The sequence below is a fragment of the Centroberyx affinis genome, unplaced genomic scaffold (genome assembly GCF_046629955.1).
Source record: "Centroberyx affinis isolate AG114_WGS23_722 - 3 ecotype Tasmania unplaced genomic scaffold, CSIRO-AGI_Caff_v1 ptg003223l_1, whole genome shotgun sequence".
Taxonomy (NCBI): Eukaryota; Metazoa; Chordata; class Actinopteri; order Beryciformes; family Berycidae; genus Centroberyx; species Centroberyx affinis.
In genome coordinates, this window is record NW_027281258.1 from 1 (window position 1) to 62,484 (window position 62,484).

The 62,484-nt window shown below is 43.5% G+C and overlaps 1 protein-coding gene across 1 annotated transcript; it reads right to left on the reverse strand.

The window, feature by feature from the left end:
- Positions 1-1,103: 1,103 nt before the first annotated feature.
- Positions 1,104-50,154, reverse strand: pcloa (piccolo presynaptic cytomatrix protein a; the record flags this gene model as incomplete). Its single annotated transcript, XM_071538211.1, has 21 exons — positions 49,943-50,154; positions 46,176-47,139; positions 43,109-44,164; positions 28,923-29,129; positions 22,004-26,081; positions 20,090-21,633; positions 16,127-18,197; positions 14,484-14,531; positions 13,855-13,937; positions 13,566-13,641; positions 12,484-12,609; positions 9,422-9,530; positions 8,724-8,788; positions 7,874-8,062; positions 7,094-7,140; positions 6,536-6,666; positions 4,734-4,760; positions 3,367-3,460; positions 2,343-2,414; positions 2,012-2,258; positions 1,104-1,358 (listed from the first exon to the last, which is right to left on the reverse strand). Coding segments are annotated over exons 1-21 (11,701 nt in total), but the record flags the coding sequence as incomplete, so codon positions are not given.
- Positions 50,155-62,484: the final 12,330 nt, after the last annotated feature.

The window sequence follows — 62,484 nt, forward strand, 5'->3', positions numbered from 1 at the left end:
AAAGGTCAAGATGGAAGGGGGGGGGGAGCAAAATGGAGACTCAGAGAGCGGTATATCCTCACCATGGCAACCAGCTTGACTGTCAATCACATGCAGCCACAGTGCGCAGTGCACATTCGCCCCGCCCACATGTCACTAAGGGGCGGGGTGTGCAGCGTCTACTGAGGTGCATTGTGGGTCCGGTAGTAGTCAAAACAAAAGGGGGGTGGTGGGGCAGCGGACTGCATGCACAGCCATCTCAGTGGAGGAGCTTCAGAAAAGCCGGTTGTTGTTTTGTTAACATAACAGAAATCAAAAGGAATTCCAAAAAATAAAACAACAAAAGAGGTTAATGATATCTTGGGGAGGAGATGGGAGTGCAACTTTCTTCTGTTTTACTGCTTGGATCAGTCAATCAATCCACAACAGCTGGCTGCAGTAATGTCTCTTGGAGCCATAAAAGTACCCAAACTTTCTCCTGATGAACTCCTGGGCTTGTAGCATCAAAGTTAGTCATTTGCTAGCTTAGTCATCTGAGAGATGGCGATGCGGCTGTGCTCTGACTGATAGATTGTCTTGACCCTTCAGATTATGTCCCGCAAGTCTGCTGGTCATGGTTCAATTTTTTTTTTTCCTGTCATACTTCCTTTCAACTCTGAAGTCAATTTAAATGATTCAAAACAGCAAATTAGTAAAACATAGCTTTAAAATAAGTAATTATTTCTGTTTAGTTTAGTCTTATAGTAATATTTAAAAGAGGATTTATAACCTGTTTAGTATTTTTAATGTTTACAGTTTCCTTTAGGTGGAACTAGCCTTTAGGTAGAAAATAAACCTTTATGCCTCTTTTGGGTCCATTGGGGGTCAAATTTAAGGGGGTGAAAGACAGTGTGCTACAGTACAAGTGAGGTGCTGGCTCTACACACTGAGTACATACAGAAGAGAAGCGGTGAGAGGTGGACACACTGTGAATACAAGGGGGAGAGGACCAGAAGGTACAAAGGTGAAGGAAACCGAGAATAGCAAGAAAAAGAAAAAAAAACAGAAAAAAAAAACAACAGAAGGTGGAACAGATGAGCGCGAGGAGGCCATGCTGCGTAGGCTTTATTTGCGTCTTGGTTTACTTGGTTGGAGGCGTTGCGGCGGCTGCTGTGGCTGCTGAGGGGCATCGCCCGTTGCTATGGCAACGCCTCCGCCGCTTCCAGTGCCGCTGTCCTGATGGTGTTGCCGTGAGGCGCTTTTGCTGGAGCGTGAAGCGCCGTGCGAGCGAGAGTGTTGGCTGTGTCCGTGGCTGTGGCTTTGGCTCAGGCCCTCGGACGGGGAAGGCTTCGATGTGCCAGGGCTACTGTGAGATTTCTCGATAGTGGGCACCTGCGTGTCTAAAACAACCAGATTCACCAAATTACCAAAAAAGGAATCCTAGCTTTTAGTTTAGGGAACTTAGAGGCTGTTACCAGACTGTATACTTTTGTGTACAGTCTATGGTGCATGGGTAAGCTTGCTAGTGAGATATCTAGCTAGGATGGTAACTGCCTTGTTAAGGGTATGATCTGGTAGCATCCTCATAATTTGAGGGATGTTTATTGTTAAATTAGGGGAGTGTTCAAAGCCTTCCACGACCACGTTGCCCTCAGTGTTAGGAGAAAGATAGAGGGAAGCTAAGGCTAGGCCTCTGAGCTGTGTGGAATCATGGGAACCCAAAAAAACAAATCACGAGAAAGCAAAAAGCATGAAGCTGAAGCTACAATGGGCAAGCAAAAATGGGTAGTGGGACCTGGTAAGATAGGAATACAGAGAGAAAGAAACAGGCAGAGAGAGGAAGGCACCAAGATAAAGGGGAAAAAATACAAGACAGAAGAAACAATGACAGGAAGAGAGAAAAAAGTAACAGAAGTCTGAAGAAAGAAAGAGAAAGGAAATCAAAGGACAGAGAAGAGGCAAACAAAGAGTAGAAAACCAGTAGAGTACAGAAGGTTGTTAGGGGATGGCGGTGACAGAGTCAAGCAGGTGAGGGAATTTCATCGTGTCCTACCCTTGGCCGGATCGGGAAAGATCCCGTGGCTCCGGCTCTTGATGACGGACGATTTTGGTGATTCCTGGTTATCGTGGGAGGAGCCGGTGGTTTTGGGGGAGGAGTGCTGTGAGGAGGGTTTAGAGGAGTGCTGCCGGCCCTGGCCAGAGTGGGAGCGCCGGTGGTGGTCCCCCTCGCTCTGCTCCTTCAGGGGGAGCCACCGCGGGACGTTGTCCAGCTGGGTGGTGCTGGACAGGTCAATGAGGACCTGGGAAAACATACAGCAATTTAATGAATCAATTTATCGATAGGCCGGCGTCCTAAAGCTGTTATCACCGTCAAGGGGGCTTACCTCTCCCAAGAAGTCATTAGAGGAGCACTTGTCGTAGTCCCACACGCTCACCTCTAGGGTCTTCTTCCTTAGCTGAAACACACACAGTGAAAAGAATGTGTATCCTTACAGTACCTTACCTTGGCTGAGTAACACAACAAAATGGCAAAGCAAACCTTAGAGAAACAACATTTGATTTCAACATCAAGTAACAGCAAACATTCAAACTCTTAAAGGAAAAAAAACACACAAGAAAAATGAAAGCAGTCTATATATTTTGCTGTGATTGATATTGGATCAGTGAATCTAAAATAGAATCTAAAATTGAATAATTGAATCCCATCGGAATGTCCATCTGCTCTGCTAAAATTATTCACCCATCGGTCACAGGGGGATCTACATTAAGAGCAGTTCCACACCGCTAGTCAGAGTGCCAGCAGCAGAGAAAGACGATGATTTGTCGGCACACCCTCGCAAATAGACAGGAGAATATTCAAGAGAGGTCAACCTCAGTTCAATGGTAATTAACACAAAGTCTATGGGGATTGCAGAAAACTTCTATTGTGGGTCTGTTTTGATCTCAGTGAAATAGGGATTATATGTATGATTAAGCCTGTATTGAGGAGGAATTAGTAGTGTGTGTGTGTGTGTGTGTGTGTGTGTGTGTGTGTGTGTGTGTGTGTGTCTTAGTCTGTAAATGTGTATGGAAAATCAGCACATTTTGGGGGGTAATTTTTTCATTTGTCATATATTGTTGCCTACAGAGCTTTACAATAGTATACTACATAATCAGGGTCAACATTATTTTGTTTGAATTATGAATTATTGAATCACAAAAGTACATTTTAATCAAACTTTTTGTGGTGTGAAATGTGTGAATGGACTTCTGTTAAGTGAAATGAGCCTGGATTCATTGTGTTTACTCACATATGCTGCTTCTGTGCACGCCTTAACTTTTAACAGCAAAAATAGGTGTTATGAACTTGGATGTGTGCCTATATACTTGTGTCTGCATCTGTTTATCTGAGTGTGTCAGTCCACATACCTGCTCCAGGTGGATATTCTTATAGATGACAGTCTGGTTCCACTCGGGGTTGAGACTCTTGCCTGCGTGTTTGGACCTCCTCTTGTTTTCAGCACTGGGGGAACATAAATCACAGACATACTGGCTCACCGACAGGCCATACAACAGGACTGAAGTTTAGGGGACCACCACAATGCAATGAGTACAACATACTGGTGTAGGGCACAATGTCACAGTAGAGGGGAAAATGAGTGTGATGCAGTGTTTGGTGGATGGCACAATGTGACGGTCACAATATATGGGCCCCCGTGCAAGGACGTCAGGGTACAATGTTAGGGTGCGCTGCAAAAAAGTCCATCTTTTGTGTCCATCATGTCATTTAGTCTGCTAGTCAGCTATAAAATATGAATTTCCTAAAACAAGTGAAAACTTATGCCAATGAGGAGAGATAATTTCACTTGTTTCCAATGCAGTTTCACTTTTTTCAGGGATTTTCTAGAAACAAGTGCTAGTATCTTGAAATGAGACATAATAGGCAGATCACTCCACTAGTATCAAGAAAATGACACTTCATTCAAGAAAAATTCTTGAAACAAGTTGATTTGCATCAGAAACAATGAAATTGTCTGACTCCACTGGCCGAATTTTTACACTTGTTTTAAGAAAAATAATATTTTAAGTCACGGCAGCCTCATTGGACTAGAATAAATGACTTTTTAAGATGGATTTTTGCAGTGTGTAGGGTTTGGTATAAGATTGTAGAGTATGATGTAAGTGTGTGAGAGTTAGTTTAGCAAAGAAATAACTAGATGATGAAATAAATAAGGATTGCAGGGCAAAATAATGGGAGTGTGTACAGAGTATACTGGGGCATCAACGGTACAATGCTGGGGCACGATGTAGAACATTGCTGAGGGATTTCAACCACAATAACGAGAACAACCTAAAGGGTGTACGGCGCAATGTTATGGTGTCAAATCACAATGGTTAGGAACACAAAGAGGCCATCTATCAGGAAAACATAACAGTTAGTTGGGAAAAAGGTTATCGTTGGCACAGTGTACTGTATGTATTATGTTAAAGTGAAGGGCAGATGTTAATATTAAGGGTTTAAAGGGAGATTCTGCTCTAAAATGCAAAGACAGACACTCACTCTAAAGGTGCAGGGAACATCATGAGGTTATGGGGAACAGGGGAAGTGCACATTGTGCCAGGGTGAAGGGAGTTAGCAGGGCTGAACTAATTGACTTGTACAAGCAATGAACGTCCAATTAGAGTTAGAAAACAACGCTGACCAATCTGCAACCTTGACCAACTGACAACCAAATTTCAACCATAACAGAACCAAAGGACCAAAGTGGCATAATCAGAGTGGGCAAGTCACATACCTGGCGTTCTGGACAACCATGACCTGACTGAGGGGGTCCAGCATGCATTAAATATAGAAAACAACATACAGAAACAATAGTCAGAGGGAGGGTGGGGGGTCAGAGAGTGTCAGTGGACTGAGTGTGTGTGTGAGGGAAGGGGAGAGGATTAGATAGGTACCAAATAGGCTTGATGTGTTATGCATTGTCTGTGTCCAGACTTGGGGCAGGAGCAGGGGGCTGTGGTGTGGCTGTGTAGGTGGATTTTAGAGTATGTGCTTTTGTGTGTTGTGTGTGGGTGTATGTACAGAGGGCTTTCAGGTGATGTAACACACCCTTTGGCAGCCATAGTGGAGGTCCACTGCTCTTGGGCAAGAGTGGCTGTGGATAGCTGGTTGCATTTATAAATGTACGACTTGGCCTTCTCAACAGAATTCAATGGGCATGGTTCATTTTTGTGCAGTTTTTGAATGGGAACAAATCATTTTGCCACTAATAAATTTGATCAATTTTGTGTCAGGCTATTAGCTAGGAAATCATCTGGTCCATCACTGTCATTGTTGTAAACACATCTGAACTGCGCACTAGCTAATGTATCTGCAAGCGTTAGTAGTGGCTTGCATGCGAACATTAGCATAATTTTCTCTGCTACGTTAGCCTGCTGGCTAGTTAGCTAGCTAACAAAGCCAAAAACCAACTGTTCGTTCAGGTTAACTGAGCTGACTCCTCTCAAGCAATAATGTGTGGGGTCTAAGGCTAAAGACAAAACAAAATTCCTGTGTCACAACAATCTAAATTTGGAATCATGATGGCACCAGTCGTGGTTGCTTGTGATGCAACTGCAAAGCCTCTGTACAGATTGCAGTTGGTGCTCTGATAGCTGTGAGATTGTGCGTGTATACACAAGTAGCATATACACGTATGTGCACACATGCGCTCATGTGCGCATGCTTGCGTGACCACTTTTATCTGAAATGGCCCCTGTAAAAACACCAGTGGATCTCGAGGGACCCCATGGATAGAGCAGAGAAGGTGGGACATTACACATTACAGTGCAATCACAGTGAGAAAGGAGCCTAGACTTATGAGGGAGTGTGGATTGTATTACAAGCAAATATGAGAGCTATTGATTTTTCCTGCCCTCGCACCTAGAACACCCATCAACAGGGACAACGTCAACACAAGTACATTAACAACCCCATATCATTTACATAATGTTTGAGTTGTCGTTCAACATTGATGAGTCCCTTAACAAGTTCATTTCATATGACGCTATTGGTACTAGATTTATAAAACATTTAACATTTAACGGACCTGATGTATAGTTTATACAGTTGGTGTGATGGAATTGATACCAAGGAAAGGTAATGTGCTGCTCACTGAAAGATGTCATGGTAAGCCAAAATCAATTGTAAATCGATTTTAAAATGAATGGAAATTAGGTTTGAGCTTAACAAAATGGCTGCCTTTGAAACCTGGATTTCAATGGGAAAATCTAAGCATGTGTATTACGCACTCAAATTCCTTCTCCAAAAACAGCTGAAAAAGACAGTACAGGATGAAAACAGTAATGTCCTGAACACTTATAAACACATTGGAAAACATGAAAACATTTTTGAACCTTCCTCTTATGAATGACAATAATTTTAAGAATGCTTTTCTTCACAAGCTGTCACCACATAATACTGTTAAGAGTTAGTTATCATCTTCATTGTCAAACCACATTGTGAATACTTAATTTTTATCATGACCACTGCTGTCTATTCTCCTATCCTGAAGTTGTGATTTGGGGTGTGCTTGCAGTTTGCACACCCTTGACTCACCCTCTCCCTGGTAGGAGGTAGACTTTGACAAAGGGGTCAGAGTAGCCGTTGTTGTCCCGTGGAGCGAGGTTTCTGGCCTGGAGGACATGAACAATCAAGTTGCCCAGCTGCTTGTCATAGTGGATTTGAAGCTGCAGAACAAAAGCACAATGGATTACAATGGAATCAAATGCACATGGAGAGAGAAAGAATGGAAGATGGAAGATTTTCAGTGTTTCTAAAATATAGAGGACTCTGTTTGTAAACATGTTATCATTTTGTCACCCAAAGATTAAAGTCATCTATCTTTTTTAAAATGTACTGTCATTTGTTTTAATTGGCTATCAATCATTTTGTAAGGTGTGCTTTTTCAAATGGTGGCTATATCATTCTGGAATAAAATTCTTTATTTGTGTTTACTAAAATATGTCCTGTCACTTGCATTTCATTTGATTTCATGTATTAAAAACACAAAGAGACTCAGCCATACTGACAATGATCACTTACAGAAAAAGGGCCAGATTTATACTATGATTAAACATGACAGAGTTTATCCTGTCTTTTCGTTGTTTCACAGACCTGTATCTCTCCAGAGACGGGGTGGGACTGGGTCTTGGCCCCTTCTGCTGTCTGTAAAACAAGAGAGCAACATGCTTAGATACCACAGGCAAGAGTCTGTAGGTGGAGACTTTATGTTTACTAGTGGGTGTTCAGTCGTACTGTACACTGTGTGCTGTGCTGTGTAGGTCAGTGAGTTTGTTTATGCAGTTGGTGTGTAGAACTTTCAAAGTGCTTGAGGCTTTAGAAACTGTTGAACCACAACTTACTCTCTCAAATTTGATGAATCAGTGTTTCAATTTCCATATTTATACTGATAATAATAACAGGCTAACAACTTGATATGGTAGATTTTGACAACCATAAACTTGGTATATGTTCCTGCAAACAAATACACAAGACCCAGAGAGATCATCAACATCAACTCTTCTCTCATTCAACTCTTTCTGTTATAATATTTTGAAAACTTAATTTGTATAGCACATTTGTAAAGCAAAGTGTACAATGTGCTTGAAAATCAAAACAAACAAAAGACAGAAATAAGGTTGCACAAGAAAAGAAGACAGAAAGAAGACTGTGACAGAAAGCAAAGAAGGAAATTGGGATACAAACTCTGGTTAGAAAGGGGTGGGGAAGGAGGATAAGAGCATACTAACAAGCCAATATAAAATAGAAAAAAGAAAAAGGTAGAAATGGGTCTTAAAGAGTTTTTAAAGACAACACTGATCAGCAAAATCTCCAAGTCAATTCTATCTCTCCTCAGCCAATCAAGACAAAACAAAAAAAACTCCACCCGTGGACTCGCCTTGCTGCTGTGGCGTTTCTTGCTGACGGAGGGTGAGCCTGGCTGCCCGGGGCTGGAGGCTGCTGAGGTGGTGGCAGGCAGAGAGGAGGTGGAGGAGGCGGGAGGAGCCTGCTGCTGCGACACTTTCTGCAGCTCCGCCGCCAGCTGCTTGGGGTCAACGCCTGGAGACCTGGGAGGTCTGTCGCCTGGAGGGTGCGCACATACAGACATAGACACAGAAACTGCAGACTGAGTGCACATGCTCTTTTACAGTGATACCCTGCTTCACAGTCACACAGTTGCACACAGTCACACCTGTGAGCTTCCCAGTGCAATCACAGTCTGGCCACTGAGCAGCTCCACTGGAGTTGGGGGTTGGGGATTAAGTGCCTTGCTCAAGGGCACATCAACAGTAGTTGTTGTCCAATGGGAGAGCATTATTCTCTCACTTTCCCCACCCACATTTTTCCAGCATGTCCAGGGATTGGACCCAACAACCTTCCTTTCTAACTTCTAGGCTACTTTATTTAGATAGAAATAGGGCAATAGAAAACATGGAAAGAAAACTTCAAGATGGATATTCAGGCGCAACGGTGCGGTATAGCTCTTTTGAGAACAATCTAGTGTTCTCTGTATGGTTCAATGTACTGCAGTCAGAGAAAATAGGCCACAATTGATGCATGAAAGAACTTGAGAAAGGAGAGACTGGTAGATGAAAGCAATGTGAGAAGAGAGCGTAAAAAATGCAAGAGCCAGGAAGTAATTAAGAAATACTAAAGAGGAAGAGGCAGGGGTGACAGTGGAGAGAAAGAGAGATGTAGTGAAGGCATGGCCGGGTTGGAGTAGAGGGGATATGGGATATCTCACCTTTGGTGTGCTCCTGGAAATCCAGGTGCTGGGAACCCTCAGAGTCAGCCAGCATGTTGAGATCACTGAAAAGTAGAGAAAAATGGGTTGCATGATATTGAAAAGGAAAACTCAAATTAAAAAAGGGAGTAAAAAAAGAAAAAGAAAAAATAAATAAAGCTGAGGAGACTAGAAAAAATATTACATGTCAAGTCAATAGAAGAAAGATGATGACGAGAATAGGACTGATGAGTCAGACTTGAGACTGAAAGCCCCCAAACAACTATGAATCACACCTTCAGTATATTAATATTCTGTGGACAGCAAAGCTAGTAATCATGACTTGCTTTCAAATATTTGAAATGGAAAGTCGGGTTCTAATCTGAGGGTGTGCATGGCATAATACATTAATGGATGATTTAGGTGAAAAATCCTGCTTTTGGAAGTCATGACAATCAATGACTGTGGAAAAGAGAGAAGAAGAATGGGAGAAAGCATTACGGAGATAGAGGCAGGAAATGGAGAGAGACCAAGGATTGGATTAGCAAAGACAGAGAGGAAGATGGATTTGAGAGTGATGATGACAGAGAATGAGAAAGGAGATAAAGAGACAGAAATATGAGAGAAGGATGAGCAAGGGATGAGGAGAAAGAAAGAGCATGAGAGAGAGAGAGAGAGGTGGGGGGAGAACTAGATGGAGTGACAAAGGATATACTCACAGTCTGACACACAGCTCAGCCTCGCTGCACTGCTGTCCCACAAGCCCTTGCACCTCTTCGTAGGTCTTCCCCGTCAGAGGAACGCCATTCCACTCCAGGACTTGCATTCCTACACACATTAACAAAATTGCACACAGGGATACACAAGCAGTCCAAAATATACAAAATTAGTATCTATTGATTCCATACTTTTATCTTTATATATAAACTTTCACCTCAAACAAAAAACAAAGAATTGATTCCAACGGTATGCAAGTAAAAGACTATACGTGAGCAGCTGTTTAAATTCAGAAAGGGATCAATATATTCTAATCAACAAATTCATGAGGATGAGAATTGATGAGGGTGAGTGACCAGGCCAAAGTCAATGAAAATAAGGGGTCTAATATATAATTTGATTCAATTAAGAGTGTGTAATCCTTTAAAAGGACTGGTCAAACTTTTAAAGAGGCTCTGATTCTTGCATATGAAAGTGGGTGAGTTCTGTACATTGAAACGACATGTGCATCAACTTGCAAGCCAAAACAGGTGAGATAACTGCTGGAGGCAACCCAAATAGCAGCTGTGTGACAAAGCTGCATGTGGAGCACTCAGGCACAGATTTGGGTAAAAATGAACTCAAAAATGTCTTCATTGTAATTCAACTATTTGAGGTGCACTCGATTTATCTGTCCAGACGATGAAATAGATTTAAAAGTAACATAATGTGCAAGATAAGATAGATCATGTGCTACACATTTTCTCAAACGTAAATTATGACTTGTAAAGCATTTAAAATCCAATCAAGTTTTTTCCCGGATCTGCTCCAGCAATGACAAGTGTCTCCTTGAGCAGAGAAGGAATTGACCCTTAACTTATAGTAAGTTCAGCAGTGACAGCTCATATGAGTCCACACGGCACAGCAAAAAAACACTACATCACCCAAAGCACACCCTGCTCTCTGGCAGGACTTACACAGTTTGAAACAGCGCAACAGGAGGGTCCTCTGTTTGCGATGGTACTCTCGAGCTGCGTGTGTGAATGACATGGAAGCTGCTGTAGTTTCATTCTGATACCATTCATTGAACTGGATGTATGTCTTGCATGTGTGTTCCACTTTGCACACATTCAAAGAAACTTACATTTCAGTGATCAGACAAACAAAGATGCAAGCATCAACACATGCATATGCACTCTCTCTCTCTCTCTCTCTCTCTCTCTCTCTCTCTCTCTCTCTCTATCTCTCTCTCTCTCCCTCTATGACACCAGGCCTCTACACCTGCTAGATTTGACAACATTTCCCCATATTCACACCACTCAGAGTGAGATGCCATGTTCCCGCTGGCAGAGCCAAAGTACATTGCAGTCATTCTGCTCAGTGCTGATGACAGGGTTATGGGTGTTACCATGGTTGAGTTGTCATCTCCACTAACAACACCACAGATGCATCTTGACTCTTGGACTGAAACAATCATCAACATTATTTGCCTATGAATAGACGAGACTAGTCTAGGATGAGGTGGGCAATCACAGATTACAATACTAGACAATACTAGTTTAAGGTAAAGAGGAGTGGAGTAGAGAAGAATGGAGTAGTGTAAGGTGGAGAAGTGTTTGAGAAATTACACTGCTTGCAGAATATTCTCTCCTCTGGCCTGGCAATGCATTAATACCCTGGTTAGAGCTGAACAATACTTAAAAGTGATTTTGTAGACAGCAGACAGCTCATTTACAAGCCACAGGAAATCAGAGAGAGGTGGAGGAGAGGTGGTGGAAGGGATAAAGGGAGGAAGGAGGCAATGGAGGGATGGAGGGAGAAACGAAGGATGTGAAGCAGGAAATAGGATGGAAGGTTAAAGAGGCAACGAGATGAACGGAAGGTGGATGGATTGAGACTGAAATGGAGAGAGACCATAAAGACAGGCGAGGTGATGGCAGGAGCGCAGAGAGGGACAGAGAGGTAGAGAGAAACAGTTATGTGGATTGTGAGAAGGAGGAAAAGGAAGGAGAGCAAGCGAGAACAGAAAGTGAGAAGAGGACTCGCCCACACTCAAACACACACACACATCCACAGAGCGCAGGCAGATGGGTAGCTCACTACACAGGTCCAAACCAGGCTGTGTTTCTCTCTCCCTGTCTCACCACCCATAGATCACCAGTGTGGCGGCTTCACAAAGGCGGGGGCTGGAGGTTTACCAATTTACCGTGGCCCTCAACACAGAGATGAAAGGGGACTATAATTAGACTGATAGAGAGACTGAGAGGGTGAGAGGGGTTAACTGTCCCCAGCCTACCTCCTGTGAAATCAATATACCTCATGAAATGTGTTCCGGTTAATATACCACACAGCAATTTATCCTGAGGTAGTGTCAGTGAGAGGTGTGTAAGGCTGAGATCACAGGTTGTATATCTGTGGGTTAGCGTACAATGGCTACTGGCTTGTTAAATAGTTACAGCTGTTTCATTCACATAAGTAGTGGTAATGCTTGCATATTCATTTAACCGTATGGAGAGCTAGTGCATCATTTATTGAAAATTATATATTGTATATATGATGGAATATATGATATATTATGTGCTAATCATTAGACTGAATCTCCATTCCTATCACTCATAATTCACCTGAATGATCCAATGAAAACACAACTCCATCGCTTTATAAACCCTCTACCTGTAAGCTTTCCTTTTTCTTTCTCCTTTTTCATGACCAAATGTGAGTCATGGCCCATTGCTGGGAGGTGATAAAACTAAATGCAAATTAAGTCCTATTTTTGTCATCGCTCTGCCTCTCACACACACACATCGCATGTCCAATTCTGATTCAATTATGTCAACCTTGAGGTATCTCAGATGCAGTTATGCATGTAAATCACATGTTTAAGGATCTTAAAAACGGGTGTAGGATAGACAGATATGAAAACAAATCTCCAGACTATCCTTGTCATCTTATTTCTTTACACCTGGCAGCAAAAGATGAGTGCACAGAATAGGTAGACACAGCATTGTCTTCCATCGCATGTTTTTTTTTCTTAGCACATCAAACTGATTGAAGAACAGATGTAGCATTTAGTGAGGGACTTTACCTTCTAGAATCTTCCCTGTCTGTTCTGCAGCTCCACCAGGTAGGACTTTGGCAACATAGGCTCCAATGTCTCCATTACTTCCTGGGACCTCTTTCCCTCCAACCACACGGATACCTAGTCCATTTCCTGGTTAGGAAGAGAAACAAAACATAATAACATTAATACAACTGTAATCTCTCGCCTATTCATTATTCATATTCTTTCTCTCTCTATACACACACACACACACACACACACACACACACCAAAGACAGACAAGACAGAAGAAAAGAGAAACTGTGAACTCATACCCACCAGAACACCAGCATACATTCCAACCCCTGTACTGATTATACACAAATCATCACACAAGGACCTATTATTTACTGTATCCTTCCAGGGATCACATATTAATAAGCCTTCAACTACACAGAACCAGAACCTCCCTCCCTGTATCAAACACTTATGGAGGCGAGAACAAAATCGCTGGGACAAAATGAGTCAGTTCAGCACCCAGTCCTCGTAAACAAAATGCTTCCTTTGTGGGCCGCTTGTTAATTGCATAAGATAATCCAGTGTGTGAAGGATACGCCATTTTGAGCATGGCAATGACTGATGAGTGTGGAGAAGAGCCAAATCAACAAAGAAGCCAGGAAATGAAATGTCTGCCTGCTTTGGCCCTGAAGGAGTGGTATGATGGAACGCTATGGTAGCAGAGGTGACTTGCCAGTTTGTTGAGGTTTGGCATAAATATCAAGTAAATAGATGCATGAAACATACTATTCATGCTCTATAGTATTAACCCTATGAGATGTTATGATGCATATTAATTTGTGCCTCATTTTATTGTGTTTGTCATTTGTTAATCATTTTGAATTACTGCATTCTATTTTATGATCATTTAAATGCAGCTGAATGAAAACACTTAATGCCTATGCTATACACATTGCATATTTGATACAGTCAGCAAGCAATGGGGTCAGTAAAAATAGCATGTATCACAATAGCTTTTATTACGTCCCTTTGAACACATATTCCTGGTAGTGTTAGTGTGCTGCTGCTGTTGTTATTGAATAAAAAGGAGTAATTTGTGATACCTTTACCTGAGACACTGCGGTCTTTTGGATCCCTCTGCAGTTTGACTCTGAGGTGAGGGAAGGGGTAGTACAGGCCTTTCCCCTGTGACACATACACACCGGTGAGATGTTATGTAAGCACAAGATACACTGAGAACAGTTAAGTATGGATATCTTGACAACATGCAGGCTCATATGGCCCAAGTGCCTTTCGCTACTGTGTATACGAGTGTACAAACTGCATCTAGATTGCATGATGACCGTGTGAGTGGATGAGGGTGTAAGTGTTTGTGTGTGTATGTTTTTCCTTTGTCACCTGTCTCCTCTCCTGTCCATTTTCTGACCGTCCGTCTCTAGGTTTATCAAACCAGTCGGTCTCTTCTCGTCTAAGGTGGTAGGCTTCAGGAATAAAAACAAGCATCACTTCAGAACCAATCAGAGAATCTGTCCTTATTTATCCTACCGCAGGGAACTGGTTTCTTCAATTCATTGAAAGGTGAATACATGCTGTTAAGGGGAAGTCCATTTGTGAAAGGACAATATTCATTTGTTATGGGGATAGAGGGATAGATATGAGGAAAATACAGGGCCATTAATATTTTACTTTCTTGTCAAAAGGATTCCAAGCAACAATATTACAGTTATATAAGCAGCAAACATAATAGTTTGAGTGAGAGTGAACACAATATGTAGTATTTGAATCTAAGCCTGTATAGTGTGGTGATTTTATTGTGAGTGTAAATGTTGGGTATACTGTATATTTCTCACTATCCTCTAACTTCAATTATTATCAATGTGCATGTGCTCCCTCCAAACCATGTGTGATGTGTAGCTTTGCAGTTTAAAATTCAGGAATGTTTGTCTGTTTTATGATGTGCATTTGACTTCTGGTGCAAGTTAAGATGTTAGCTTATGGATGATTGGAGAATTGAACTAATACTCTACCAGTGGTTGCATCGTCTCTGTTCAAAGCCATCAGGGAATCACTTAGGGCTGGAACCAAGGCAAATGGATTTACTTCGCATAATACTGGGACCCATGTGATGCCATCAACAAATGTCAAATAGTAACGCTGGATTCAAGACAGCTCAGAACTGGGATTTTTTTAAACTTCCAAACCAAAAGGATAAACAATGGCATCTTCTCGAGAGCCTGAACTTTGGCATTGAAAACTGACACATGTTGCATCCCCTTTTATGGCAACACTGCTCTCTCTTCAGCTCAGACATTTCCCAGTTCCAAGCTGTTTTGATCACACTTGAATTATTATGTATGGACAAAGAAGGCAATGATGAAAAAAAGGATTCAGTCATGGCTGTAATTATCTGCAGAATAAGCATTGGCAATATATATAAGCTTAACTTTTTGATTAGTTTTTAATCTATGAGCATTTGTAAAATAGTATGTACTTTTTCTATTAGGTGAGGCAGTAATACTTACAGGTCTTATAAAAAACACAAAGATTAAAAGAGAAGGCATAAATGTGTACCATGCAACATAGAAGTCACTGATGTATAACGATACATCCATGCAAGTACTCACAACAAGACATGCAAGTTAAGGTTTTATATTTATTACACATAAATTAGTGTTGCAGTCAAATAACATGCATTTAAAACATAGTTTACCTATTGAGTTGAGACCTATAACTTGGTATCATGACAAATGCATTTAATCCAGAAATATATTTGTGAACTTAAAAAACAATCACAAAATATACCAACAATGTCCAGCATTCACAGCACAGATCAACTATCCTAGGATCCAAAAATATAATACATAATCTGATTTCAGTATATTATCATTTTGAAAGAAGAATTATTATTTTAAAAGAGTTGTCTAGATTGACAACATCCTGTACCAATTACATCAATTTTGTTGTGGAGGCACTTTTTCAGTGTATGATTAATGACAAAAAAAGCATGTTCTTTGCAAATCTGACCTGAGTTTTGCAGAAGGATTATTCTGCTATTGTGGCTCAAGCCTTGTGTGCTTAACAAGAAGGATTTGAAAGAGTATGGAAATCTTCTTTAAGACTTAAAGGACAAAGCTTCATTTTTCAAGTGGCCTGTTGAAACAGTTACAGATGACAGCATGCTCTAAATAAAATGCAGGCTGCCACAAGAGAGATATTGCTATTCGAGGAGGAAAACCTCCCACACAATATAGCTGTAAGAGAAAGATATACTGTACGGTGTCATGCAATGAACTAATATAGAAAAATGTTACCCAATATTTGGAATACAGACAGAAACACAATGCATGCATAAAGATACTTTCAAACAAACCACATCAGAAAAGACTGCAAGATGGACAAAGACATGCATGCAAACCAAAACTCAACAGTTAAACCTAATACATTGACATCCAAAATAAAAAAGAAAAGATAGGCTACATTCACTGAGATACACGGATAAACATGAAAACATGAAAAAAGACAACAGACACACGTTGACATTTGATAAATACGCAACAGCTAAATATCATGAACGTTACAGAGTGCATGCAAGAAGTACCACATCCAAACAGTCCCCAAGATGAAACACTGAATAGGAAAAATGTGACGTTGTGACAAGGCTGTTTTTTACCTTCACTGTCTGACATGGTGCCCTGAAGGTCATCCAGCAGCGCATAGCCCCTACCCCTGGTTGGCTCCTCCCTGATATGCTGCTGTTGCTGGGAGTCCTGCAAGGATAGGCAGGAACCAAACTGGTCTCTTGAATCAGCAGAGATGGGTGGCAGAGGTCCTGCTGATGCCCGGGCCATGCCCATAGGCTGCCCAACAGGGCTCAGTGGACTCTCTTCCTCTGAGTTCTGGGCCACTATGGGGATTCGACCACGGCCACTTTGCACAATAGGCAGACTGGTGGGTTTGGTGCGACCAGATGGGGTCTGGTAGCTTGACCCATCCCCAGATGCTTCACCGTCCCCCTTAAGCCTCAGGGATGAGCTGGAAGGGTCTCTTTTGATGGACAAGTCCAGGCCATAGCAAGAAGTGGGTCTGGATGAGGGTCTAGAGCGGCTACCACTAGGATAGGCAGAGTCCAAGCCCAAGCCCTGGCCCAGGTTTAGCGAACCAGCCAAGTTGGCACCCAAGGTGGAACCCAGGTATTTTTGCTGCTCTGCAATATTCTTGCGTAGGCCAAAGGTAATCTCATCCTGCATGAGTCGGCTGGATCTTGGGGATCCACTGCTAGTCCCCAGATAACTGGTATAGTCTGTCTCCAAACCTCTGCTGTCCGTAATAGAGGAGTACTTGGAGGAGATCTTAGGATCTATTAGTGGAGTCTTGTGTTTTTGGTACAACATGGACGCTGGAAGTTGCTTAGCTGCCTGCTTCTCTAGTGTAAGTCTACTGATGCTATACTTCTCTGACTTTGGGTAGTGTCTTTGGGAGTAACTAGAGATGCCAGAGCTAGGGGTATAGTAGTGGTGGGAGAGACCTGTCAATTGTTCTAAGCTTTCCGTCCCAGCCGTACTTCTCCTGAACTCTTGCTTCAGCTGCTGCTTCAGGAGCTTCAGTTCATAGGGCTCTTCCATCGAATCCTCCTCATCAGGGGTCTTTCCATAAGTATGGAGTCTGGAGGTGGAACCCAAGTAGTCAGTAGACCCTAGATCTGCTGCACTTCTGCGCAGCAACTTCTCTGCCTTGGCTAGCTCCCTCTCAGCCAGGCTATAGGACGAGGATAGGCCTGTGGAGCCCTTGGCCAGTTCTGCAGCATCTTCCAGCAGCATGTAACTCCGGGGTGTATGGTGGTCTACATCTGTATAATAGGAATCAGAGACAGTTGACATGGGGCTACCTGCAATACTTCCCCCTTCTAAGGCTCGGAGGTCCAGGTGGTTGCCATACTTGTCATATTTGACTCCCAGGAAGGCGGATGATGTGGGATCAGGCTGGCGGCTGATGACATCATATTTGGTTGCATCCAGCTCTGAGAGGAGGGCTGCTTGCCTGGCTGCTTTCTGCTGGAGCAGGAGCATTTGGTGGTAGCTTTGCTGCTGGGAGCTAGTGAGCGAGGGGACAGATGAGTAGATAGATTGAGACTGGTAGGACTGGGGGGTCTGGTAGAGAGACTGCTGGTATTGGCTTTGAGGGTACTGGTATTGTGAATATTTCCCATACTCATGTTTGGTTTGAGGTGGGACAAACTCATCCAGTTCTGACTGTGGTGCTGTTCTGGGACGTTCAAGACCATGACCTCCAATCTCCTCATCTTCACCACCTCCGCGGCCACCTCTTGTCTCCCGGATGTTACTGACCTCACTGTCTGACATGTAGTCTCTGTCTTCAGCCACGCTCTGCAAATAGGCCCTTTCCCTCTTCTCCCTCTCCTTCAGTAGCGCATCTTTTCTTCGATTAATGCCCATCTCCAAGTACCTAAGCTTGGCATCAATCTCTTTCTCCTCTTCATCTAGCTCTGCCTGCTTTTTGCGGAGCTTGGAGGACTCACGCTCCACCAGATCCAGCTCACGATCAATGTCTTGTAGGATCTTGGCACGTGCCATGTTAGAATTGCGGCACATTCTCCGGCGGGCAGAACCAGTGCTGTATGCTGTCTGGCCACTGGCAGTTGACTCATCCTCTGAGGGTGGATTGGGGAGAGTCCTCTTCACCTTCTTTTGAGTGCCTGTTGGTGTGCCACCTGAGCCTTTCCCCTGTGGGAAAAAAATAAATAAAAACCTAAAAGGACTGTAGGACTTCAAACAGCTTTCTTTTTCCCCACAAGAATGAGTCAGCTGGATATACTCTGCAGAACTTGAAAAATGACGTTCTCTGAACCTTATTATACAGATTAAATTACCTTGAGAGAATTGCTAAATCTTGCATGATTTCAATTATGCAATCAAATTAACAAGGGGCAAAAATAGGGGGAAGTGGATCAATTCTAGTGTCTCTATGCCTTAATTACACTAAGTTATGACTAAAACATGGTGTGTATGACTGCATGAAAGCTTGTTGGAAAACAGGTTATTGATCACCCTTTGTGAGTCCCAGTAAAATATGTATTTCTGCCCATAAATGTTTCCCACTGCTCACTAAATTTTACCTTCTTAAGTATGGTCTCAAAAGAAGTAATTTATTCACATTAGGCCTCTATGGATCTCTGACAGCTCAATATTTTCTTGCAAGCTCAGCTTTTTGCCCACCCTTTTATGTATGTATGAGGTTCTCAACAGTGAATCGCCCAGGCAGAAAACTGACTTCCATACCCCATGAGGGCCAGAAGCAAAATAAGAAGCCTAAGTGGGTGTGTGTAACCTATGAATAAATCTTTCAGTTATTTCTTTTTACTTCGCTGCATGTCCCCCTGTATGTCTGCGACCCAAAATGAAATTAGAGCTTTGCGGGTAACAGTTTACTTCAAGTGCTGCTCAAAACGCATAATACAGCAGAAGTGCATGAATCTTAAAGTGGAATAATGCAGAATTTAAGTATTCACATAATGAACATTCCAGTCTGCATTTGTTAACTTCACGACTGTCACCATAAGCCAGAAATGAGAGGGTTTGTCACATGCCCTAGTCTGAGGTCACACCGATCACATGGAGAATGAATTGAAAAGATAGAAACATTGGCAGTACACAACATAATTTTCAGATGAGTACACTTCATGATTCAAATCTAATTTAGCATTATATTCACTTAAATATAACATTAAATTTACTTGTGTATAAGTCCATAAAGTCAGTGCTCTATTCAATCTCCAGGTTGTACATGAGTATGACATGACAGACTATGGTATTGATTCTTGGTGCTGGACAATAATTGTTAATGGTTAGTTATACTTGGACAAATAATTCTTGGACTGAATTAGTCCATAGGAATAATCAAAACAATTTCTTTAAAATCTCTTAAAATTTAACATTCACTGGCCTCTACAGTGAAGTTAACAAGGTGAAACACTGGTGATTTTAGTTTATTTTAGTTTAGGCAGTGATGCAATTATCATTGCTTATAATTCTATCACACTTATAAAGATATATTTGAGACATGTCAAATGTTACCCTGAAGGGCAATGTATCAATCAGCCTAATTTCAACAATCAACATAATTTGTATGTATTGAAAGAAAACTACTATGACATATTAACCCACATTGTTACCAGGTCTAATTTGCAATGAAAAGCACCATATTTGAAATATGGAGAGGTGAAAATCATTCTGAGAGTTCCACCAGTATCAAAAGCTATGGCTTAGAAGGAACTTAAACGCTAACATTAATAAATCTCCTTTACAGCAGCAGTGTCTTGGAAAGGGCCTGCTATGAATGGATCACATTAATTTAGCAAGCTGAATGAAAATACGGTAAAACCTAAGGCTGCAATAATGAGCCAGAGAGAAACAAAACTGACCCTGCAACATCATTTTAGTATTATGATGGTATATTATCAAGTTGTAACGCATAGTACTAATCACTAAGGAAAGTTCAAGCACAAATAAGACCCTCATTTTCGTAAAGACAAAATAAACACAGTTGTGTATTATTATATGCCAGTGTTTGTCATTTCTTACATTTGTGTCCATTAGAGTGATAATCATATACTCACAGTGTAGCTATCACCATACTGTGTACCAGATGACGCTCTTTCTTCTCCTGTTGGACTCATGGGCTTAGGGTCAGACATGGATCTCTGCATGGCCTTTGGTCCCCTAGGACTTGCTGGAGAGACTTTGGATGGTTCAGTACTTCCTCTTAGTTTTTGTGGGCTTGTGTCACCCAATGATTTCTCATAGGACACAAACTCAAGGGATTTGCTAGGAGATATACAGGGGGATATAGGGGAATAGAGTACTTTGGGAGATTTGGGAGGGGCTTGAAGGGTGGAGGACTCAGCTTTGAGGTTGGGGGACTGGCCTATTTCTAAGGGAGTGGGTCGTTTCTTTGGTGAGGTCCTTTCAGAATCAGACAGCTCCATTCTGGTGTCCATTCTTATGTTCCCCTCTGTGTCAGTCTGTATAGAGATCTCTGTGTGGGCTTGAAGAGACATGTCTGACTGCCCACTTCTATCTCCCCTTGAAGTGCGAGGCCTGCTTCGCCGGCCTCTTGACTGAGCTTCCCACTCCTCTTGATCCTCATCATCAGTCTGCACGCAACTATCAACACTCTTTTTACCACTTCTCTTCTTCCTCCCTGCTGTGTAAGCTTTGCTGACTGCATCATCTTCTTCATCCGTCTGGCACCCACTATCTGTGATCTTTCGGGACAGCACTGTGCCATCAGGTCCTAGGACGACTGCCTCCTGTGGGCCATGGCCCGGTATGTCTCCACCTGGATACATCTGTCGAAGCTTTTGCTCCTCCAGTTGCACACGAAGCTGCTCTTGGAGCCTCTGAATCTGCTCAAGCTGCTGCTGCTGCTGGGCATAGGTCTCTTTTTGCATCATAAGGTGAGCCTGTCTCTCCTCCTCTTGCTGGGCCAGGATATGCTGCTTCATGGCCTGCAGCTCCTCCAGCTCCTTCTGTACAATGAGTTGCTCCTGTTCACGGAAACGTTGTATCTCCTGGCGCTCCCACTCTAACTCTTCAGCCAGGCGCTGTTGCTTGAGCTTCTCCATCTCCAGCCTCTCACGCTCTGCCTGGTACTGGCCATCCCCAGGAACCATGGGTGAGGACAGAGCTTCCAGTGAGGCAGCTATGGCCTCCAGGGACGCGTCAGTGTAGGTGTCAAGGGACAGTGAGGTTGTTGTGGTGGTGACACCATCAGCAGCAGTGGTACCCTCCTTGGAGATCTCCAGATTCAGTGGGGCATCTCCTTGCTCTCCCGTTGCAGTAGTGGAGATGGTGGAGAGGAAACTATGGGACCGTGTAAGTGGCAAGTTCTGGAGGTTGGACAGGGATGGCATGGTGTCACTGGTATGCATACCCGAGAGGGTGTTGTATGTAGTACTAAAGATGGACCCAGGTTGGGTGGTAATGGCATATGTAGATGGGATTGGTGCCGCAACAGAAGAATAGACCACCCCATTTGATGACCTTAAGACACTGCTTGTGCCAAAGAGTGTACCAACAGCACCTGTTACTCTGGCTTGCGAATAAGGTGGAATTGTCATTCCTGCATATGCCCCTTTTTTGGAGTAGTCCACAGCTTCACCTGTCAAAAGTCAAAAATATCAGTTGAATCCAAATAATACAGACTAGTTCAACGTTGAAGAAGTAAACAGCAAGCCATGCTTCATCCAAATTATGAAAAAGGCAGAAAAAGGGAAAAAAATAAAAATAAAAACTCCAATCTCCAGAAGTGCGACAAGCCCAAACAATATGTAACAGCATGCAGGCACATGCAAAAATATCATCACGAAAGAACAAAAAACAAAGAAAATTGAACGTCCATGCAAATCAGGATGATAAAGGATGAAACAAACAAAAAACAAAACAAAAATGCCACATGTATTAGCCGTGAATGAGTGGAGGCAGTTCGAAGTGACATTTCAGTGAGAGGTCTGCAATGTCGCTGCACTGACCTGCATCGGAAATCTTTGCTGAGGTAAGGTCTACTGCACCCTCTGTGGTGCCATTGAAATTATAGCTGTTCTTGCTCTTGTAGAAGAAGAGTCCAGCCTCTGCCAGGTTAGTGTCAGACATCGACGGTTTGATTCCACCGAAGCCTCTCATGCCATAGGGTGAGCGGTCATACTGGTAATGGTCATCTCGATATCCAAAACGGTCTTCGGGCAGAGGTGTGGTGGGCTGCTGTGTGGTGCAGCTTCCTGCAAATGGGAGCTTGTACACAACATCACAACATACGGCTCTTTTCCCTGCAGTTAGATCCACAGGTTTGCCATCATCCTCTGTAATCACAGCTGTCACCACTTCTGCAGAAGCAGCATCCACTGATACCACAGTGTTGAATGGTTTTGTTGTGCTAAGGTCCACGGCTCCTGCCACTGTAGCTGTACCCGTAGTTAATCCATTGGCCACACAACCTGGAACAGGAGTGGGGGCGACAGTGATAGGAGGGGTCTGGAAGGTTCCTCCACCTGTGCTTGATCCAACTGAAAGGTTGATGGGAATCTCTGCACTGGTAGTGGTGGAGGGCTGAGAATCAATTGGTCGATAGATAATTTGAGAAATAGGCTCAAATGATTTGTTTTTTGTTAGCTGAAGGGGCACTGAAGATGCCTGTGAGGTGTCTACATTGTCATACCGCTGGATAGTGGCAGCGCAGGTAACAATGGTGATGCTATCAGTAATAATGGAAACAGTGGATGATTCAGCGCTGAGGTTGACCACAGGTGACTGCACTGCACTGTTCTGACGAGCATTGACATCAGTTGCAAAGGACTGACGTCTTGACTCTGGGCCAGCAGACAGATCCACACCTTTCATGTCTGATTCTGGGTCCACCTTCATGGTCCTAAGGTCTACCACCTCACCAGGTTGGTAGGCCTGTCCATTCTGTGCTGGCAGTTGGGGTTTAGGTTTCTCCAATGAGATTGGAACACCATTTGCTCTTGGGGCTGGCATTGGAGGTGGTGTCCTTTCATGTACAACAGAGACAGTGGTTCTTTGGACTTCGGTAGTGACCACTTGAGAGACATGGTTAGGCGTAACCACAGGTGGCTGTGCCGAGGCAGATACAGCTTCAATAATATGACAAGAACTAGATACATGTTTTTCTGGGCCACAAATCTCTTGGCTTTCTACAGACTCAGTGACTCGTGTGTATGCCAGAGGCACCCTGGTTGTTTGCGGAGGGGGTAGCTGCGGATATGATTGAGGTTGAGGCTGTGGTTGATGATAACTTTGGGGTTGAGCTTGTAGTGAAGGAGATGCTGGACCAGGACTAGAGGGGGCTTGGGTTGAGACACCCTCTACTGGAGAACTGGGCTGAGATGGCAATGTGATGACCACATAGGTGTCACGAAGATTGCTGGCATATCTTGGTGAAGAAGGAGACTTTGGTGAGGGGTGAAACTGCTTGCTTTCAGAAGAGGGACTCAGATTCAGAGCTACGTCAGTGGGGCTTGTGGCAAGTACAGTGGGTCTTGGTGGATGTGGGACATGGGCAGGTGAAGATGGCTGGGAGCCAGGTTTTGGTGCAATTGGTGGTTTGACACCATCTCCTGGCCTGTGGCTATATGTCATCCCAGCAGGAATGGATGGCTTTGGGGGAACTGGAGGGGGAACATGAGGTTTGTATGTTGGTGTGACTGGTTGTCTTACAGATGATCCTTGAGCTGTAGTCAATGCCACTGGTTCTGGCCTGATTGGAGTTGCTGGAGCCTGAGCTGGAAGTGGAACTGGAGGTTTCCTGGGGAAAACTGTAGGCTTTGGTGGGGTGGGAGGAGGCAGTGGAGGTGCAACAGGTACATCCGCTTTTTCCTGAGAGTTAGCCCTGCGTAGGATGTTTGGCTTAGGGGGCACAGGTGGGGCAGTTGACACTAAGCTGGGTGTAGTGGGTGTGTACTGGGGGACGGTAGGTAAGGGTGATACACTGTCAACCACAGGAGCTGATGGTCTTGGGGGTGCACTGGATAAATCTACAACATCAGACTGGGATGCTGCAATGGTGGTTTGAGGTTGCTTATCTGATGTGGATGATGGAGGAACCTCACAAACCACCACTACAGGCTCAGTTTCCATAGGTGATGTTACTACTGGTGTTTCTGATGAAGCAGTTGTCTCTTCTCCCTTTTTAATCACACTCATCTCCTCATCAGAAGACAATTCTCCTGAAGAGCACTGTGTCACCTTTAAGTCTGGAATGGGATGGAGTGCCCTTCTAGATGCTGTGCCATCAACCTCTGGCTCCTGTTGAGTTGGACTCGTTCCAGGAGTCAGAACTCTTTTCATGAGTTCTTCATAGGCAGCTTCAGCATCAAGCAATGGCTTTCCATCCTTTCCTAGTGTTACTGTACTGCTTTTGGAGATGGTACACTCAGCAGGTTGCAAAACAATTTCTGGTTTGGTGCTTTCTTTTACTGGCTGCATCTTTTGATATTCCTGCTCCAGCTGCATGAACTCCTTCCTTTTCTTTATCATGTCTTCGTAAACTTCATCTGGTGATCTCAGCTTTTTGGGCTGAGGAGGAACAATGATCTTCTCTGATTCGGCTTTTGAACTATCAATAAGGGACTCGTAGGCATAGTCCTCAATGAGCATTCCTCCATAAAGGGACTCTTTCCCTGCTTGGATCTCATGTTTCTCAACTGTTGGAGACTTAGCCCTCAGCATTATCTCTTCATAAGCCTCATCAGCGGTTTTGAGAGGTTTTATCTGTGGTTTGTCAGCATTTTGATCATCAGTTGGGGAGTGAAGAGATACTGATGTAGGCAGTTGATAACTTTTCTGGACTGCTGCAATCTTTTCAGCATTGATTTCAAACCCTTCAGGCTCAGACTCAATGCTGGGGGAGAAATCAGAGCAGGATGAGCGTCTGATCTCCTCCATTTCAGCCTCTTGCCTCAATTCTTCGGTTGGTGAGGCATCTTCAATGGGAGAGAGGTTGCTCGGTGGTGTCTTTGGACGCTCTCGTCTCCTCTGGCGAATCTCTTCTTTGTCTTTCTTGGACTTTTTCCCAGATCCCTTCTGTTTCTCTTGTTCCCTGAGCAGCTCCTCCTCCTCCCGTAACTCTTCTTCCTCAGAAGAGTCTTCAATAGTTGGTAGCATCTGGCCAGGTTGTCTGTGTTTGGCTTTTCTGTGTTGTTTCCCCTCACCAGAGCGGATATGGCTGGGGCTACTACTATCACTGTCTTCATCCAGAGAGGAGAGGGATGTTGGAGATGTGCCAGGAGTGAAACTGGATGCATGCAGACTGGATGACCCCTCACCTCTGGACCGGTCATCTGGTGAGTCTGTGAGGCTTTCCATTTCAAGCTCTCCATCATCATTAGGTACACGCATAGGGGTGCTCGTTGCGTTGAGCTCCATAGTTCGGAATTTACGAACTGCGATGCCACTCTCTGGCTCCCCTTCTTTCGGTTCTGGTCCCACTTCTTTCTCTGTCTCAGGTTTATTCAATGAGGAGCAGAGTTGCTTGTCTTCTTCATCATCTGGGCTTATGGTGCTCTTCTTGAGAAGTCGTCTGGCTTTTCCTGATGTCCTGATATCAGTTTTCTGCTCCGTCCGTTTCTTCTCCTCCTCTCTGATCTTTCGCCTGATTAGGTTTTCCTCATCAGATGGAGAAGCATCCTCATTCTCACTCATTTCCATGATCTGTTTTCGAATGAAATCCTCCTCATCCCCAGACACAGGGCTTTCTTTTCCAAAGCTCTCACTGCTGTCATCCAATGAATCTGTGGGCACAAGGAGTTTTTTCTTTGGGGTACCAGTGGTATTTTTCTTCTCAGAAAGTTCTCTGTCTTCTTCTGAGCTGGGCGAGTCAGGTGAGAGAGGAAGCACCTCTAATTTACGCCTGGTCTTTAGTGTGTCAGTGAGTTTCTCCTCATCATCCTTTGATTGCGTGCTTGCCTGGGCCTCAAGAATGGGAAGGACTGTGCTCTCCAGCTTAGCTAAGTCTGAGGGGCTGGTGGGACTGCTCTCCTTGGCAGCTATTTCTTTTTCTCCAGGCTCTTTCAGGGTCTCCTTCACCTTTTTAGCCTGTTGGAATGAAATAAGAAACAATTAAATTTTTTCTTCAAACATTACAATAAAACCCTTAAATTATAGCTCAAATATGGGATAATTTGAGTGTGCTAAATGTGTACTACATACTGTATGCATATAGATTCTTGAGAAGGAGGAAATGTAGATGGAAATAGGCTTTTTGCATCTTCATTTATTTATTAGATAAATAAAGTAATTTGAATGTACATTTAAATTCATGTTTAACAGTAAAGGGTCAAGAGCTCTGTTAATCAGTTTCATGTCAAAAATGTTGGCTTCAGTCAGTGTTTTGGATTTCTGTGGTGGGGCTAAGATGTTGTTTATATTTATTAGTTAAAGTACTAAAGGAACACAGGAAGCCAAAACATGGGATTTGAGACATCGTTTTCAATTCTTTTTTAAGTGATTAATTCATACTTCTATACAAGAACAGCACAACAGGACTTGACAGCTAAAGAGCGCACAGAATTAGAATTAGAATTAGAATTATTTGCAAGCTGTAAGCTACTCTATAAGCCCCACTCTTCAAGAATGTAAGTGATAAATGGCGTCATCAAAAAATTCTGTAATCAATGCTATTATTGTACAAAAGATAATCATTTTAAATATTGTACAATATTTAGTTGAACCATTTACCAGCATAGTGGAAATGTGACTTCCACATGTTACTTAATGCATTTGTTACATACAATAGAAATATAGCCAATGATGTAAAAAGATAAAGTACACTGCTATGGTATGAATGAGATTAAATATATTTATGGTAATCGGTCAAAATCAAGCCTTTTAAGTCATCAAAGTAGGAGCCCTCTAATACAACACTAGACCACTACTTGTGCTACATACTACAGTCACCTCTGCGACTGCATCTGCATCATTGGGCTTTTCCAGAAGCTGAGCTTCAGCCTCCTTTTTCTCTTCTGTGTCAGCATTCTCTTCCTTTGGGCCTTTGTCTTTGTCCTGCTTACTAACTACAGAGACTGGGGTGTCAGGTTCTGCTAGAGGGACTGGAGCTATAGAAAAACCTTCATTTTGAAAAGCAGTCTCAGATGTTTTATCCTCCTTTGATATTGTGTTCTCTCCTACATCATTCCCTGCACTGCCCTCTTTGTTACAGACTGTGTTCGCCTCTGATACTGAAATATGTTCCTGTTTGTTGTCAACAGGTTGTGACTCAACTTCTTTCTCATTTTTGTCAAGCTTTGCTTCCTTCTCTTTGGTTGACACTTTTTGCTCAGCAACTTCAGCAGTGCTATTTGTCTTTTGTGCTTCAGCTTCTGTCTCTTTCTGTATGGGTTTCTCTTCAGAGACTTTATCTGAGCCTTGTGCCTCACTAACCACAGATGAGGACACCATCTCTGCACTTTGCTGAGGCTCTTTGACATTGACCTTTTCTTGCTCATTAGCATCAGGAGCTGGGGGAACAGACTTAACCACTGCTTTTTCAGCTTTATCATCTACTTTTGGCGCTTCAACCTTTGTATCTACAGGTTTCTGCTTTTCCCCCTTCTGTGCTACACTCTCTGCTTTGACCATTTTTTCTTTCTCTTCAGAATTTTCTGCCAGTGAGACTATCTCCACAGGGTATTCCTTAGCTGGGAATGGCTCATTTTGTGCTGCTGGTTTTGCCTCTTGATGTGTCTGTTTCTCTTCTTCAGAGACTTTTTCACTAACTGGGACAGTCAGAGCTGGCTCTGCTGCTTTGGGCAGCAGACATGGCTCTCCGGCTCTTTCCAATTCTTTTTTCTCCATAGCAGTTTCAGTAGAGAAGGGTGCTGGACTTGATTCTGATTCTTTATCATTAACTTTCTCCTCAAGAAGTTTCTGGTCATTGGCCTTCTCAGCTGTTTTCTGTTGAAGTGCTTTCTCCTCAACAGCCCCCTCCTTAGCTGCTTTCTCTCCAACAGCCTTCTCCTCAACTGTTTTTTCCTCAATCTTAGCTTCCTTCTCAGCTACTTTATTCTCAACCACATACTCCTCAACAACTATTTTCTCCTCAGTCACTTTCTCTTCTACTATGTAAGCAGAGTGTTCTACCTCTTTAGCCTCACCAGGCTGTTCTTTCTCTGTAACTGGGGGGCTTTCTTTTACATTTTCTAAATCTTTTGGTGGCTCTGGGACCTCAACTTTGTCGACAAGGGCTACTGGAGCTGAATTTTCTAGAACCTCAGCTGGGGGTGAAGGCGCTTCCTTTGAGGATGCCGGCTTTTCTGTAGTTTCTTTCTTGATGTCAGGTGCTACACTTTCTGCCTCTGTTTTTTTGGTGGTGCCTGCATGATCCACATGAAGAGCTGTATCTACTATATCTGGTGCTGGGGTCTGGTCAGCTGGAGCTGCTTGAGGCTCAACTTCCTGAGGTTTCTTAGGTGGCTGATTTTGGCCTACCTCTGCTACTTTCTCCTCCTCTTTTACAATAGGTGCTGTGAGTTCAGGCGTGACTGGCGTCTTGTCTAAACCTTTATCAGGCGATGGCTTTTGCGGCTCACTTTCCACAGGATGAGCGCTGGCAGTTTCACTCTGTGCTTGTTGCTCAGCATTAGATGGCTCTGTCTTAGGTGAAGGCTGCTCCTCTACTGCTTTCTCAGAGCTACTCTGCCGTTGCTCAACTGCTGAGATTTCGGGGACATTCTCAACTACACTCTCTGAAATGGGAGCTTCTTGCACAGGCTCAGATATAGGCTCAGATACTGGTTCAGTTGCTTGAGGCTGTTCTTGTTCTTTTGACTGTGGTGTCCCCTGAGGGCTGATATCAGAAGGAGGGGCACTATTAGCAAGAGGGAAATTGTCCTCAGGTGGAACTGGTGCACTATCGGGTGCTGGGGTGGGTGCAAGCACTACCTTGGTCTCAGGAGCTGATGGGGTTTGTTCTGCTGCTTCTACCACAGGTTTGCTATCTATAGCAGCAGGGGCAGGGGTGGAGGAGAGGGGAGGGGCTGGAGCAGGTGTTTGCTTCTTGGGGGAAGCCATGGCTGGAGGTGGCATGTCTCCCAGCTGGCCCGATATGGCTCTTTGGGTCTGGCAGTTCAGGCAAAGCCATTCTTTCTGTAAGACAAAAGATAAATTGTTGGAAATGAATATAAATTGTTTAAAACTTTCAGTTATCGTTTCATATTATGGTTTTTAACTCTTCATTAGTAACTAAATAGTTGGTATACATCTTTTGTATGAAGTGCCTGGTTTGCATTGCATGAAATGACTTCACAACACTGTGCTGGGAATCCTAGCATGGAATTACATTAAGAAATGTATATTCCATTCTGAAACATGTTACTGAACAGTGTTACAGAGTTTCTACGTAGTTAAAACGTCACTGTGACAAGGAGCCAATGTAACTTCTTCTATTTCAAGGCCAGCTTTTTACATTTATGGGACTTAGAGATAGGCCCATCCATAATGCATGGTAATGGGACAGGGGTTTACCAAAGCATGTCAGAAAGGCTTGGGTGGCCTGTGCAGACATTTCATGGCGCAGACTTAGCAGAGAGACTGAGTTTGAGTGTGTACGTGTATCTGTAAGATTGTATAGCTTGGTGTGTGTATCTTTGTGTGTGTGTTTGTGTATGTGTTGTGCACATGTCAGTAGTATGTGTGAATCCTAAACCAGTCTTTTCCCTCCAAATTCGACCATTTACAAACATCCACGACTCAGAAAACTAGGTCAGCTGGCATTACAAATGGGAGAGGCAGTGAACCACAACTGTTTTTGTCAAGACCTTCTTAGAGAGACTCTCTGCTCTCTGAAGATCTTATTTAGTTCCAATTAAGCTTGCCTCCAAACACTGAAGCCTAACATAGGGCAATTTAAAGAATGTTTTCAGTGTGCTGTTTATTCTTTAAGTACAATCAAGTCAGCTGGGATGTAGTCCATCACAAAAGCTCTGAAAATAAAACAGAAAACAGTGTTGCAACGGCACAAGAAACAAACGTATTGCTGGCACAGCTGTGCTAATCTGTCATCTCACAGCTCTGCTAATTCTGTCCTGTCATGGTTATCTTATTATTGCTGCATATTCTCAGGTGCTCACTCATATTCTCAGGTGCTCACTTAAAAACACAGGGCTCGAGAGGAATATATCAAGGCTGAAGGCCCTGTTGGGGGCTATGATTCAAGTGTTGTAGCCATTAAGAGGTTTAATATCCAATACTGCTTTATTATCCAACACAAAAGGGGAAAATAAAAGTGATGATAAACATTCAACACCTTGGGATTTGAAAAACACTGCATAGCTAACTAGAGGAATATGAAACAGTGCCGACTTAGTGAACTCACAACTTTTCTTGGTTCTTTTATTAAGTGCAAAGAATAATGATTTTATGAACTACAAATTCAACAAGGAATCCTTTATCTAATACTTTCTTAAAGCCTCTCATAGGATAGAGAACAATATAGACTCTCTCTCTCTCTCTCTCTCTCTCTCTCTCTCTCACACACACACTACTTGCACACACACACACATAAGTCTCAGAGGAGGTAATAGTCAGCATGTTTCCATCGAGCATCCATTCTGACGTAAACACCTCATTTCCCACACCGGCAACTTGAGCTTTCCAGCGCTGTAATGCTCCTCTGTGACCCCCTCTTATGCATGCCTTTGCCCGGCTTAACAACAGGGTTTATGCTAAATTCAGCCTTCAGAGAAGATCGCAGCCTTGTTAAGCCACCCAGCACAGATAGACCACTCTCCAGAGTGCAGAGAGAGAGAGAGAGGAAGAGGGAGAGAGGAAGAGGAGGGAAAAGGGGAGAGAAAGAGCAAGAGAAAGAGAATGAGACAGAATGACAGACAGAGGAAGAGGAGTGTAGAGCAAGCGAGGAGAGAGAGTGCATGGCCATGTCGCAGCAGCAAAGCCAGGGTAAATAAGGCATGAGCCACCATGTCACGCATAGCCGCAGACGGCCTGCCACGCCTTAACAGTATAAAACATACCCTACATAAAGACAGACAGAGACAGACACAGCCGCACACACACCTCACAGTGCCAGGAACACAACTATTAAGAGGCAGAGAAATTGTTTTGAAAAGGTGAAGGTTTGAGAGTGTGTGTGTGAGTGTGTGGAAAGAGAGATACAGAAACAGAGAAGAGAGGGTGATGAAAGAAGTGAGATGATTTAATAGCTGGAAAGAGACAGCGAGAAGCAGACATATAGACATACTAAGAGATAGACAGAGGCCAAAGGAAAAGAATAAGGGACGGAGATGCCACAGAACCGCTTCTCCCTCCGTCTCTGAGGTTTGCTGACGGCAGGGAGTTATATTCCCCGACTCGACAGAAATCCAGTTAATCCTCAGACATGATGATAGACTCAGTACATGGACGTAGATGTGTGTGTGTGTGTGTGTGTGTGTGTGTGTGGGCACCAACTCGCTCTATCAATATGACCCCTCCCCAGCCACTCCCCCCCCCCCACCCTGCAACTCACCCCCACCCCTGGGAGAACTTGCAATGGGAGTTTCCCTAGCTTGACCGCTCTGTCTATTACACCAGAGAGAGTAGGCTGAGAGAGACAGAGACAGAGAGATGGCCGCCGATAGGAAATGCTGAAAATCCAGTCAGTCACTTAGTCAGCCAGTCAGCCAGCCAGCCTCAGCCAATTCAGCCTCTGTCATCACTGACGTTATCAACACATCACAGCAGGCGCAGTGAAAAGCTTTGCTGCCCCCTCACACAGACAAGGTCACACACACACACACACACACACACACACACACACACACACACACACAATCATTGAAGAGTACACATGCCACACACGCACTCACAAACCCCTCAGATAGGTGGACGTGTGTTGGCACAGCGTGTGTCTTATGACTACCGTACAGAGCTGAATCACCTCTTTTTAAGCCATTTTGAATGACTTCCCTGTTGAAGCAGGGATGTTATTTCCAGTCACTGATGCTAAGTGGCCATATCCAAAGCATTTCCTACTGACATGCCTTTCAGTAATCACTCTGAACACAAAGGGCCAATCGAGTCATTAAGTGGCGAAGCGTCTTCCTGGCCTCATTTAATGGTGCGTTGTACTCGGAACTCGAAAAAAAACGACTTCTGACACAGAAAAGTGCAACGGAACTTCAAGTCGGAGTTCCCAGTCAGAAATTCAGGCAAGATCCATCTCGCCCAAGTTCACCGACATAAACACACCTAACATCACAGCAGTATGGCGGAGCACATGGTGAAAGGTAAACTGACTTCCCTTTGCATCAATTTGTACTTAATAAAACTTGATTTTACTTGACATGTAGTTTTTGTTTTATGAGAACATGTGGTAACAACTTTGTAGTTTCCATTTGTAATGTAATGTGGTTGCTTCGTTACTATGTAGATAGAAGTCTTTGCTAGTATGAACTAGCCTACTAACGTTAGTAGAGCACTGTCAGATAGTTAACGTTAGTGGGTAAAGGGTGTTGCGTCCATGTTTTCCTGAGCAGACGCACTGGAACACATTCAGATCGGAAGTCGGGAATACCAACTCGACTTCCAACTTCCATAAAGCTGCACTAGGCAACTTCGCACATTGGCAGCTCAAAATGGCAGCAAGTAACTGTTTGAAAAATCTGAACTTCAATACCCAGAAGTTATATAACGTGACGTCAGTGAACTGCACAGCACGTTCATGTTTACCAACCCCTTGTAGACCATGGGCTCTGCAAACAGCAGCATGGATCATAACCAAGCAGGAGCCACGTTGCATACGTACACACATACAAGGAAGTTTTATAGAGTCACTTGTGTGTGTATGTACCAAAGAGTTGACACATGCCAGCATCCATAGAGAGGATTGAGCTTGTGACGGTGTTGATGACATACACTCAAACCGATGACTCTTGTAGCAGCAGAGGGAAATGACTTGATCTCTCTTCCCACACACACAAACACACGCACACACAAACACATACATATGTATGAATAAGCAGCATCCAATATGAGTGTTCCAAACTTTCCATATTCCTCAAACTTCCTTCAAGGACACACCGAAACAAGAAGAAGTGAAAACCGCAGACGGCAACCAGATACTAAGAAGAGATGGGTTGTAGCCCTGTTCGGTTGTGTTTCCAATCTCTGGGGAGTTGGAGTGTTGTGAAGGTCGGTGCAGCCCTTTGATTACGAAGAGGGATCCTGCGAGGGTTTTGCCCATCTAAATTTAGACAGAGCCTGGCACAGAGACAACAGAGAGAGAGCGAGAGAGAGAGAGCGAGAGAGAGAGAGAGAGAGAGAGAGAGAGAGTAGGGGGTCTAGAGGAGGAGGAGGGTGGTGGTACAGAGGGATGAAGACAGAAGAGAAGATGGAGCGGGAGAGAAGTAGAGGAAGGAGGAGAGGATGAGAGAGGAGGGAGATGATGGAGGAGGGGAGGGAGGAGAGAGAGAGAGGCAGGGAGAGTGAGGAGGATGAGAGGGGAAGAGGGAGAAAAGACAAAAGGCATGAGGAGGAGAGGGAGAGGTGGAGGCAGTGAGAGAGAGAGAGGTAGAGGAAGGAGGGAGGACTTGATGGCCATCAGAGGTGACTCAACACAGGCTCCTGCCAACAAGCTTAACATTACCACCCTCTAAATCTGCAATTCAATCAACAGGAGGTCAAGACAAGCTACAGCGCTTGACTGCCGAGAATGATTGTTGAATGTTGGTAAGGACACACACACACACACACACACACACACACACAGACACACACACACACACACACACAGTCTTTGGATATCTGTGTAAATCCCAGCACATCATATCGGGCGAACAAACCTTATGCTCTGCTTCTGTTTGCAGCTCTTTACCTGATATGACAGGTTCATAACCCAGATGTATCGAACACCACAGAGTCAAGGCAAGTACAATATTTCAGTGTGTTTTCTCTGCCACAGTCATCACAGAAACAGTGCTCAAGCCAACTTTCACCCATGAAGCTCTTGTCAGAATTAAAGTTTGGAAGTCGCTGCCCTTTTCTCATAGATGACGGATGCTGAGTGGCCAACTTAATTATAATGCACTAGACTGCGAGCATCAGCTCATCTGCAAGCCAAGAAAGATCTTTGGCCTAATAAAAGTCCTGCTGTTATAGACGTTCACATCTCCTCCTCAACGTAGTGTGAGCATCCTTTCATGGGATTTGTGCTCATGTGTTGATGTAATACTCATTTTAATCATGGAAATAAGTGTTATATGAGTGGTGGTAGCCTCAAGGTTACAGAACTGGGCTTGTGACCAGAAGGTGGCTGGCTTGAATCCCAAGACTGTGTGGTTGTAATGGGCTGCACCCAGATGTGAAAGTGTGTAACTGAATGAGAGTGAGGCACAAAAAGCAGAGCATGCATGAGTAACCTGAGTAAATAAAGGTTGAAAAAAAGTTAATTATACCACACAAATCTTTTACCCAACTCAAAGCTGACACACAACAAATGACAGCCTGAATGTTTCTGCTCTCTCTTGACAAGAGTATCAGGATGTGTTGTTCCCTTGTGGATAAGTATCCCCCTGTCAGGTGAGAGAGAGAGAGGAAGACGAAAGAGACAGACGGTGTGTGTTCGTGTGTACGTGTGTGTGTGTGTGTGAGTGTGTGTGTTTGAAGTGGATCTGACACAAAGGAGGAGGTGAGAGACAGTGCCTATATATACCCTGAGCTGGGGGAATAAGGAGGGAGAGGTATGTTTGAGGGTGTTTTCTGCCTGTGTCACTTTGTCGATCCACAACCTAGTTCATAATCTGTCTGTGTGAGTAAGAATTTCAATTTGAAATAAAGCAAGTTACTGAATTTTGCATTAAATGCACTCAAGGATTTTTAAGACCTTCAGTTTTCTCTCTTTAGTCACTGTCTAGTAAATATCTTCTTCTCTTCTCTTCTCTTTCAGAACAAAATGCAACAGAAACATTTCAGAACATTAGAAAATACTGGGTCAAGTTAAGGTCCTTTATATTACATTCTACATCTGTCACTCTAGATATCATATGCCATGTAGTGGACACTTTTATCCAGAGCCTTACAGCAAAAAGGAGTGCATATATTCAGTTTGGGTGACCCCAGTGGGAATCAAACCACTAATCCTCCTAAATCTACCCATTTAGCTATACAGGACCATTGATTTGTTTCTGTCAGACTGAATTATGTCCAATTACTTCTCACATTATGTCAATTTATACCAACTGCAAGTGCATGTAGCCTCATCATTTGGTGTTTGTGTGTGTGTGTGTGTGTGTGTGTGTGTGTGTGTGTGCATGTGTGCCGTTTTTACTACTACCAAACTTGTCAGCACAGGTGTAAGGATGCCAGCTTGCCTGTGCTGCTGGGGTACAAGAGAGCAAAGAAGGGAGGAGAAAGAGGCACGGAGGGGAGATAGTAGATCTCCACCCACCCCTCCTTTCAGTTTAAAGGTTAGGAGTAATGAGAGGGGGAGACGCACAGAGAGAGAATAAGTAGCCATGTTTTCCGAAAATGATATGCAAATTACTGTAGGAGCGTTTACATCAGCTGTGTTGAAGTAAATAAATGGGCCTCGTGAACGTAGAATATAGCTGTGTCAGAAGACACATCCACAAGAAAATCATTATTATTACAAAATTTGTTTCAACAAAAAACATTTCCACCTCAACAAGCCTAAAATTGTTTTGTATGTATTCAGGATATTTTATGCAATATTTTATCAAAATTTGCATTTTTCCATTCATTTCATTTTGTCTATTTCCACTTTACTTGAATGGACAGAGACATAGTTCAGCTCAACAGAATATAATGTTCCAGCTCAAAACACATTTGAAATACTAACATAACCATTTACTAAATCAGTCTAAATCTAAATCAGTAAAACTTAAACTAACATCAACAAAGCAACATTCTAGCCAGAACTACTAATGCTATGTTGAGTTTCAACTACTTTAAGCTATTCGTTGGCTCCTCTACCCTCACAAAATTTTGCGATGTTGTGATTCTTGCTTGGTCAGATGTTTCTGGGTGACGGTAAATTCTGCCTATAGGTGCTGTTGGGTGTGACTCACAAGCATGACTCACTAGTGCTAAAACAAATGACAATAGTCAGGTTGTCATGGTCTGCTGTGCTTAGGGTAGCGTGAGCTGGCACCCATATCCTTCGTGACACCCCCCTCAACTACCCCGCTGGACTCTTCCTCTGTCAGAGTCATCTCTCTCTCCTCTTCTCTCCTCTGTGTCAGGGCCCATCCTCCTCCACTCCACATTCAAATGTTATCTGTCTATTCTTTCGCTCAAAGATCCTCGGAGACAAGCACGAGTCCTCCACTGCTCTCTACGTTCCCTTTGTTCATCTCTTCCTCACATCTTTTCTCTCAAATCGTTCTACAATGCACAGTATGTGTTTTTTTGCCTGGAAAAAGCATGAATTGCTCATTTTTGTTTTCACACATATTTTCTCATCAACCACCTTACTACTTAATTGCAAATGAAAAAAAAAAAAGAGTGATACGTGGGTTTGGATCCAGGCTGTGTCTCTCACCATCTGTCACTCCAACATGGGCCTTCCAGCTGCACTCCCTCTATGCTTTCCTATAACACACTCCACATTTTTCAGTAGGAACTGAAAGGTGCTACATTAAAACGTCAAAAGAGCTGATGCCCTTGCCTCTCAGGTTTTCAAACCAGATACACATAAATGACTTGACTTATGACTTGAAGCCATTTCCTAATCCAAGCTCTGCTTTTGGGCTCAACTACTGAGCATGCATTTTTCGATAGGGAGTAACAGTCAGGCGCTGTATCCACAAAACCAACTGCACCGTTTCAACTCAAATTATCTAGAGGGACTCGCCTGTCATTGTAGTAAGTGTGTGTGTGTGTGTGTGTGTGTGTGCATGTGGGGTGTTAGAGATAGCTGAAACAGTCGTGACGTAAATACAACAGCCTGTGCTGACTAGATGAGGTCTGTGCAAGTGTGTGTGTGTGTTTACATGTGTGTGTTTGTTTCTGCCTCTCGGTCTCACCAGGACTCAGTGCTGGCACAGATGATGCCCTGGCATTTTTCCCCCTCTCTTCTTGGCACCAAAGGCACAGTGTCTAAAATGTGGCCCTTGCTAAGCATCCAAGCACTTGTAAAGTAGAAGGGGGATAATTGGAAATCATTCTGTAGTAGGGCTGGAGTGGGATGTGTAAAAAAAAGAAGCTATTTGTGGCGCACATGTGAACAGCACAGCTTGGTTCAATCGCAGCAATTTCAAAAACGAGAATGAACCACTTCTCACAAGTTGTGAGCAATTAGTTTCATAACCTGGCTGGACATTTGGTGAGGAGATTGACAGTCTTAGTTTACCGTAATATTCTTGTAATTATAAATGGGGTATGGGGACCCTGAATGCGGGAAAGTCTTCACTTGCTAAAAATGCTAAATATTATATGTGAAAACAGGTTTGTTCTGAGGAAGATGCCCCCCAGAATTTAATTTAGAGTTGGAAATGACATGTTTTCACGGCTCTACTGATGAAAACATGCTAAACCATATGACCAAAAACTATTGTGTGTGTTTTGTGTACCGTTTCAAATGCAACAGTAATGGAGAGTGAACCTACAGTATGACATCATCACAATGCTTATTTCTCCCAAGAGAAATATAGCCTACATAAAGCCTACATGTGCCATCCCTCAGGCAACACATGAATTTTATATTCATTTGCACCAGCATATACACGCCAACTTTGCTAAAATACTATAATAAAACAGACACACAGACACTCTTCCAAAGCATGCACACGCACACACAAACAAACACACACACACACACACACACACACACACACACACACACACACCTTCATGTCTAAAAATACCATTCATTTCAAGGCTTCCAGTGTGGTCATGTGGGGGACTCTGTGAGTAGCTTGGTGCAGCAGAAAGACCCTTTCAAAGGAAGAAATGTGGAAGAGGGAACACAAAAGAACTGGAAGAGACTGGGGGAGAGAGAGAGAGAGAGAGAGAGAGAGAGAGAGAGAGAGAGAGAGAGAGGGAGAGAGAGAGAGAGAGGCCCTGCAGTAGCTTGTGTTCTCGCCTTTGTGGCTCTTTTGTGGCCATGACTATTTCTGTACACTTCAGTCTCCTGGGCAAGTCATGGGAATGGCAGGAAAGATGTGAGGCAACTGGACTGTATGGGGCAGATACAGACTAGCATGGTTTACACACACACACACACATACACACACACACAAGGATTAAGGTAGAGTAAACAACAGATGCATATAACGTGGGTTGTATATTCAAGATGTGATGGATTATGTAAGGAGGAGAACAAACTACACCAGGCTAGGTGTGTGTGTATGAGACTTTACTGCATGTGTGTTATCTATGTGTATGAGAGTTGGATGATATCAAAGGCGGTTAATGTACATGTATGTGTGTGTGTGTGTGTGTGTGTGTGTGTGTGAGACCAAGGAGCGAGGCTTGATCATCTGCCAGTGTCTGCTGAGGAGGTTTCGGAGTGTGGGAGGAGGCGTGGGCACGGCCACAGAATAACAATGAGGGAGCAGGACACAGGAAACACCACGCAGAGAGAAGAATCTGAGTGTGTGTGTGTGTGTGTGTGTGTGTGCGTATGTGTGTTACCCTATCACGCCTGAAAGACATGCGAGGACACAGACAGAAAGTCAGACGGGTAATGGGTGCAGGATGGAGGCCTACCAAGTGCAGGGACACACACACACGCATACACACTCATACACACACACACTCAACAGTAAAAGCATGTGAGTGCAATTTAAGCCATTTTACCATCTTACCATCTTAAGACCTTTGCTTTCTACTTTTTAAGGATAGTGTCATGTGATGGATATGAGGTATTTTGGAATGAAACCCTTCAATTGCTCAGCACCTTTGATACCAGAGAGGAGGGAGGATTTCAAAATGGAGTCTTCAGAGACAGACTGACTACCAGTTTGATGTATTGTATTAGAGTAAAGCACAGTCTTCTGCCAGATGAGACAACTTGTCAGTTGTATACCTGCAGTGATGTAATGGTAAATAAAAAAGTGGGTTAACTATGTCTTCCAATCGGAGATCATCATAAGGCAAACCAATCCACCACTATGAACAAGTGATATCAAAAATACTATGCATTTGATATATCATGGGTAAACTGGGTTTAGGTGGGTTCACCCTGTAGTACATCACTGTATACCTATGAGTGGATCTTCCTAAGCTGCAGGCTACTAAATGAACCAAGGATTTTTAAGAAGCTTCAGCCTAATTCTCAAACTATGAAGAATTCAGCGGGTGTGGGCTTGAATACTTAATTCATTCATTAGAACTTGGTAAGAAAGTGTGGGTGATGTAGGCTGCAGCTCACAGTCTCCTATCTTAGCTGGGATGCTTTGGTTAAGGCTTGTTAGCATGGTGTTGCCTCTCCCATATTACATAAGGCTTCTCTGACTAGCACGCTCATTACAGTCTGATAAGGGCAACATGACATGGAGCCTGAGCTATAGCACCAGCTCTGACTAGCGCACGCACACACACACTTTGCAGACATTCCCTACATCAAAGGTAGCGACAGTGAGAAAAGCAGGGGGATAGCACCTCTAAGGTAGAGTCTAACGATGGCATACAGAGAAAAAAGTGTTTAAAAGGAGGGTAACCACCAAGCCACTGTAGACACGAAGTCCCCCCTATGCCTTAGAAAGACAGAGACAGATAAAAGGATACAGAGAACAAGGACAGAACAAATAATCCAAGATGCAAAGATCTAAAAGGTGAGAAGAAAACAGTGGCAGAGAGAGATAAAGAGAGACAGAAAGAGAGATTGCAACAGAGGGGGAGAGAGAAAAAGAAAGAAAGACAAACCACTATAAGGTGAGTGCTTTTGCTACTAAGGCGCCTGTTCTCACTCCTCATATTGATGGGGATTAGGCACGGCTACCTGAGTCAGGGATCAAGCCTCAGCAGAAATGACAGGCTTCCTGTTGCCCTTTAAATCCTTTTAGGAATCAGAGATTACGCCTACACACACTTACACATGTTCACACATACACACATACATACATACACGCGCACTCTCACCTTTCACACTGTTTTTAAGGAGTATTTAGACACAATGACATACCAAAGTACGAGCACTAAATTCAGACACACACTCGCACATGTATGCACACACACATGCATATGTTCTGTTGATGAATAGTTCCACAGACCCAAAGAAACTACCGATACAAACACACACCCAGTCTACACCATACTCAACTAACACAACCCCTCACACATTCTTGCAAATAGAGTGTACTGTTCGGTTCATACACAAACACACACACACATACTGACCCACATACATGCGTCAGCAAATGAATCCTTGCTGACAGCCAACATTATGACAGCGAATGACACAGAAGCGAGGCACAGCACATAGGGGGTAGATGACTCAACCAAGGTGGTGAGTGTGTGTGTGTGAGTGAGAGAGAGTGCGTTTGTGTGTGTGTGTGTGTGTGTGTGTGTGTGTGTGTGTGTGTGAGCAGGAAGGTAGGATGATCTTCTATAGCCCCACTCCACATAGCTACTGCTGTTGTGTACATGTAGTTTAGTGGAATCCCATTGTTTTCAATGATTTGTTAATCTCATTCAGTTTTGGGTGAATCAAAAATGAATGAGAGATTCCTCCTGTATCATGCATCTGTGAAATATAAAAAAAAAAAAACTATATACATCACTGTTCATTCTAAACCTGAGCTTATAGTTCTGGCATTAAGACATGATGGTGTTGAAGTGGCTAATCTATATCCAATTAGAGCATCAGTGGCGTGGACGCTGATCTCTCCAGCATAATTACACTTTTCCCCATGCTTGGCCTCAATTAAACGAATGTGCCGTTCAGCTCCTCATTATCCAAGCAAGGGTGTGCAATTAAGAGCTGTAGAGAAGGACAAGAATCTGAAACTTGAGAGAAATATTGAGTCTTTCATAGTGCTGTCATTATGGTAAACAAATGGTGGCCATTTTGTTTTGGAGTAGTGCTAAATGGGGAAGGTATATATATATTCCCATGCCCCAGGTCAGTTCCATCAATATGAACAAGCATTCATTACTGTCTTAGCAAGAAATAGAGACAATAGTTTGCCCTACTCCCTAATCTGCAGTGTCACACCATTATACAGCTAAACAGACAATGTCTGTGGCAGCACCCAGGATGATTTTCTGCCAGTGAGGGTAAATTCAATGGTTTTGAAGTGATAATACTACTAAAATATAAAGGTTGTGTAGGCATGAAAGGCCAGGCAAAAATATTAGTATGAGTGTCATTCTGCCTTGCAAGGTCCAGGCTGCACTCTGGCACGTTAGGGTGTTGTAAAGTTCAAAGATACTGATTGGACTGAACTTAGCCATAACAAAATAATACATTTTTAGATTTAGTAGTATTCATCTTTATGCCTTTCTTGATAGTCATCGTAAACAAAACATTGGTAATACTAATGTGAAGCATAGTTTGGTTCTGAGAACTATAGCACTCCAACAGACATTTTCTTTATGAAATAAAAAGTTGATTTCCTACAAGAGTTTAGCAGTTCCTGTACAGTTTCACTGTAGGTATGGTGGGGTTGGGGGGCCAGTTCCAGTGGGTGTTACAGTTTAAGAAAGGCTCTTATTTGGATATTTAGACCATGATATATGGACACTGGTGCTGAGGAGAGTGCTGGCCAAGTCCAGGTTCTTACCATGTGAGGAGAATCCAGAAGTGCACCCTTTTAATCCCCAGAACTCCTCAGAGAGCCAGAAATAGACCCACAGCAGATTACTAAAGGGACACACTAAAACCACCGGCAAACGAAGAGGTTAGCACGTGAAGCTCGGATATACCTGCTAGTCTGCTGGGTGACAAACATGTGAGCGTGACCTGACTTGCACGTTCACGTCTGTTTCAAGGGGATATAATCAAGCGCTAAACATGACCTATGCCTTCAGTGCATTGAACCATGACTGGCTCATACATTTCAGTGAATTTACAGAGTGTGTAAATTATGAGTGGTACAATAACACTGAGTAGGTTACTTCACAGCATATGTGAATATGTTTTGACTGCATGTTGAGAAACCACTGAACCGTAAGTGTTTTTTGGCCGCTTCACCATTGCCATAATATACTGAACCTACATAGAGTACCATCTGTTCTCTGGAACTCACAGCCTTGTAATGATGCATCACTATGGAGCAATGCATCGTGGTAACACCAGCAAACCGGCCCCCATCCCCCGGAAGATAAGCAGGCCAAACGTGTTTGGTTTCCATGTCCATCATTAGGCAGGCTAGGTCAGCATGAATGGACATGCTCTCACATACACACACAAGCAAGTATGGGCATGCACGTGTACACACACTCGTACAAGCATGCACACACCCACACACACAAAGATATACAGTCCATAGGAAGAAATGTGCACATACACAAGCATATAGACACACAGTAAACAGGCACACACAAACACACAAACACACACACACACACACACACACACACACACACACGCACAGAGTGTTACATTTCAGAGTCAAGTGTCAATTGTTTGAAGTGCTCCTGAATGATGAGACGTCCATTTAGACGACCTAATTTATCTTCACATTTCTGTCTGCTTGATTGTAGGGTGACTGTCACTTTAAGATTAAACATATTGACCACATCCATTCCCTCAGTGGTCAAACATGTGTAGACGTGATGATGACGTCATGATGACACACAATGTTAGTTTGGGCTAAGCTAAGGTATTAGTGTAACTAATAATGTGCTATTCTGCTCGATGCTAGTGGCAAATGTACTGCTGGAAACTAACTATCGCTCCTGATGGTATCTTAACAGTGACCTATTTCAAGGAAACATCCAGAGGATGTTTGTGTTCTATTTATATAGGATAGAATGCATAAATTACTGGTAGTTGCAGCATGTTGAGTAACCATTGCAGAGCACGGGAAGCTGCAGCTCTGAAGAATACCATGACTCAAATAATCAAAGCCCTGTATCTGGGAATGAAGGTTGGGCAAATGAGAATGTCTGTTGTACTGTTGTAATTTATTTGTTTTGTTTTGTGGGGAATATTGCAGGTCTCTTACCTCTCCAAGGTGGGGAGTAGGATTGAATCCACACAGATTACACACCGTCTTCTTGCACTCAGTGCAGTGACTGTAGTTGGGTGTGTCTGCTGATCCCACGTTCAGCTCCACTTTACAGAGAGGGCAGTTTTCCTTGGCTGTGGAGGCTGAAGCTGGAGCAGCTGAGTCAGCTGCCTTTGGAGGCCCCGGAGTGGGTCCAGGTGCTGGGGCCTTCCCTTCATCCTCCACGGAAAGGGATTTGGGGGCTCTCTTGGACTTAGCTGGTGGGGTGTCAGGAGCGGACTCCGAATCAGGGGGAGACCCAGGAGCAGAGAAGGGGGAGTCGGGGGGTGAGCCGGGGTCAGAATCGGGAGGGGAGCCTGGTCCTGAGTCGGCAGGGGAGTCCGGGGGCGACCCAGGTGGTGAATCCGCCGTGTCCTCCGCACCAGTGACAAGATTAGTGGCTGAACTCAAGAGGGAGGATCCAAAGCCGAACATCTGAGAAGCTGCCGCCGGAGGTTTCGCTGCTTCCGTCAACCCTCCAAAACCTCCAAACAACTTCCCAGCCACCGACTCTTCCTGCTTCGGAGCGGCCTGGCCTTGGGGCTTCGCCGATTCCACCAACCCACCAAACCCTCCAAACAGCTTCCCTGTAACAGACTCTGCAGCTGCCGGGGGTTTGGCCGCATCAGTGAGGCCTCCCAGACTAATACCCCCCAAACCCCCAAAGAAGCTGGACTCCTGCTTGGCTTTAGCTGGGGAGGGCTGGGGGCTGGATTTCTGCTGAATGGGGCGGCCTGTCTTGGGGTCAATTTTTGGGGATCCTGCCGCAGAGGAGGCTGGGGACAGAGGTCCTGGAGAGGTAGGACCTGGGGATTTCTGCTTGGGTGTGGTTGGTGGAGTTAACCCTGGATCGGTGGTACTCTGCTGCTTGATCAGCAGTTTGCCCGGCTTGCCCGGCACCTGTCTCTGGGGCGAGGGAGGGGCTGAGCCCTGCTTGGGCTTCGTCAAGCCAGGGGGATCCATGCCTCCCATCGCTCGCTGCATCTGGCAGTTCAGACACAGCCACTCTTTACCCTGTGCAGAAACAAAAGATGGGTTAGATTTGTCTGGAACACAATGACACACCGTTGTGAGCACAGGCATTAATGGCATGTGTAGTTATAGACACATGCAAGCACAAACAATCAAACCCCCAAAATAATCACATCCTTTTTTTAGCCTAACATAAAGGCAAATTCATTAAGAGAGAAAATAAGTCTATTAATTAGGCCGTTTCAAATGATGTGGAATCCTGTTTTCACATGCCAAATTGTTTCTCATAGCATGAGGGATTTCAAATTTGGGAACTGTTACATAAACACTAATCATTCTTAAACTAACAATAGCATTGGAACTATATATTAGGGCAATACTGAAAATGAGATGTTTTATGAATAGAATACTGAGTATTTTTCTTATTGAACGGGAATAAAGACCCATTATTTCTACAGATGATCTGTTTCATTCAGCGAATAAAACAAAGTTCGTTGGCCTAAGGATTCTATTCTATAATAATCTAAGAGATTATATTACATGGACAGTTAGCAATAGGATGAATACTGTTGATGAAACTGTATTTTTCCTATTTTCCTTTAGGTATACAGTAGAACATTGGATTCTCTTGCCTTTCATTGTCTCTGTTCTGACGATATATCTCAACACCTGTTCCCAACAAGCCTGGCTCCACCACAATGCTATCTTTGTTTGGTGAACAGCATATCCCCTTGGTTTCCACTGTGTACAAACCAGTCTTTAAAAGGACCAATGTTGACAATTTGATTACTATCTAGAATAGAACAGTGTGTGCATTTTCTATGTATAATGGTACTCAAAGCTTAACATCCAAAGCAGGGTTGGGGTCCATTCAGGCAATTTAAAATGTATAGTGAAACAGCAAATCATATTGATAGAGCTTTTATTCTCAAATATTTCTTCATTGATAGATATAAGAGCTTTTTTGTGGTGAATGATTACCAGTTGGAAAATTGAGGAAACTCCACCTCCTGAATTGATCAAACTGAAAAGGAATTGACCCCGTCCTTGATACATATACTAACAAATATGTATCAACCCAGAAGAAGCTGATGCAGTGGGGACCAGTCATTCTGCTGTGCTGCATCACGGCCCATCAGAGTTAATAGTCCATGTGTGGCTGAGTGTCCTCACTGGCTGGCACAATATCTTCCTGTGGCCATGACATGAGTCACCTTGATCAACGTTCCCTGGGTCCATATGGTCCCTCTGTTCCTCAAATCGTGTGCCACTCTCTTATGAGTCGCATTTCCCTTGCCAGTCTGACTGTCATGTTTGGACTCAGGGAATGTTTAACCATGCAGCAATATGCTAACAAGCTACTGCTGGATTCAACTACACTGCAAAAATATACAACTTAACAAGTCATTAAGTCTGGTATTACATATTAAAATGCTGTTTTCTTTAAACAAGTGAAACAAAATTGTCAATCTAGGGTGAGATTATTTCACTTACTTCCAATATTTTTTCACCGTTTCAAGAATTTTGTTGAAACAAGCCACAATATCTTGAAATAAGGCCACTCTACAAGTCACTTGATTCAAGAAAATTCTTGATGCAAGTTGATTTACATGAGTGAAATTATCTCATCCCACTGGCAGATTGTTTCACTTCACAGAAAAATAAGATTTTACGACTCAATACTAGACTACGTCACTTGTTAAGATGGAGATGTTTGCAGTGTGTAATGTGAAGAGTGCAAACTTTGACTGGATAATCTGATATTTCACACATAGGAAATTGAATAATGTTGCATCTGTGGTCACAAATTGATGTGAACTTTTCCTCCCATTGCCATCAATAACATGGGCTGTCTTGTGTAATATTAGATGAATGTGTCAACAATATGGCAGCATTCCCTGTAGTGATTGGAATTATGCTTGAAAATGAGATATTCACCATTTGAAAAATGTGACAGCTATGCTGGAATCAAAGTAAACTCATTATGGACTCTTACTGAGCAGAATGCAAAAGAAAACAAAAGAAAACAAAAGAAAACGCATCACTCTCTTACCGCAGAGTCTGGGGGGCTGAACCCACACAGGCTGCAGACCTGATTCTTACACTCAGTGCAGTTATTGTAGTTGGGTGGCTCCTTGGACCCCGTGTTCAGCTGAGTGGTCTTGCACAGCGGACAGAGCCCACCTCCAGGCTTTCCAGGCCCTGGCTGACCAGGAGGCCCCCTGCCCTTAGCTGGCTCCCCTGGCTGTGCACCAGGGCCACGTGGCCCTTGCTGCTGAGGCCCAGGCTTCCCAGGTCCTTGTGGAGGGGGGGCCACTTTTTGCTGGGGAGGGCCACCCTGTTTGGGGCCTTGACCTGGTGGTCCTTGCCCTGGTGGTCCTTGACCTTGCCTGGGCCCCTGTTGCCCTGGGGGTCCTTGTCCTGGAGGACCCTGGCCTGGTTTGGGCCCCTGGCCTGGTGGTCCCTGACCTTGCCTGGGCCCCTGCCCAGGGGGTCCTTGCCCTGGCTTTGGCCCTTGTCCAGGAGGACCCTGACCCTGTTTTTGGGGTCCTCCCTGTTGTGGTCCCTTGGGTCCTGGACCTTGTTGTGGTCCCTTGGGTCCTGCGCCTTGTTGTGGGCCCTTGCCTGGTGGCTTTCCTCCCTGCTTGGGCCCAGGTGTTGCAGACGTGTCTCCCTCCTCATCATCCCCAAACAGGCCAAACTTGGGGATGTTGACAGCGTCGCCCATGGAGGACATGGAGGAGGAGACGGAGGAGGTCATGGCGCTGAGCGGGTTGGCCCCGCTGAGGAAGCTGGAGCCAAACATGCCGCTGGACTTGGTCTCGGGGTCTTTTGGCTCCTGCCGGAATCGGGACTCGAGGAGGCTGAGGGACGAGGGGCTGCGGCCCGGTGTGGGCTTGCCAGCTGGACCCTGGTTGAAGGCGTCTACAGTACGGCTCTTACTGAGACCAGTTGGGCCCTTGGAGGCCCCAACTCCTACCTGCTGGGAACGCTGCTGGGCATCAGCTTCTGAAGGTCTGGCAAAGAGAGAGAGAAAGAGACAGAGAGAGTGTTTTTGTCAGTATTGCTGTTGTTGCTACTGTTCTTGTGTGTTTACTTTGGCAACTGGCATTGTAAGACGATTGTATCAATCCCACTAAATCTCTTTGATCTGAATTCAGAGAGAAACATAAGCCAAATCAACACAAAACCTTCAGCTTATCCAGAACCTAAATAACCCTTAACCCTAAGATCTGTGTAGTCCTGTAATATAGTTCCTTTATCTGCTAATTTATCATGGTGTTGAACAAATACCAATGGAGAGCATATCATAAATAGCTCCTTCTCTTCCATTATTCAATACAGCCTGGATTTGAAGACGCAAATTGCTTGAACTCACTCACTCACATAGTCTGAAATAATGTCAACATTAGATTGACAAGAATAAAATCCATCACAAAAATGTTGTTTCTTTTGATACCTAGACATATCTGGGCTTCATGTCTGTGCTTAGAATATGAGATCATCAGTATGAGATGTATGGCGAGGCGACACAACTGTGTAGACTGCATACTAATGGTGAAACAAAGCTGTTTCTCTTGCCTAAAGGCCACAATACACAGGCAACATTTTGAGTTAATGTGGATGGGTAAATGATCTACTCTTTTTTGCAATTATAATTGTGTGCCCACTATCTTATCCACATTGTTTTCAATCCATGTGTCAATTGCCCAACTCCATTGCCGTAACTGTAGTATACTGGTGCATCATCACACAATAACAAGTTAAGGCCTTAGCATTAGCTCTCTCCGATCTAAAGCCCTTTCATCACATCAATGAACACAAAAACATGAAGCTAGCAGCTAGCTAGCCCTGGGGTAAAGCTGACAGGGAAGTGAATACCGCTGAATGACATGGAGTGTAGATCATTGAGATAGAGAGGGAGACGCTCGGCTCCATGGGGGTAAGCTGAGACGTCTTTGTTAGCTCGGGCTGAGAGGCAATGCAGACAACCTACACACACTGACAGGCACAACCATGAACGTCAATGGGAACGTTAGAGGAATCAAATCGATGGCAAGCTGGAAATTAGTTCATTATATGGACATTTGTTAATTATGATATGGGCTTTTATCCAACAGTGATGTGCGTATGGTGTGTTTTTGTCTGATGGATGGATTGGATGATGTTGTTTTGCCTGATTATGATGATGATGTGTTGTTAACCTATTTGTATGTCCTATGGTATGGTGCTTCTGCTATGCTCCAAGTCATCATGTTATATTATCTAACAGTGCATGACTGAGGACCAAATGATTGGAGCTAGGGCTTACTCAGGAATTTTTTACAAATGATCTTAGATAAAGACTGCCAGAACATCAGCATGCTATTGTAATAACAAGCAGTGTTGAGTGGTAACCTGTGACTCAGTGTCATGTTCCAGTAACATTATTACTTTTCATATTGCTATTTCGTTCCCCTGATCATCCACAGGAGAGGTACCAACGTTAACCTGATTTTTGAAGGCAAGAGAGGATGCAAACATTGAGTGGGTGTAACGAATTACTGTTCCCAGACAGTAATAAGTAAAGTAATCGGATTACTTTTGAAATGAGTACCGAGTGATGAGTAATAAGGGACTTTATTGAGTAAAGAGCCCAACATTGACGACAAGCAGTGCTGTTGAAATGCCCGCTGTAGGCCAGTCCACCGCAGCAGTGTGTTTCAGCACCATGGACAGCGACCAGACTCTCATTCCGAGGCTGATAAGATGACATCTGCCGTTTAAATGAAAACATTTAAAAAAGCAGCAGGAGGGGAATCTATGAGTGATGACATTTGCGCTAGCTGTTCTATTTATAGTCATATTAATATTTATGCACCCCTCCCCCCCATTTCCAGCTCAGATATAAATAACAAGTCATCCCCGAATGGAAGCAATTAAAATAACGCACATGTCATTCCATTTGATACCGAGGAATTGGGAAAATCTTTGGCGATTATGAGAATTACATCCAAAATTTGAGGCTGTATGGAATTGGGGGCATATTGTTTTCATTGTGAGCTCTCCATCCACGACACAACCTGTGCCTTTACACAACCGATGCAAAAGCCAATTTAGGGAAATTCAAAACTAGACTGTATAATTGGCGAGCAAAAAAATTAGAAAGCAGATACACAGCTGATATTGGTAGCGTATTTGTTCTGAGGGGGTGTTAAGGCGTCGTTCAACTGGGAAAAAAACACTGAGCACGACAGAAGATTTTCTTACCCAGCAGGCATTTCGATTATTTCGCACAAATAGTGGAGGTGTGTCTCTCTCTCCACTGATCTCACACCGAGACAAGCCAAGAAGAGACGAGATATTGACACAAACAATTCACCAATTTAGGCCCATTCCAGACATTTAAGATTGAGGCATCGTCATAGGCCAAATAGTTAAAACGAGCGGCTTGTGCATCGCTGTTAGATGTAGTGACAAAACGCTCAAAGCATCAAATGGATGCGTCCGTTCCAAATTAGAGCTAATAACAACACGTTCCCTGCGAGACAGACATCTATCTTTCTCAGCCATACAAGACAGCAGATGTTAACGATAATCCATTAATGCGAGCTCTAGGAATTGAATAATTTCTTGGTGCGGTTGGGAGGATTATAAATGGGCGTGAACTGGCGCTCTGCTTCTTAATAAGAGTCCTGTGCTTCCCAAATGATGCGCTGCACACAACCTGCAGACACATTATCACAACACAGCCTCTCGTTCCTCTCTCACCTATTATTATGGGTGGTAGTGTGGATATTTTAAGTGCAGGAAAAAAAAATACTATACAAAGAGCCCTGCCTTCGTGCAGCTGCTGCGCCTCCGGACTGCCTGCTTTGCGCCCTTGACATCGCCGCGGCGAGCTGCCTCCTGTCTTCCTCGCTGAGTTGACTCAGGTCGGCCTCCGTCCCACCGGAGATCCGGACGAAGCCTCCCTTCCCGTCAGGTACCAGCCCCTCCGGTAGCCCAGACAGCGGCCCTTCTCCTCCTTCCAGGCTCGCTTCGTTCCCCATGATCGACCCCTCCCGTCCCCTCTATTCCGGATCAATTCGCGATCCGATCTCTCTCTGCGTTTTTATCTCCAAAGTGCGCGGCGAAGACGGTATTCCTCGGCTTCTCGGAGCATCTCAGATTATTTTGTTCTCCGTCGTTACTTCCCTCCCCCGTCCTGCCTTTCCATTTCCCTGGTTTCTCTGTGTTTTTCTGTGTCGCGCATCTCTGCAGCTGTAAACCACAGTTTTCCGTCAGGGGGTCTCCGCTCTACTAGTGTCAAGTTACACAAAACTACAAAACACTATTTCCGGTAATATTTTACAAAATAAAACCCTTACTGACTATTGATTTTAATGCAAAGAAACAACGTGAAATGAACAATAGTTTTAAGGAGGAATCTGTAGCCTAATAAATGATTTTATTTTCAAAATGTTCTTTTCACAGCATACATTCACAGATAGATAGGCTATGGGCTGCGAAAAATCGCAGTCCACAAAACCCAACATACCCGACAACTGGGAAGGATGTCTTCCAACTTCAATTGATCGCGATTGTTGTTTATGCTCTGTAGCCATCCCGCTTCGTTTTTGTTTTCCCTCCAAAGTGAGAAATTTTACGCTTTTATGTCGAAGGCAAAATCGCCCAACTTCCTGTCTTATTCTCGCTGCCACTGGTTAACTTGACGCAGCTTTTCCATCAGCACCTCCGCTCTCCTCCCCACCGCGCATGTTCCGCCTCTGACAGGTGATCAGAAGACATCACTGGAGGAAAAAATGTTTTTAAAGGGGACAAACTTACCGAAATGCGTTTGGTTTGATAGTTTAAAGAGGCGAGGCTTGAGTGGAAAATAGAGGACAGGTGCGATCACTGAAGCTTTTAGATCCATTGAGTTTTATTCAGTGCTGTTTTTTTCTCGTTCTTTTTTACAGTACGAAGCAAAACGGGTCAGCATTCTGTGGATGCACTTGTAACTATTTGTGGGTCAAGTATTTGGGGCTCCAGTGAGAGGCTCTTGGAAATTCATTCAGACACACACACACACACACACAAACAGACTGCCTGAAATTCACCAGTCAATATTCTAAATAGATTATTCTTCCCTTATAACATAACATAAATTTGTCAGTAAAGATGACTCATAACTTTAACAGTAACCCATAATTACTTTACTTTCATGCTAGCAATCATTTTGCAAGAGTATGCTTTAATTTCTTTCAACTAGAGGTTATCTCATTTGTATTCTCAATTATCTAGATGTGCTTCAGCTGTGAGTGAAAGAAAGCTGGCACAATTAAATATAAGAGGAAGTCAGTTTGCCACAGTAGCTTGACAAATGTCGATGAATTCTTTATCTCCTCCTCTCTACTGATGAACTGATGACTGGTGTTATTGTGGAGGATGTAACATGTGATCAAATGAGCGTAATATAAAAGCTCCATAATGAAATAAGAAGACAGTACAGAGGCTGCAGTACTATGTTACAGTTTTAAAACATGACACCCTCACACACAAAGACAAAATGATAGTACAGTTGCATTACAACGCTCATCCACTTACACACACTGAGAAAGGCTGCAAAACAAACCTATATTTAGCTCCACTGTACGGAGTATATGCAAAGCCAGTCACCAGAATCAGTGGGTATGATATTAAAATATGTCCGCTCTGCTGTACATCAGGGAGACGTGTTGCAGTATGACAGCTAGTGCTCGTTCACGGCGTGTGTGTGTGTGTGTGTGTGTGGAGCTCTGGGGCAGATGTGTCCTCTGTGCACCCAGCTCAGAGCTCTCGCTCCCTGGGCAGAGGTGGAGGAGAAGACCCCTGACAAGATACTGTACCAAGGGGACCAGAGTCACTGAGATGACTAATAGTGCAGCGTTTCAATCAGGGTTTTTTTTCCACAACATGGAAAAGCCTCTGAAAAAAGGCATTTACAACTTGCGGCATTACAGCTCTTCATTACAACCAATAGAAATGTAATTTTAGATGCAATCATTATCATTATTATTATATTGCTGCTGTTGGGTAAAAACTGTGTATCTCTCAAATGTCAAATGTCCAGGAACTAAGCAAACTAAGCAAAATATTTTTTTTGTTTTTGTTTTTTTTTCAGATTGATCACAACGCATTTTTGAGTGTAGCCGAGTGGGTTTTAAAGGGTTTCATGTGCCGAAGGGGTTGCAGAATTGTCTCTAAAAGTAATCTTTCAATTGAAGTTAAAACATGAAAATCACCAAACTTGGAGTTACAAGGCTTTCACACAACAGTGATATGCAATGTTTGCTTAGTGCTTTACTGATATTGTGTAGTGCTAATGTGGTATGTAGTGTTATGACAGCTTTAGTAGTATTTACAACAAAGTAGAGGGAATTTGGTGATTTAATGAATATACTGTTGACCTTGCACAGGGTTCAAATCCAGTACTTTTGCCTCTCTTTTTCCCTTCTGCTTTCCTTCATTCCCTGCAGATAGCCCTCCTTCGTCTCTCCTTTTTTCTTCTCTCACTATTTAGTATCCTCTCTTACTCATCACCACGTCATACCCTTTCTCTCACCTTGGCTTTCTTGTTTTCACATGCTTCTTCTTTCATTCATTCTCTCTCTCCTTCCTTTCCTCTCAGCCTTCCTCCCTCCTCCCTCCTCCTCCTTCTCCTCTTAGTGTGTATGAGTGTGTGTGTGTAGGCAGAGGTGAGTTTTGGTTTCTGTCTTCAGTGATAAACGATGGTAGCGTACATATAGCTCTGCTCCTCCCCTTCTTCCCTGACTGCTGAAGCATGGCCTGATTGTCTCTACGCTGTGAGGCGGAAGCGGCCCATACGTGCCTGCTGTCTCTCTCTCTCTCTCTCTCTCTCTCTCTCTCCCTCCCTCTGTCTGTCTCTCTGTATCTCACCCACACATTCACATAAATACACTAACTCAAGCATGCAGTCATGCAGAGCATAAACACACACACACACACACACGCACACACACATACACACACACACACACACACACACACAAACACACACACACAGGTGTAAATACACAACATCAAACATAGGCCTTGGGACAAGCGCACCCCAAGGCATATGCAAACACAGCGATTTACACACACACACACACACACACACACACACACACACACACACAAACACACTTACAGTCTACATTGAATCTGAGGAACAATGCTATCACTTCCTGTTTTATCATGCAATTAATTTATTTTACCACATGACCAAGATCCTATTTACCCACAGAGCAAAAAGAAATATAAAATGTGTCTCAAGTTCAATATACATTTTGTATTTCCTCTGTATTTCTGGATATTGACAATGTGTGTGAGGTGTTTGTGTCTGTCTGTTTGTCTGTGCTGTGTGTTGCTTGGCCGATGCAGAACGTAACTTGAGTCTGGTAATCAGATAACACACACTGCAGTCTGTTCATTAAATTTGAATACTCAGTCGGGGTATGAAGCAAAGAAGCTAACGAAGGCCCTGTCCTTTGCTCCGGACCTCAGTGGCAGTTGAACGGTGAAACTCGAGTCTAAACCACTAACAATACCAAGCTAACCTTAACCCAACAAGTGACAGATTTACACAACAATGCCTTTAACCAAAGCTACCCATATAGGCATAAGATACGTTTAAGACTGTATATGTGCCAGAACAGATCTTTCTCCCGTCTGGTAAGGTTATATTTCTGTCTAGACAAACTACCAGACACCCATTCTTATCTCGACCGCTTTAACTCTCTAAATCCTCTAACAAGTCGTTACCTTTCCAATACACAAACAAAGAGGAGTTACATACCTTTACTTTGCTGGACTGTATGTGTATAGGAGTGTGTATTTGGTGGTATCCTTGAAGTCAGTGTGTGAGCGGGCTCCTGAGTGACGCTGTACCTTGGAGCGATGTTTAATTTCTGGTACATTAGGACTGAGCCTTTTCCATCCCTATTAGCGGCCTTGCACGCGCCTAATTCCGCCCTCAACGCCAATTTCCCCTGACCGCTGACCAGCGAGACACCCCGGACTATAAATACTTTTAAAGGCACAGCAGCGCCACTTCTTACTCAATCTTACTATCTCCTATGCACACACAGTGGCACCCGGCTAGGCACGGTTGCGTGCACCTGCCTCTACGTGCACGTGCACATACGCACACACACACGCACACACACGCGCTCACATGCACACACTTAGGAGGTGCAGTCCCACCTAATCCTCTTTTCTTCTGAGAGATAGGCCAATCACACACTGCTGTGCACAGTAAGCTGTTTTCTTGTACACAGAGTGCATGAAGTCCTGGCTCTCAGAGCCACAGTTGAGGGTCAACTCATTGGTTGAACTGCAATCAACTGAAACGACAACAAATGAACAAGCCAGAAAAAAGGATCTCATGATCAATTATTTATTCCCAGGCCAAAGTACATTAGTGTTTACCCACAGAATACTTTTCCCCTCACAGCAGCTGCAAACGCCTCCAAAGCTGCATTGAGATGTTATGACAACGCCATCTGTTGAAACCAGTTCACACAATGAAGGGAAGTGGCTGGCATAGCTGTATCTCTACTAAACATTATATAAAACATACATGATTACTCCACAGTATTTGAGAAATAGAGCACGTCTGTCTCACGGCATGTACAAGCAGTTTCTTTCCAGCCAAATTCCCTGTGAATAATGTTCCCCACTCTCTGAAGACATGAAAAGAAGTGTGATTCAGAGACTCAGCACAATGTCAGAGAGAGTTATATAAGTCCATCTAAGCCCTTTGTTTCATACAAACATACACTGGCACAAACACAAAGGCACGAGCATACGCATGTACTGCCAAAAAGCTTGACACAATTTGGCTTTGGTTGAATAGGGTGAAAATTCTCTTTTTAGATTACATTACATTGAGTGGACAAAATATCAGGAACACGTGCATACTTTTGCACATTCTGTGTCTAACAATCCTTTTGTACCGTGTCACCTCTCCTTCATCTACCCTGTCATGACTGCAGTGGATTTAATAGGTGGAGTCAATCAGGGATCATAGCATTCACCTCAGTTCATGTGGTCAGTCTAAGCCACTGAGAGAACAGGCGTTCCTTACAGTTTGCCTTCCAATGGTAAAGATTATCATTTTAGGACGATAAAGACTGACTGAAATCACTGTCTGAAGGTGTTATTCCAGGGAAGTTGTTTTGGTGCTTTAGTGAAGGGCATGGGAAGGAGACTTTGACTGTTAATAGGACTGTTAATAGGATTTACTGGTCGTTGTCTGGGAGCCAATCTGCAAAGCCACAGGCCAAGACTGGTTCAACGGCAGCCTCCCTGCCAATGAACTTAAGGGATGAAATTATTGGAGAGGAGGTGAGGTAAGAACACTTAGGAAGAGTTCCTCAAGACGAGCCATGACGAAGCTTCTGCTGACCAAATATATATGGTTGCCGTCTCCTAAGTGGCCATGATACCAGCAACCATGGCCATGGTATCGCTGTGGTGTTTTCTGCACTGCACTTCCAAGAGATTACCTGTCAATCAAACAGTGTGTCCAGTACTGTGACATATTTTTCCTTTTCTGTTGATGAAGTTTGAGTTTTTATAGGTGGCGCTCTTTTCTTTGTCTGTTCAGCCATGGCGTCTATCACTGCTGATGCTAACTACCCAGCTCTTCCTCTATTTATTGTATTTATTCCAAACAAACTTCTATTCCTGAGCCGGAAACTAAAACACATCACTTCCTGTGTGCCACAGGATTTTTTCCTGCAAAATATCTACCAGACAGCAGGTGGTTTGAGCAGCAAATGTTAAAGCTTTCATGAAATAGGTATAGGTGTAATCACTATTGTGTTATATCAATCTGTGATATGGAGCAGGAAAACGAACAATAATTTATATGAAAATGTGGTGGATTAGTACTTTAAATTTTAATCAGTAATAATCATAATGTCACAATAATGTCATTCTTCAACTGTAAAGCAGTTAAGTCTTGTTGCTAAGCAACACATAAGTATCAGTATGAGTGGTGATTTTTGGTTGATCCATTAATATTCAAATTAACTGAATTATGCAGTCTTGTGTGCATTTATTGTTTTTTTTGGGGGGGGGGGGGGGTTTACCTCAAACATGGTTTAACCAATCAGAACTGAGGACCGGACCTATCTGTTATACTATAATCTTTGTTTTTGCTACTCCATCCTTTGGATTATATCTGTACCGTGGCGCTAACGTTAAAATTTTTACACAATTGAACTCCCAAGTCTGATTGTGCTTAATAGAAATGTGTGATTTGAGCAAAAGCCTCAAAAGCCTGGGTGACCAGGATAATGGATTTGTGTTGGTCATCACATCCGCAATTCCTCCCCACTGCCTCCGTCTCCCCGTCTCACCCTCACACTCTTTCATTCTCATTTTTCCTCAAGTGAATTGACAGCAGCTGACATCTCAGCTGATGAAGCACCCAGGTCTAATGGGCCCATTCATCAGTAGTGGAAGTGAACTGGGAGGGATCCTTTACCAATACTCATGTCTGATCATTTCTGAAAGAGGAGAGAGAGAGAGAGAGGTAGAGAGAGGGAGAGAGAGAGAGAAAGAGAGAGAGAGAGAGAGAGAGAGAGAGAGAGAGAGAGAGAGAGAGGAGAGACAATGCCTAAGTAATGAGTGTTTTTACTAGTACTTCCGATCAAGTCATACACACCCCCGCCGTTCATGAATCCTTAGCAACACACACCTGTTGTCAAGGTGGTGCGTCACAGGTGGTGATGTCATCACTTTGTAGCGTGGGGGCAGGGCCCTTGTGATTAGCTAGGCTTGCCACAGATGAGTCACACTGAAGGAAAGACACGCACACACACACACACACACACACACATCGTTACTCTGAAGGCGACACCCAAATCATTAAGAAAGGGGTCACATAAAATACTAACAAATATCCAATATGAAGTGCAAAGCAGAGAAAGCCGGCTGTCTCTATATTATAGGATTATACGAAGTTTCCAAAAAGTGCTTCAGCATTAATATCATCTTTTTCTATTGGCTTGTAACGTAACTAAGGTGATCGTAGGACCAGAAAGCTTTTGCGAAACCAAGTCTTGATGCTTTCCCATGTCCTTGCACTTCACTTTACAGCCTGACGTCAATCTGTATTCTCTCCAGAGAGGGACAGGTCATTGATCACCTCATCAATCCCAAGCAATCAGTGTGAGGAGAGTATGAGTCAAAGTGGTGTGTGTGTATCTGTGTGCTCATTCTTGTGTGCATTTGTGTGTTTGTGTCTGTCCGTGCACTCGTGCCTGGCTGTGCGGCTGTGTAAGGTGTCTCTGTTTATGAGTCCCAACCTTGTAGCTTGGTGTTGAGAAGGTGGGATCACAGCAATAAATCATGGCTTCTTAACAACAGACAGGGATGCAGCGCTCCCAGTGGGCGCTGCACACACTCAAACCCCCAGGAATATCTTGGGAGAGAGACAAAGCGCTTGGTTATGCGATCAGTGTTTGACTCTACTGCCTACCAAAAGCAGAAAAAAGCCGGACTGAGTGGCATCTCCTTCAGTGTTGAAATGTAATGGACCATCACAGCCATCATCATTTCTTAAGTGTTAATTAATGTAGTGGAACTGCCAGAATAAAGGTTTACTAAGAATAAAGGCTTCTTGGTAAACCATAGGAAAGTATAGCAGCCGTGTTGTGTAGGCTGAGACACATAATTTGGTGTTGCATTACTAAACAAAGAAGCACTTAAAAAGGAAATTGTACTCGTTGTCACAACATGATATTGAAAAGGACAATCCATATCGGTGCCCAAAACAAGGTGATATGCTTATATGATATGCTTTTCTAAACAATTCTACCGATCCAGTAAATCCAAAACGTAATTACTTAAAAGGAGGTGAGGAAAGAAACCAGAGAATATAATGGGGCCTACATCTCCGTAGGGCTCAATCAAGATACAAAATGTCATCTATCATCAAGGAGACTCGCTCTGTATTAGCCCCCTTCACAGTTGCCATGGTTTCCGAGGCAGCTGCCACTCACCTGCGGGGTTCCTAATTATGGGATCGCGCAACAGTAGAGCAATGGTGCATTTACAGTTCCTCGCAGCACAATATACAGTAGGACTCCGAGAGAGGCTACAGCCGTGAGTGTGCATGTTATGCGCATGTAAGGCCGAGTGATGGAATGTGAAAGTCAAGTGTAGCATTGCTTTGCACTGCAGTTTAACAGTTTACACTGAGCAAAGTGAGTCAGCAGGGGAATAGGATGGATGAAATAGAGTTCAAAGCTTTACAGATGTTTGCACATCAGCGGAGGGCGGAGAGCCGAGAGGGAGCTGATGAGAGAAACGAGTAGGGGAGGAGGAGGAAGAGAGAGGGAGAGTGAGGAGAGAGAGCGTGAAGATGAGAGGAGGAGAGAGGGAAATATGAAGAAAGGGAAATGGGATAGAGAGGGAATGCCTGTGTGAGAGATACAGAATAAGAGAGGGAGAAAGATAGAGAGACAGAGATAGATAGATAGATGTGTAGACGGAGGGGACTAGCTGTGGGTTTAGCAGCCTGCTGGTGTGTTGTCCTGCAGCTGACCTAAATCTCCTCCTCTCTCCTTGCCCACAGACTTGATTTCCCACAATCCTTTGGGCTTGCTCCTGGGCAGGAAGGAGTGAGTCAGAGCTTCTGAAGAGAGCCCACTCTCAAGAGTCGTGAGGAGATTGGGAAACGAACACACACACGCGATTGTGCGCGCACACACACACACACACACACACACACACACACTACATGTATATAAATGTGTAAACACACGTGCTTAGCCTAAGGCAACGTAGAAACACATGTTAGATATCACAGGTCCAATCTCCTTCTTTCTCTCTCTCATACCAACACACACACACACACACACACACACACACCATATGGTCTGATGGATATGTGCAAAGACACTCAAATGTCTCTAGCTGTCTGGTGCTTGATTAGTTTGGGGATAGATGGAGGTAATTTCATTCTCCTCAGGTGACTCATCGCTAGGTCACTTCAACCACCACGCACACACACACACACACACACACACACACACAGACACACACAAAGAGAGAGAGAGTGATGTTGAATGTTCATACTGGTGAGAAGTTAGCGCACCATGCTACAAAGCCACCTAGTGGTTATTACAAGTAAAAGTTATAACATGGTCCATCTGCTTTATGTCCCACATACTGTACAGTACAACAAATAAAGATTGTCACCAATAAAGACTGTGTGTGTGTATGCGTACATGTGTGTAATTACATTAAATCATAACCAACTGCGGCAGTGTCACTGTTTGTTTCACAACTGGTTCATAACATACACCATCCAGCTGCCATCATGCTCCACAGGATTACTTCATGTGATTTAACATTAAATCTCGCAATTAGTCCAGCTGTTGACAAAATTAAATTGTTCATGTGTCTTTTGTTAGATATGTTACTGATCAACACCTGAAATTGCATGATGTATATACACTGTAAATTTAGTTTGCTATAACCCCTGTAACGTTCCTTGCAGGTGAATAGGCGTTTCTGTCTATGATGAAAAAGAGAGGACACCTTAATGGTGCTCCAATGACTTAAACTTTCCCTTTGTAAGTCTAAAAAATGAAGGTCATCTATCATAAGTTTGGTGCATACAAATCAGATTCCAAAAATATCCAATGTAATTTGTTGACAATGAAAAGGTGAAATCTGTGCCACATGGTCAGAAAATATTTTTTTTGTACCTCTGTGCATCAATCTCCTACCTGAATTGTCTCTCTTGGTAAATCTGGATGCTTTGTACCATTACAGTTGACAGAATGCTGGTCCTTCATACTTCATACTCATGTATTAATCCTTACTGAATAGTCAAGCTGAATAGCTAATAGTTCCAGCTGCGAATGCATTCTGAATGGTTTTGCTCACTTTTGCTTCTTTTTGAGTGAGGAAGCTCTTTTATGTGAGCTGACAATTGGCTTATCATCAGGAAACATAAGACTTGGCCCATGGGATTTGACCAGAGTGGAATGACGCATGTGACACACATCCTGTCCATTTGTTTTTTAGAACTAAGCCAGAATACATTTTTTGGGTCACTGGACTTTATTGGCACTACACAGCGTCACGGTTGGCAAACCCTTACCCTTCCATGCCTCTCTGTCATATGTAAATTTAGGCACTCTATCTATCTATCTATCTATCTATCTAATTTATTTAGAATCATTTAATCATCATGCACATCATAATCTCCTGGTATGTTTAGTCAGTGTATACAATTTGAGGTTGCACCATTTCATCACTCTAACAGACATAAAAGAAAGAGGCTCACTCTCCAGCTGTGGAGGTATGTGTACACACCTCTTTGCCATGGTGACACAATTTTTCTTCTCTCCTACATCTGGCATCTGTGTCAAAGCCTCATCTTTCCCGCTGCCAGCTGTAGTGTGTGTTTGTATCCGAGTGTATGTGTGTTTATTCATGCATCTAAAATTCCAGTTCAAATATGCCAGCCACAGAATGACTCGAGCATCTTTAGTATGCAGAGATATGAGTGTGCATGTTGTTTTGAGGCGATGGGAGGAAGCCACTCAGTGAATGCCTCTGGCTTCAAGATTCCAGGGAGTGAACTGCATGTCAATGAAACCAAATGACTTCCTGACTTCTTGTTTCCTCCATTATGTGTAGCAGTTGAGCTAGACTGAGCATGGATGGAAGGTGTGTATTTCTTCTTCTTCTTCTTCTTCGTCTTCTTCATCAGTAGTAGCAGACACAGTAGCAGCAGCAGTAGTAGTATAGGTCCTAGCAGTAGTAACAGTAATAGTTGTGGTAGTAGTAGGCCTAGTGGTAGTCATGGAAGTAGTAGTAGCAGCAGCAGTAGAAGCAGCAGTAGAAGTAGTAGTAGTAGTAGTAGTAGTAGTAGCAGCAGCAGTAGTAGTAGCAGTAGTAGTAATAGTAGTAGTAGTAATAGTAGTAGCAGTGATAGTAGTAATAGTAATAGTAGTAGTAGAAGTAGTAGTAGTAGTAGTAGCAGCAGCTGCAGCAGTAGTAGCCACAGGAGCAGTAGTAGTAGTTGTAGTAGTAATCGTAGTAATCATAGTAGATGTAGTGGTAGTAGTAGTAGTATTAATAGTAGTAGTAGTTGTTGTTACTAATGAACAGTCAGTAACTATGGCTGTCATGGTTTACTGTTATGATGTCACTTGCATTCTTTTTGTTGGTCTGAAAATCATACTTCTAACTCCAGTGGGTGACAGATTTCTTTTATGTTTACTGTGTAATTTTTTTTAACTTGTGGATTTGCCTGTTTGAAATTATCAATGATGCCTGAACATTGGTGGTGAATGCAGTGCATATTCCAATGGAGCTAGTGCTGGAGTTTGACTGTTGATGTTGAGATTAGCATGCTAGAGAAAACAAAGTGTTGCACCAAATAGAAACACAGCTTTAAGGAGCAGACAAGAGAGGAGACTTGAAGAGGAAAGTACTTCAGACAGTGGAGCAGCTCCCTAAAGCAAAGGACACAGTGGTGACAGTCTCAAGATAAAACCCTGCTACATAATGGTCAAGATGTCCTCTTTCTAGTTTTTAAATTGTGTATTTTTAAGACACATGTACACACAAACATAAAAACACACACGTGCGTGCACACACACACACGCACACACACACACACACACACACACAAACACACAAACACACAGGGCGCTCAAGGACAGTAGCCATGGTAACAGGGCCAGTGAATTCACAACACGTTTGTGACACTTGAGGGCAGGGAACATGATTGCGCCACTCTCATCACTTCAACCGACACACACACACACACACACACACACACACACACACACACACACACACACACACACACACACACACACACACACACACACACACACACACACACACAGACAGTCTGGGCAAAGAATCCACTGCTTGTTCAGGTGTTTGGTGTCTGCCTGCCTTTGAAAGTAAGCCATGTCTGTAAAAATATTACCCAAGATGTAAAGTAACCCACTTGTATTTCCAACAGATATTTCTGTCATGTTTTGGAAGATGAAGTGTGAAGTATGCATGCAAGGCCTTGAAGCTTTCTCCCCAGCAGGCCTCGGATATTCACGGTTGCTGTAAAGCCAGTGAGACAACAGCGACCTCTTGTGGTTCTTTATGAGCATCATTATATTCTCTGTTAGCCACATTCCCCTTGCGTAATGATTTTTTGTTCTTGAGTGGAGAGCTCATAGTATTGAGTGTGCTAGTCTTCTCTGCTAGTTTTAATAAAACTGGATTACAGACTTTGCCTCTGCCTGTTCTTCCTGTTTGTAAATGTATTTATATTATTGATTCATAAAATACATTACCAAGTGGAAGTTTTCATGTAT